Source organism: Salmo salar, chromosome ssa03 (assembly GCF_905237065.1).
Source record: "Salmo salar chromosome ssa03, Ssal_v3.1, whole genome shotgun sequence".
NCBI classification, from domain to species: domain Eukaryota; kingdom Metazoa; phylum Chordata; class Actinopteri; order Salmoniformes; family Salmonidae; genus Salmo; species Salmo salar.
The window spans coordinates 61,030,160-61,102,248 of record NC_059444.1 but is presented as its reverse complement, the minus strand read 5'-3'; the positions used below and the strand labels follow the sequence as shown (position 1 = coordinate 61,102,248).

The window sequence follows — 72,089 nt, the reverse complement described above, 5'->3', positions numbered from 1 at the left end:
AAGTTTACATACACTAAGTTGACTGTGCCTTTAAACAGATTGGAAAATTCCAGAAAATGATGTCATGGCTGTAGAAACTTCTGATAGGCTAATTGACAACATTTGAGTAAATTGGAGGTGTACCTGTGGATGTATGTCAAGGCCTACCTTCAAACTCAGTGCCTCTTTGCTTGAGATCATGGGAAAATCAAAAGAAATCAGCCAAGACCTCAGAAAAGAATTGTAGACCTCCACAAGTCAGGTTCATCCTTGGACGCAATTTCCAAACGCCTGAAGGTACCACGTTCATCTGTAAAAACAATAGTACGCAAGTATAAACACCATGGGACCACGCAGCCACCATACCGCTCAGGAAGGAGACGCGTTCTGTCTCCTAGAGATGAACATACTTTGGTGCGAAAAGTGCAAATCAATCCCAGAACAACAGAAAAGGACCTTGTGAAGATGCTGGAGGAAACAGGTATAAAAGTATCTATATCCACAGTAAAACGAGTCCTATATCGACATAACCTGAAAGGCCGCTCAGGAGGAAGAAGCCACTGCTCCAAAACCGCCATAAAAAAGCCAAACTAAGGTTTGCAACTGCACATAGGGACAAAGACCGTACTTTTTGGAGAAATGTCCTCTGGTCTGATGAAACCAAAATTGTTTGGCCATAATGTTTGGCCATAATGTTTGGCCATAATGACCATCGTTATGTTTGGAGAAAAAAGGGGAACGCTTGCAAGCCGAAGAACACCATCCCAACCGTGAAACAGGGGGGTGGCAGCATCATGTTGTGGGGGTGCTTTGCTGCAGGAGGGACTGGTGCACTTCACAAAATAGATGGCATCATGAGGTAGGAAAATGATGTGGATATATTGAAGCAACATCTCAAGACAGGAAGTTAAAGCTTGGTCGCAAATGGGTCTTCCAAATGGACAATGACCCCAAGCATACTTCCAAAGTTGTGGCAAAATGGCTTAAGGACAACAAAGTCAAGGTATTGGAGTGGCCATCACAAAGCCCTGACCTCAATCCCATAGAACATTTGTGGGAATAACTGAAAAAGTGTGTGCGAGCAAGGAGGCCTACAAACCTGACTCAGTTACACCAGCTCTGTCAGGATGAATGGGCCAAAATTCACCCAACTTATTGTGGGAAGCTTGTGGAAGGCTCCCCGAAATGTTTGACCCAAGTTAAACAATTTAAAGGCAATGCTACCAAATACTAATTGAGTGTATGTAAACTTCTGACCCACTGGGAATGTGATGAAAGAAATAAAAGCTGAAATAAATCATTCTCTACTATTATTCTGACATTTCACATTCTTAAAATAAAGTGGTGATCCTAACTGACCTAAGACAGGGAATTTTTACTAGGATTAAATGTCAGGAATTGTGAAAAACGGAGTTTAAATGTATTTGGCTAAGGTGTATGTAAACTTCCGGCTTCAACTGTATGTGCATTTGTAAGTATGGGAGGGAGTTGGAATGCATGTCAAACCTAAGTTTTTCCATGGAAACTCAAATGAAATCATTACATTGTCAGCTGGTGATTTTAAAAAAATGAAGTGTTACTGAAGTGATACAAAATATAAAGCCACGCTAACAGAAACTAAACCCAGTTCAACTGGAAACGTGTAAATATGTCACCTCCATCAGATTGCACTGTGAATGTGTCAGCTCTCACCTAGCATTAGAATCTAAATGGGAACACACATAAATGCACACAAGGCCCTCCCTTGCCCTCCATTTGGCAAAAAGGGACCATAACTCCATCCTCCTGCTTCTTACTTACAAGCAAAAACTCAAACAGGAAGTACCTGTGACACGCTCAATACGGATGTGGTCCAACGAAGCGGATGCTAAGCTACAGGACTGTTTTGCTAGCACAGACTGGACTATGTTCCAGGATTCATCCGATAACATTGAGGAGTTTACCACATCAGTCACCGGCTTCATTAATAAGTGCTGTGGCAGAACAGGGGGTTTGATCAAAATGTTTACACTGATCAGACATGGACACAAGTGTGATAGCTCAGTTTCAAGGGTGTTTATTAAAACAATAAAGAAAAATAAAATAATAGCTCTTCTCCAGGAGACCTCCTCCAGGTTACCATCTTCTGGGCTCCGGGGTATTTCTGTCTCCTTTGGGGGGAAAAAGAGAGCCACCTCGGTTCTAGCAGACCGGGAGGACGACTATATGGGAGCAATCTCTCTCCCCCAAAAAACCCTGCGTGCTACCCTTCTGGCATCTTTATGGGACTAGCTCCCGGGTGATTCCCTTGCAGACTGCTTCCTGTAGGGAAATGGCCTCGGGATATCGGGTGGCATAATCTACTTTAACCAGGATGTACCGGAGTCCTCATGCCGCTTTTACCAGGGGTCCCACTATATCCATGGCGAAGAGTTGAAATGGCACCCGATGATCTGTAGGGGGACCAGCGGGTTTTGGAACTGTGCTTTTGGGGCAGTGATTTGACACTCCGGGCAGCTGTGACAATAGCCTTCCACGGCCCACCTCATCCCGGGCCAGTGGAACCAGGCGGCGATTCGTTCCCAGGTCTTCTCCATTCCCAGGTGTGCCCCCAACAGATGGGTGTGGGCCAGCTGGAGAACAGTTCCCACATATCGTTGGGGCATCAACAGCAACTCTCAAAGTTCCCCGTGTTGGTGTGACACCTGATACAAAAGGTTATTCTTGATTTGGAAATGGGGATATCGCCAGTGACTCACCCCCGGAAGTAGCTGGCCATCCACCACTATCACATGGGCCGCGGTGGCTTTCAAGTTCGGGTCCTCCCACTGGGCGGTCCCGAACTGTCCCCGTAGTTGGTCCGTGGCAGGTGTCTCGGCTGGTCCCTCGTAATCGATGAGGGGGAGAATGAGCTTTGGTCTCCATCCACCTGTGGTCGTCGGCGGCGGGTCGGCTCTCCCCCGGCAGTCTCGCCACGGTTCAGGGAATACTGCGTTGGTTGTCTTTTCCCCGACTCGTCCCAGCACATCCCGGCTCCCCTTCAGCATGGCCTCTGTGTTCTGATGTGTCTCCACTGCTCCCAAGAGGTCCTCCAAGGTCTGTGGTGCGCGTAGACTCGTCAACCTCTCCACGTCATGGGGTAGCACCCGTAAGAAACGATCCATGACCACTTTGTCTATGATGGAGAGGGTGAATACGAACTTGTGGCAGACCATGGGGTTTGATCAAAACATTTACACTGATCAGAAACGGACACAAGTATGATTGCTCAGTTTCAAAGGTATTTATTAAAACAATAAATAAAAATAAAAGAATAGGAGACCTCCTCTGGGTTTCCATCTTCTAGGCTCCGGGGTATTGCTGCCCTTTCGTTTCTAGGAGACTGTTAGGACGACTATATGGGAGCAACCTCTCTCCCCGAAAAACCCCTATGTGATGCTCTTCTGGCAGCTTTATGGGATGTGTACGGTTGATGAGCAATCAGCCCCTTGATTACGCACCAGCTTCAATCAGCCCCAATTAGTCCTGGCTGGAGAGCCCATCGAGATCTGGCACATCCAGCAGAGGGAGCCATCGCTGCCTGATGTAGACTCCATCTGTCACCAGGCCCCGACAAGTCTCCCCCTGGTGGGTAGTCCATGGTACGCCACAGTGCATTGATGATGTCGTCCCCACAGTGGCAGTACGTACATACCCCAACCAGAAGCCATGGATTACAGGCAATATCTGCTCTGAGCTAAAGGCTAGATCTGTCACTTTCAAGGAGTTGGACACTAATCTGGACGCTTATAAGAAATCCCGCCACAACCTCAGACGAGTCATCGAACAGGCAAAGCGTCAATACAGGACTAAGATCGAATCCTACTATGCTGGCTTTAATGCTCAACGGATGTGGCAGGGCTTGCAAACTATCATGGATTACAAGCTGCCCAGTGATGCAGCCCTAGTAGACAAGCTAAATGACTTCTATACTTGCTTCCAGGCAAACAGCATTAAACCATGTTTGAGATCACCAGTTGTTCTTGACGACTGTGTGATTCTTGCTCTCTGTAGCCATTGTGAGTAAGAAGCTTAAACAGGTTAACATTCACAAGGGTGTGGGGCCAGGCGTAATACCAGGACATGTACACAGGGCATACGCTGACAAGTTGGCAAGTGTCTTCACCAGGGGTTGGAAGCAAAATTATTTTCCAATTATTTCTTTCTGAACAGAACCATTATTTTTTTTCGGTTACACTGTACTGACCAGCAAAATAAAGTTCTGAACAAGTTTGAACCAACAACAAAAAAATAACGGTTTATATCGTTCCTTTTCTGTTCCTTTTTTAACCTCTTACATCTAGACGTTCTGCTAGTGGAACACCTGCTCCAATATCCAATGATGGGCGTGGCGCGAAATACAAATTCCTCTAAAATCCGAAAACTTCCATTTTTCAAACATATGACTGTTTCACAGCATTTTAAAGACAAGACTCTCGTTAATCTAACCACACTGTCCGATTTCAAAAAGGCTTTACAGCGAAAGCAAAACATTAGATTATGTCAGCAGAGTACCCAGCCAGAAATAATCAGACACCCATTTTTCAAGCTAGCATATAATGTCACAAAAACCCAGAAGACAGCTAAATGCAGCACTAACCTTTGATGATCTTCATCAGATGACACACCTAGGACATTATGTTATACAATACATGCATGTTTTGTTCAATCAAGTTCATATTTATATCACAAAACAGCTTTTTACATTAGCATGTGATGTTCAGAACTAGCATACCCCCCGCAAACTTCCGGGGAATTTACTAACAATTTACTAAATTACTCACGATAAACGTTCACAAAAAGCATAACAATTATTTTAAGAATTATAGATACAGAACTCCTCTATGCACTCGATATGTCCGATTTTAAAATAGCTTTTTGGTGAAAGCACATTTTGCAATATTCTAAGTACATATCCCAGCCATCACGGGCTAGCTATTTAGACTCCCGGCAAGTTTAGCCTTCACCAAAATCAGATTTACTATTACAAAAGTTTGATTACCTTTTGTTGTCTTCGTCAGAATGCACTCCCAGGACTGCTACTTCAATAACAAATGTTGGTTTGGTCCAAAATAATCCATCGTTATATCCGAAACTATCCAAAATGGTAAATCAGGGTCGCGCGCATGGCGCATTTCGTGACAAAAAAATTCTAAATATTCCATTACCGTACTTCGAAGCATGTCAACCGCTGTTTAAAATCAATTTTTATGCAATTTATCTCGTAAAAAAGCGATAATATTCCGACCGGGAATCTCCTTTTCAGCAAACAGAGGAAAAAACACAAAGACGGGGGCGGCCAGTGCACGTGCCTAAGCCCACAGTCCCTTGATCGGCCACTTGAGAAAGGCAATAATGTGTTTCAGCCTGGGGCTGGAATGACGACATTCAGGTTTTTCCCGGGCTCTGAGAGCCTATGGAAGACGTAGGAAGTGTCACGTTAGAGCAGAGATCCTTTGTAATAGATAGAGATGGCAAAGAAGTTCAAGAAATGGTCAGACAGGGTACTTCCTGTACAGAATCTTCTCATGTTTTGGCCTGCCAAATGAGTTCTGTCATACTCACAGACACCATTCAAACAGTTTTAGAAACTTTGGAGTGTTTTCTATCCAAAGCTAATAATTATATGCATATTCTAGTTTCTGGGCAGGACTAATAATCAGATTAAATCGGGTACATTTTTTATCCAGCCGTGAAAATACTGCCCCCTAGCCATAACAGGTTAACCAGTGAAATCAACCTTTTTTTACATTTAGCTCATTAAATTACTTCACCAATCAGTGCGGATAGAGCAGGCAAGCTAGTTGTTTACATGCACGATGGACAGACAAGTGCAGCCTCTCCTTATGGGTGGGGAGAGAGCAAGAGACGATTGAGGAGCAGGTTTGAAGCACTAGGCATCTTGTTATGACATGCATTATCTGAATTAGGTCCACAGAATTATATCTAGGATGAGTGGCTTCTATGAAGGAACTTTGAATGCCCTTTGTGCTAGCTAGATAACAAGCTTGAGCTAGCAAGATAACAATCTTGTGTGTGCAGAGCGGCACCAGAATAAAAAAAGTCTTACATTTTTGTAGTTAATACATCCAATGTGAAACATGATAACTAGGCCTATTGAGTTAACGTAGGCTAATGCGATTAGCATGAGGTTGTAAGAAACAAGAACATTTCCCAGGACATAGACATATCTGATATTGGCAGAAAGCATAAATTCTTGTTAATCTAACTGCACTGTCCAATTTACAGTAGCTATTACAGTGAAAGAATATTGTGCTATTGTTTGAGGAGAGTGCATAATTTTGAACATAAAAAGTTATTAATAAACAAATTAGGCATATTTGGGCAGTCTTGATACAACATTCTGAACAGAAATACAATGGTTCATTGGATCAGTCTAAAACTGTGCACATACACTGCTGCCATCTAGTGGCCAAAATATATATTGCACCTGGGAAGGAATAATACATTATGGCCTTTCTCTCAAAGATGATGATACCAAAAAAATGCAAAAGAACGTTTTTTTTTCTTTGTATTATCTTTTACCAGATATTTTGTGTTATATACCCTCTAAGGCCCTTATGCTAACTGCTAGCTTGCTAGCCCCAGCCTGCTAACTGTCTGAATCATCATGTCCCCAGCCAGCCCAACCACTAACTGGACCCATACGATCACTTGGCTACGCATGCCTCTCCCTAATATCAATATGCCTTGTCCATTACTGTCCTGGTTAGTGATTACTGTCTTATTTCACTGTAGAGACTATAGCCCTGCTCAATATGCCTTAACCAACCATGTTGTTCCACCTCCCACATATGCGATGACATCACCTGGTTTAAACGTCTCTAGAGACTATATCTCTCTCTTCATTACTCAATGCCTAGGTTTACCTCCAATGTACTCTCTTCCTACCATACCTTTGTCTGTACATTATGGCTTGAATCTATGCTATCGTGCCCAGAAACCTGCTCCCTTTACTCTCTGTTCCGAACGTGCTAGACGGCCAGTTCTTATAGCCTCTAGCCGTACCCTTATCCTACTTCTCCTCTGTTCCTCTGGTGATGTAGAGGTTAATCCAGGACCTGCAGTGCCTAGCTCCACTCCTACTCCCCAGGTGCTCTCATTTGTTGACTTCTGTAACCGAAAAAGCCTTGGTTTCATGCATGTTAACATTAGAAGCCTACTCCCTACTCCCTACTCACTTTACTTTATTCACTGCTTTAGCACATTCTGCCAACCCGGATGTCTTAGCCGTGTCTGAGTCATGGCTTAGGAAAACCACCAAAAACCCAGAAATTTCCATCCCTAACTATAACATTTTCCGCCAAGATAGAACTGCCAAAGGGGGCAGTGTTGCAATCTACTAGATATCCTGCAGAGTTCTATCTTACTATCCAGGTCTGTACCAAAACAATTCGAGCTTCTACTTCTAAAAATTCACCCTTCCAGAAACAAATCTATCACCGTTGCCGCTTGCTATAGACCACCCTCTGCCCCCAGCTGTGCCCTGGACACCATATGTGAATTGATTGCCCCCATCTATCTTCTGAGCTCGTGCTGCTAGGTGACCTAAACTGGGAAATGCTTAACACCCCGGCCATCCTACAATCTAAGCTTGATGCCCTCAATCTCACACAAATTATCAAGCACAAAAAATTACCAGCACAAAAACATCCTGTGGCGTTCTGCATTAGCATCGAATAGCCCCCATGATATGCAACTATTTAGGGAAGTTAGGAACCAATATACAGAGGCAGTTAGGAAAGCTAAGGCTAGCTTTTCCAAACAGAAATTTGCATCCTGTAGTACAAACTCAAAAAGGTTATGGTGAATAAGAGCACCTCCTCCCAGCTGCCCACTGCACTGAGGCTAAGAAACACTGTCACTCCCGATAAATCCACAATAATTGAGAATTTCAATAAGCATTTTTCTACGGCTGGCCATGCTTTCCACCTGGCTACCCCTACCCCGGTCAACAGCCCTGCGCTCCCCACAGCAACTCGCCCAAACCTCCCCCACTTCTCCTTCACCCAAATCCAGATAGCTGATGTTCTGAAAGAGCTGCAAAATCTGGACCCCTACAAATCAGGCAGGCAAGACAATCTGGACCCTCTCTTTCTAAAATTATCTGCCGAAATTATTGCAACCCCTATCCCTGTGGCTCAGTTGGTAGAGCATGGTGTGTGCAACGCCAGCATGGTGTGTGCAACGCCAGGGTTGTGGGTTCAATTCCCACGGGGGGCCAGTACAAACCAAAAAATGCATGAAATGTATGTATTCACTACTGTAAGTCGTTCTGGATAAGAGCGTCTGCTAAATGACTAAAATGTAAATGTACTAGCCTTTTCAACCTCTCTTCCGTATTGTTTGAGATTCCCATAGATTGGAAAGCTGCCGCGGTCATCCCCCTCTTCAAAGGGCGTGACACTCTAGACCCAAACTGCTACAGACCTGTATCTATTCTACCCTGCCTTTCTAAGGTCTTCAAAAGCCAAGTTAACAAACAGAGCACTGACCATTTCGAATCTCACCGTACCTTCTCTGCTATGCAATACGGTTTCAGAACTGGTCATGGGTGCACCTCAGCCACGCTCAAGGTCCTAAACGATATCATAACCACCATCGATAAGAGACATTACTGTGCAGCTGTATTCATCGACCTGGCTAAGGCTTTCGACTCTGTCAATCACAACATTCTTATTGGCAGACTCAATAGCCTTGGTTTCTCAAATGATTGCCTCGCTTGGTTCACCAACTACTTCTCCGATAGAGTTCAGTGTGTCAAATCGGAGGGCCTGTTGTCCGGACCTCTGGCAGTCTCTATGGGGGTGCCACAGGGTTAAGTTCTCGGGCCGACTCTCTTCTCTGTATCCATCAATAATGTTGCTCTCGCTGCTGGTGATTCTTTGATCCACCTCTACACAGACAACACCATTCTGTATACCTCTGGCCCTTTGTTGGACACTGTGTTAACTAACCTCCAGATGAGCTTCAATGCCATACAACTCTCCTTCCGTGGCCTCCAACTGCTCTTAAATGCAAGTAAAACTAAATGCATGCTCTTCAACCAATCGCTGCCCGCACCTGCCCGCCCGTCCAGCATCACTACTCTGGACGGTTCTGACTTAGAATATGTGGACAACTACAAATGCCTAGGTGTCTGGTTAGACTGTAAACTCTCCTTCCAGACTCACATTAAACATCTCCAATCCAAAATTAAATCTAGAATCGGCTTCCTATTTCGCATCAAAGCATCCTTCACTCATGCTGCCAAACATACCCTCGTAAAACTGACCATCCTACCGATCCTCGACTTCAGCGATGTCATTTACAAAATAACCTCCAACACTCTACTCAACAAATTGGATGCAGTCTATCACAGTGCCATCCGTTTTGTCACCAAAGCCTCATATACTACCCACCACTGCGCCCTGTATGATCTCGTTGGCTGGCCCTCGCTTCATACTCGTCGCCAGACCCACTGGCTCCAGGTCATCTACAAGTCTCTGCTAGGTAAAGCCCCTCCTTATCTCAGATCACTGGTCAACATAGCAGCACCCACCCGTAGCACCCGCTCCAGCAGGTATATCTCACTGGTCACCCCCAAAGCCAATTCTTTCTTTGGCCGCCTCTCTTTCCAGTTCTCTGCTGCCAATGACTGGAACGAACTGCAAAAATCTCTGAAGCTGGAGACTCTTACCTCCCTCACTAGCTTTAAGCACCAGCTGTCAGAGCAGCTCACAGATCACTGCACCTGTACATAGCTCATCTGTAAATAGCCCATCCAATCTACCTCATCACCATACTGTATTTATTGTTTATTTATTCATTTATCTTGCTCCTTTGCACCCCAGTATCTCAACTTGCACATTCATCTTCTGCACATCCTACCATTCCAGTGTTTAATTGCTATATTGTAATTACTTTGCCACCATGGCCTATTTATTGCCTTACCTCTCTTATCCTACCTCATTCGCACATGCTGTATATAGATTTTTCTACTGTATTATTGATTGTATGTTTGTTTATTCCATGTGTAACTTTGTTGTTGTATGTGTCGAACTGCTTTGCTTTATCTTGACCAGGTCGCAGTTGCAAATGAGAACTTGTTCTCAACTAGCCTACCTGGTTAAATAAAGGTGAAATAAAACATTCTCCTACATTCTCCTACATTCCAAGAATATGCATATCCTTGCTTCAGGGCCTGAGCTACAAGCAGTTAGATTTGAGTATGTCATTTCAGGTGAAAATTGTAAAAAAGGGGCGGATCCTTAAGAGGATATTGACTACAGCTCAGCATTCAACACCATAGACCCCTCCAAGCTCATCACCAAGCTCAGGATCCTGGGATTGAATACCTCCCTCTGCAACTGGATCCTGGACTTCCTGACGGGTCGTCCCTAGGCATTGAGGGTAGGCAACAAAACATCCACGACGCTGACCATCAACAAGGGGGGCCATCAGAGCCGTGTGCTTAGTCCCCTCGTCTACTCCCTGTTCACCCACTACTGCGTGGACGCTCACGAATCCAACACCATCATCATGAAGTTTGCTGACGATACAATGTTGGAAGGACTGATCACCAATAACAATAAAGCAACCTATAGGAAGGAGGTCAGAGACCTGGCAGTGTGTGCCTGATAACAACCTCTCCCTCAACGTCACCAAGACAAAGGAGCTGGTCGTGGACTACAGGAAACGGAAGGGCAAGCACGCCGCATCCACATTGATGGGGCTGTAGTGGAGTGTGTTGAGAGCTTCAAGTTCCTTGGTATCCACATCATTAACATGGTCCACACACACCCACACAGTTGTGAAGAGAGCACAACAGTGCCTCTTCCCCCTCAGGAGACTACGTCCTTAGATCCTCAAAATGTTCTACAGCTGCACCATTGAGAGCATATTGACTGGCTGCATCCCTGCTTGGTAAGGCAACTGCAAGGCACCTGGCCGCAAGGAGCTACAGAGGGATATGAGCTCCCTGCCATCCAAGAACTATGCAACAGGCGGTGTCAGGGGAAGGCCCAAAAAATTGGCAAAGACTCCAGCCACCCAAGCCATAGACTGTCTCTGCTACCACATGGTAAGCGGTACCAGTGCCCCAAGTCTGGAACCAACAGGACCCTGAACAGCTTCTACCCAAGCCATAAGACTGTTAACAAGACTGCTAAATAGCTAATGAAATAGCTACCCGGATTACCCATTTTTGCACTAACTTTCTTGGAGTGACTCTATACACACACCGGACACTACCCACACACTAACACATACTTACACTAACACCCCAACACACACATACACACACACACACTACATATGCCCACACACACATAACACGTGTACACATGCATACTAACGCCACACACACACACACACACACACACACACACACACACACACACACACACACACACACACACACACACACACACACACACACACACACACACACACACACACACACACACACACACACACACACACACACACACACACACACACACACACACACACACACACTTTCACACTCACCACATAAGCTATTATTGTCTATTATCTATCCTGCTGCCTAGTCACTTTACCCATACTATATGTACATAGCTACTTTAATTACCTCGTGTCCCTGCACATCAACTCAGTATTGGTACTCCCTGTCTATAGCCATGTGATTTTTACTTGTTATTGTTATTTGTTATTCAGTGTGTATTTATTCCTTGTGTAATTATTTCAATTTTTATTTTGTATCTTATCTTTAACTCTGCCTTGTTGGAAAAAGATCCGTAAGTAAGCCTTTCACTGTTAGTCTACACCTGTTGTTCACGAAGCATGTGAAAATTGTATGGGAAGTGTATTTTTCACACTGATAACTACTTAAAACTAGGCACCTGGGTGACCCCCCTCTTCCTGTATGACTGACCAAAGTCACACAGTTCATCAGGAAACGTCTCATCACGTTTCATCCTTAGAGTTGGAAAAGCTGCAGCAGTAAAAGAAGGAGGAGTTTGCACTATAGGTGATTGACCCCATTCTTGTTCAGTTTCACTGATCAAAATGCAACAACAATGGTTTGACTGTTATCATCCAAAACAAGATGATTGGGCATGAAAGCAGATTTAGGATAAAGTTGATGGTCTGCATGTCAAGAGTCATTTGGTGTTAAACAGGCTAGTCAATATTTCTCAGTATCAGTCACCTCCTCAGATAGTGGTAAATAATCCTATCAGGGGTCTCACTTTGACAGCTTTATCTAAATCTCAATTTAGCTACCCTACCCCTTGTCATCACCAATTCTAAGTTCCTATAGCTTATACTGTATGTTTGTCTCCATGAAGAAGTGACGTCAAAGCCAATCTAACATGAGTAAATACCAGTGGGGGCTGGTGGGAGGTATAGGAGGACAGGCTCATTGCAAGGGCTGGAATGGTATAATGGAACGGTATCAAACAGATCAAACATATGGAAACCACATGTTTGACTCCGTTCCATTTAATCAATCCCAGCCATTACACTGAGCCCATCCTCCTATAGCTCCTCCTACCAACCTCTTCTGGTAAATACACATTGATGAAACCCCATTACTTTTGGGCCTGACTGCTCTTTGTTCCTCTGATTACCAATGAGTGAATGATATCACTTTAACATTCTCCTCTTTAATTTGCTCTTTCCCTTTGTTGTTTTATTCTCTACCCTAAGCATCCAACGTTATTTGGAGTCAGTCTTTTTGTGCCTTTTCTATCACTTGAACGTCACCACGGTACGTCAGCAAGCTCTGTTATGGCGAGTGACGCACAGCACCATTGTGTGGCCGGCGAGTGATTAGGACAGTACAACGGCTCACCGCCAGCCCGATGGAGGGGACATTTGTTCCTTTTGTTAGCCACAATAGATGTGCCACAAATACCACTAGTAGGAGAAAGAGGGGCTGGGGGGCTAGACATGAGAGGTGTGTGTGGTAAGGATCTAAATCAACAAAAGCTATTAGCCCTATGTGGGGCGGCAGGTAGCCTAGTGGTTAGAGCATTGGACTAGTAACCGAAATGTTGCAAGATCAAATCCCCGAGCTGACAAGGTAAAAATCTGTCACTCTGCCCCTGAACAAGGCAGTTAACCCACTGTTCCTAGGCCATCATTGAAAATAAGAATTTGTTCTTAACTGACTTGCCCAGTAAAATAAAACATTTGATTTTATGTGGTGTGAGACCTTCCTGCTCCTTTAAGGCATCTTTCCACTAAGGTCAGAACAAACACAGAGGAGATAGCAACAGTGTGTGACCTGGGCCCACCCTTATTGCCTCATCACTCCAGTGTCACCATAGTGACTCTGCAATGATATCATCCAAGATTGTCAACTGGCCCAATCATTCTGCACTTTTACAGGACTTTAGGTACCAAACCTACAAACCTTACAAGGCTAACAACCTTTAGATATTGGTTCTAGTCCCATCTGCCAAGGGTTTCAAACCCCTGGATGACAGATGGCTTTGGTTCCCAAATACTGAGAGGCCAGAGGGACATACAGTGCCTTGAGAAAGTATTCACACTCCTTGACTTTTTCCACATTTTGTTGTGTTCCAGCCTGAATTTAAAATTGATTAAATTGAGATGTTGTGTCACTGATCAACACACTACACTCTACACTCAATCTACACTTACTCTGTGTGAAAGAATAGTGTTTAACATGATTTTTTTATAAATACCTCAGCTCTGTAACCCACACCTACAGTGGGGCAAAAAAGTGTTTAGTCAGCCACCAATTGTGCAAGTTCTCCGACTTAAAAAGATGAGAGAGGCCTGTAATTTTCATCATAGGTACAAAATGAGAAAAAAAATCCAGAAAATCACATTGTAGGACTTTTAATGAATTTATTTGCAAATTATGGTGGAAAATAACTAGTTGGTCACCTACAAACACGCAAGATTTCTGGCTCTCACAGACCTGTAACTTCTTCTTTAAGAGGCTCCTCTGTCCTCCACTCGTTACCTGTATTAATGGCACCTGTTTGAACTTGTTATCAGTATAAAAGACACCTGTCCACAACCTCAAACAGTCACACTCCAAACTCCACTATGGCCAAGACCAAAGAGCTGTCAAAGGACACCAGAAACAAAATTGTAGACCTGCACCAGGCTGGGAAGACTGAATCTGCAATAGGTAAGCAGCTTGGTTTGAAGAAATCAACTGTGGGAGCAATTATTAGGAAATGGAAGACATACAAGACCACTGATAATCTCCCTCGATCTGGGGCTCCACGCAAGATCTCACCCCGTGGGGTCAAAATGATCACAAGAACAGTGAGCAAAAATCCCAGAACCACACGGGGGGACCTAGTGAATGACCTGCAGAGAGCTGGGACCAAAGTAACAAAGCCCACCATCAGTAACACACTACGCCGCCAGGGACTCAAATCCTGCAGTGCCAGACGTGTCCCCCTGCTTAAGCCAGTACATGTCCAGGCCCATCTGAAGTTTGCTAGAGAGCATTTGGATGATCCAGAAGAGGATTGGGAGAATGTCATATGATCAGATGAAACCAAAATATAACTTTTTGGTAAAAACTCAACTCGTCGTGTTTGGAGGACAAAGAATGCTGAGTTGCATCCAAAGAACACCATACCTACTGTGAAGCATGGGGGTGGAAACATCATGCTTTGGGGCTGTTTTTCTGCAAAGGGACCAGGACGACTGATCCGTGTAAAGGAAAGAATGAATGGGGCCATGTATCGTGAGATTTTGAGTGAAAACCTCCTTCCATCAGCAAGGGCATTGAAGATGAAACGTGGCTGGGTCTTTCAGCATGACAATGATCCCAAACACACCGCCCGGGCAACGAAGGAGTGGCTTCGTAAGAAGCATTTCAAGGTCCTGGAGTGGCCTAGCCAGTCTCCAGATCTCAACCCCATAGAAAATCTTTGGAGGGAGTTGAAAGTCTGTGTTGCCCAGCGACAGCCCCAAAACATCACTGCTCTAGAGGAGATCTGCATGGAGGAATGGGCCAAAATACCAGCAACAGTGTGTGAAAACCTTGTGAAGACTTACAGAAAACGTTTGACCTGTGTCATTGCCAACAAAGGGTATATAACAAAGTATTGAGATAAACTTTTGTTATTGACCAAATACTTATTTTCCACCATAATTTGCAAATAAATTCATAAAAAATCCTACAATGTGATTTTCTGGATTTTCTTTTCTCATTTTGTCTGTCATAGGTTGAAGTGTACCTATGATGAAAATTACAGGCCTCTCTCATCTTTTTAAGTGGGAGAACTTGCACAATTGGTGGCTGACTAAATACTTTTTTGCCCCACTGTATAATTATATGTAAGGTCCCTCAGTCAAGTAGTGAAATACTAGCACAGATTCAACCACAAAGACCAGGGAGGTTTTCCAATGGTTCGCAAAGAAGGGCACCTATAGTATTAGTAGACGGGTAAAAAAAATGACATTGAATATCCATTTGAGCATGGTGCAGTTTTTAATTAGACTTTGGATGGTGTATCAATACACCCAGTCACTACAAAGATATAGGCGTCCTTCCTAACTCAGTTGCCGGAAAGGAAGGAAACCGCTCAGGGATTTCACCATGAGGCCAATGGTGATTTTAAAACTGTTACAGAGTTTAATGGCTGTGATAGGAGATAACTGAGGATGGATCAACAACATTGTAGTAACTCTTTGTCCTGAACACAAAGCGTTATGCTTGGGGCAAATACAACACATCATTGAGTACCACTCTTCATATTTTCAACCATTGTGGTGGCTGCATCATGTTATGGGTATGCTTGTCATCGACAAGGATTAGGGAGTTTTTAGGATAAAAAGAAACGGAATAGAGCTAAGCACAGGCAAAATCCTAGAGGAAAACTTGATTCAGTCTGATTCTAACAGACACTGGGAGACAAATTCACCTTTCAGCAGGACAATTATCTAAAACACAAGGCCAAATATTCATTGGAGTTGTTTACCAAGATGACATTGAATTTTCCGGAGTGGCCTAGTTACAATTTTGACGTAAATCATCTTGAAAATCTGTGGCAAGACTTGAAAATGGCTGTCTAGCAATGATCAACAACCAACTTGACAGAGCTTGAAGAATTTTAAAAAGAATAATGGGCAAATATTGTATAATCTAGGTGTGCAAAGCTCTTCGAGACTGACCCAGAAAGACTCACAGCTGTAATCGCCACCAATCAAGATATTAGTGTTTGAAATTTCTATTAAGAACAAAAAATATATGGAATTCTTCTTTCACTTTAACATTCCAGAGTATTTTGTGTAGATGACAATTAAATCAATTTTAATCACACTTTGTAACACAATAAAATGTGGAAAAAGTCAAGGGGTGTTAATACTTTCTGAAGGCACTGTATGTGCAGGTACGGTATTATACTGTAAACAAGCAATGACAGGCAATGCATCTCATTCATCCAAGATGGATTTAGGCAGAGATTAACTAAAGTAACCTTTTGGGGCATCACCCGTTCATTACAGAAGATCTCATAGTGCGTAAGCAACAGTTTATATCTAAGAACCATAAACACAGCAGGTAGACAACCAGCAATCATCCTCCATGGGGATTGAACATGGTTTAAGTCTGCAACTGAAATCTTTCACCCCTTTTAACATGGCAAATTTCCTCATAGGGGTAAATCAAGGACTCTGTCTTTGTGAACATTATATTCACTCTATAACTAGTCAAGAAAGCCCCCCATGTTCATTTCAACCAACAGCCCTATGGTTGGTTGCCTCAAGTCATCACTAGCTCAATGCCTTCTGTCTGTAACCACTGAAAAAAGACTTAAAAACGAAAGACATATGTCTAAAGACATAAGTGTGCCAGAAACTCCATCGTCACTCTGTCAGTTCTACACTTTAAAAAAAAGGTGCTATCAGAAACCTACAAGGTTTTTTCAGCTGTCCCCATAGGATAACCCTCTGAATAACCCTTTTTGGTTCCAGGAAGAACCCTTTTGTTTCCAGGTAAAAACCCTTTTAGGATCCATGTAGAACCCTTTCCACAGATGGTTCTACCTGGAACCCAAAAGGGTTCTACCTGGAAGCAAAAAGGGCTCTAATTGGAACCAAAAAGGGCTCTATCCTGTGGGGACAGCCGAAGAACTCTTTTGGAACCTTTTTTTTCTAAGAGTGTAGAGACGTGTTCAGTGCGTGTCAGATAGGGCTTTGAAATGCGATGCCTCTCACCGTTGATACCACACTTGGCGTGTGTGGAGACGGCACACCCTCCTCAGACTGCCTGCCTGCCTGCTGGTGCCTGTCCATGACATGCTGCCTCAGCCACGCTAACTCCCTCTCTGTAGAAAAACAACCAAAACAGAGAGAAAAGGTCATGGTGCTCCTTCGCTCAGACAGAAAACGAAAGTCACAGTAGTTTATCAAAGCAGAAGATCTCCACTTAACTACTCTACAATGGTTTCTGAGGAGCCTCATAAAGGAACAGCAGCAGATGCCTATCTACCAGCATGTGACAAGGTCTAGGCCTAGGGAGAAAAACACTTATATAACAAATTTCCCCATTAACAGACCCTAGTGGCACTAAGAAAGAGAAAAGAAGAGAAATAACCATATTGATTAATTGGACAAAAGATCTGTTTCACTAAATTAAAGGCAGTTGTAACTAAGGGTGCTTGGCAGCGTAGATTCCTCCTGATCTTTCTTCTAGTCCTTAAGTCCTCCGGTACGTTACACTCATTCCTTTATCCCTCCACACGGATGATGGCAGGCACCTCATGTGAGGAAGGATTGCGTGTCACATGATCAGTCTTGTGAGGAAAGATTCACTTAGAGGGCCCTTTGCCTTGACATGTTTGTCTGTGCTCTAGCTGGTCTCTCAGTGCTATTGGATGTCATTGGATTTGCAATGTTGTGACTGAGACAACGTGCCCAGCCACACCTCTGTGCTTGTTTGTTTCTTTTTCACGTGTGCTTACCGTATGGCCATGTAAGACTTGCACACAATTTTATGCTACTCTTTTTCTGAATGGAACCATTTAGCTTACGTACATAGCTAAGAGTTCGGATTTTCCCTGATATACAGAACCATTCAAATGCCAATTGAAGAACATCAGGCACATAACTTTGACACTTTATCTATCGGCACCGATCCAAAACTTACACACAAAGCTTTTTTATTTTTTACCGACAGCAGGAACCAGCAGATTGGTTCCAGTCGCTCTAAAAGTGCTCACGGTCCCCAGGTCACGGCTGAACATCTCATATTTATGTGAGTTGAACTGCAGGCTGGCAGGCTAATTCAATGGTATGTTTTCATTAGGTCTCAGGGGCCGAGTAGAGCCCCCTCCCTAACGTGGCCTGTCTGGACTCTGACCCCGGTTTAATGCAGGGTGATAGCGATGGGGGTCAAGGTTTTGGATCGCACCCAGCCCAGACTTAAGGTAACAATTTGAGGAGGCAGGCAGCAACATTACAGGGTTATGTAACCCATAGTCGCCGGTCCTTAATGACTTCACAGGCCCCCTGGAATGTCCAATTCTCAATAAGTCTCTTTTTTCACCGCTCTGTTTGTGGCAACACAAATTAGGTTTGGTATGGTAACCTTAAACAAATCCTTTGTCTGTGCTGTCCTGTGCTGTGCCGTGCTGTGGTGTGCAGTGGTGGGAAAAGTACTAAATTGTCATACTTGAGTAAAAGTAAAGATAAACTTAATAGAAAATTACTCAAGTAAAAGTGAAAGTCACCCAGTAAAATACTACTTGAGTAAAAGTCTAAAAGTATCTGGTTTAAAATGTACTTAAATACAGTGGTGGAAAAAGTACTGTTGAGTAAAAAGTAAAACTACATTTTTACTTAAATACTGTGCACGAGACCGGTGGCGATTTTGTAAGACGCATTAGTAGTTTTCAATGGCCACCTGACAACCAGACATAGACGTCTGAATTTTAGATTGGGTTCTTTCCCTTTTTCTTTTGTTCTGCATTATTTATGCATTCCTGTTCTTTCCCGCTTATCTGCTCACATATCTCTATCCTTCAGTATAAACACAGGGAATGAAAATTGGGCTATCATGTACAAAAACAAAGACTCACCCAATTTCAAGATAAATATGTTTCCTACCATTATGACACCATTGATTGATATTCAACGTCAGCAGCAGCATTACATTTGCATTCTGCTACAGCAGGACCCCGTAAGCTGACTGGTCCTGTGAATGAATGGCTTGATAAAGATCAATATGGCACCTTGCCACATGTGGTCTTTCCACTCTACACCATTTGTAAAGTGAGGTCATAACCTCAACCCCCCCCCGCTCCCTTATTGTCTGGGATGTGTCTCAGCTGTGTAGGAAAACTATCCCCCATACAGAATGACCAGCTCTGTTGGTCCAGGGGGCAATCCACCCCAACGCAGGGCCTTCAGCCCTATAACATTGAACATCCTTGGCCCAGGCCAGCCATGACTTCAGCAAGCCTCTGGTGCTTAGGTGACACATTTCCCAGGGGACGGAGCCCAGCCCAGGCCTGGTGCTGCTGCATCATGGGCCACCTCACTCTGCTCTGCTCTACTGCCAGTTGTAAACAGCAATTACTTAATGAGGATGCCTGACTTCCTGCCATGCATGCTGCCCAATATACTGGGTCTCTTCCGTGGCCGCCCAATTTTCTGGGTCTCCTCTGTGGCTGCCCAATATACTGGGTCTCCACTGTGGCTGCCCAATATACTGGGTCTCCACTGTGGCTGCCCAATTTACTGGGTCTCTTCTGTGGCTGCCCAATTTACTGGGTCTCCACTGGGGCTGCCCAATTTACTGGGTCTCCACTGTGGCTGCCCAATATACTGGGTCTCCCCTGTGGCTGCCCAATTTACTGGGTCTCCACTGTGCCTGCCCAGGGAGGGATGCTATCTTATTATTTTGGGTCCTGATGAAATGTCATTGTAAGATGAAGGGAAAACTGCGATCCTTGACGACTGCCCTACTTTTTAAGTTATTTTGGACTTTAACATTGTTACGGGCCATGATATTTCAGGCCATGGTAGTTCTACTTTGTGTGTTTGTCTGAATCTGTCTGCCAATGGATGGGGACATGTTGTACATTCTTGCCAGATGACAGGCAGCAGGGCAGGTACACTTACATAAAATGTGCCACTCCCAGCGGTGGGGTGAAGGATACATGTTCAGGATGAGAGAAGAGCAGTTCCTAGCATCATGCCCCATGGGCAGTCTGACTGACTGCCGTGATTGCAGTATATGTGGGAGAGATGCATGCCTCACCTGGTAAAATCTTGCCCAAAGTAATGATTGACACATTTGATTGCTCACTTGCCTACGGCATGTTTCTGTTACTTCAAACACATTGTTTTTAGGTGTGTGTGTGTGTGTGTGTGTGTGTGTGTGTGTGTGTGTGTGTGTGTGTGTGTGTGTGTGTGTGTGTGTGTGTGTGTGTGTGTGTGTGTGTTGCAAAATCTAAGCAGTAGGCGGTAATGTTTGGTTACTTACTACCTGCATTAGAGATGTAGTTGTGTCCAATTGTTTTAAGACATCTACTGAGGCAGTAGGAGTAGGCAACCTGTTGAATGCCACCCCAAGTAGGCTAGTGCCCGTCAATCAGCCGTGTCGTAGTATGCTCACTGACTTTAACCCTCCCCCTTAACAAAGTCAAATTATCATTGGCTTTCATGTCACAGCGTCACTGAGAAAGCCTGGCCCTGAGATAGAGCTCAATTTTGGGACTGTCTATCCACACGCAAACCAACATACAGCGAGCGCTTGGCTTGATTACAACTGCGGTGTATTACCAGTTCCTTCATATTTGAATGATTAATCTTTCTATTTCTTGTCAGTCAACGTATTTTTCTGAGGGTCACAGAATTCACCTGGGGATTTTTTTTGTGCTGAGAAGTTTGCTGTTCTATTACAACATATTTTTCTCTTCATTTATCTTCCTCTGTATTTTTTGTGATGAAATTAACTTGAACGTATAGAACAGCAAATATAACATCTGTCAAGGAAATATATTTTATCATCTCTCTCCAAACGGACTGCGAAGCAATGATGAACAAGAACGGGATGGTGACAAAAATTCACACGAGAATTAGGACCGATCCTTTCACGAGCAATTATGAGTTGCTTGGCAGAGAATTGGGCAGGTAAGTCGCATGAAATGTTTAATAGGTTACCCTGTCCAGATCATGAAATGATGAGCTAGAATAGATGTCAATGCGTGCTGCAGTGCGAAGTAAACACGGGGAGGCAGGGGTAAACACACTGTTCAGTCTTTAAAGTGAGGGATTACAAATGGGAAATGTTTGTATTTTTCTCTCTGCACGTGCAAACGGGAATAAGTAAACATTTCAACGTGTCGGCCCAATCGGGATGAGTGGCGCTGGCACTGCCATGAAGACTCTCGATCTGCGCCCATGAAATTGTTTTGTGTGGGGGTTTTTTGTAAGGGAAATATGTGGGATTTATTCTTCTTTGTGTGAGCCCTGATATTTCTGGAATTTGATTTAAGTATAACCAGCCTGGTCTCATAGACTAGACGTAACATAGTAAACGTAAATCTGGAATACTTAAATTTAGTATGATATGTTACTTTTGGTATGGTTACTTATGGCAAAAAAATAGGTTTGTTGGCCAGGTGAATAACGCGAACGTCTAGCATGCGTGTTGGATTCTCATCATGGACAATTTTAGCAACTTTGAAACGACTTACTACTTTGCAACTACTTAGCATATTAGCCAACCTTCCCCTAACCATAACCCTTTAACCTAATGGTGGTGTAAAGTACTGAAGTACTATATATGTTTTTTGGGTGTATCTGTACTTTACTATTTATATTTTTCACTACTTTTACATTCCTATAGAAAATGATGTGCTTTCTACTCCATACATTTTCCCTGACACAAAATTACTTATGAGGTTATCCCTACTGCCTTTGATCTGGTGGACTCACTAAACACATGCTTCATTTGTAAATTATGTCTGAGTGTGCCCTGGCTATCCGCTAATAAAAAATGTAATTGTGCCATCTGGTTTGCTTAATAGAAGGAATTTGAAATTATGTATACTTTTACCTTTGATACTTAAGTATATTTAAAATGAAATACTTTTAGACTTTTACTCAAGTAGTATTTTACTGGGTGACTTTTACTTGAGTCATTTTCTATTAAGGTATCTTTACTTTTACTCAAGTATGACAAGTGAGTACTTTTTCCACCATTTACGCTTAACCCTAACTCCTAGCGAACGTTAGCAGCTAGCGAACGTTAGCAGCTAGCGAACGTTAGCAACAACAAATTGGAATTCGTAACATATCAAACTTTTTGCAAATTCGTAACATATTGAATGAATTGCATTTCGTAATATATCATACTAAATGGATGATGGACAGCCACAAATGAATACATACCATATGAAACGTATCATACTAAATGGAGTGTTCGGATGACAGCATGGCTGATTTACCATGAGTAAGGACTTGAGTTGATAAATGAGATGATATATCAGCCTTGTTTTTCTATGTGCTGTTTTATTTTGGAGCGGATGGTATGTTGAATGTTACTTCATTCTAAAACGGGACCATTTTTCTGCTCATGATACACATACAGTATCAACACTAGCACAACAAAAATGTCCTCCATTTGGAATTTATACCAGCCTCAATCAATGGCTTGTGAGACTTCTCTGATTCTCCTTCAATTGTGGCACCTTCTGTCCCCTGTAAACTGAATTGCGATGTCAGAGAATAATTTTACCCTATATCCCTATCTCTCCCCTCTTTAACTGTCACTGCTGTGGGGGCCCTCGGTAGAAAGGTGAATATGCAATGCATTTTACCAGCCCCAGTATTATTAGCATGAAATATGCTCTGACCTACATGTACCATCACTGGTCTCAGTAGCTCCCTATCTCTATATCTCCACCATCCAAGGAATCTCTGGCACACACAAGCTATTAACACAGGAAGAGATGTTTGCTATTATTCTGTTTTTTCCAGAATCCAGACCATGCCTACAGCCTCACCCATGGCTGTTTGTTTGGGATTGTTACAGTGGGCTAATTCCCTGCCAATCAGCCCTGTTTTGTCCTGGGGGTCAGGGTGGGGGATATTGTGCAATTACCATCAGTCTCCCTCCGCCCTGCTCCGGCCCCCTGTTGTTCTCCACAGATCAGCGAGTGTGACCTACAATGCATTTGAACCCAGACACTAAAATGTGTGCATTCCAAGGCGGTTGAATGGGGGAGTCTCAGAGATATTAAACTCCCTTTAAAAAGCCAGTAGCCAGGCTACTACTTCCCTAGGTCCAAAATGTTTTATTTAGAACCTGTTGACTAGGATTATTAAATTGTCTGGACTTGGGTCATCGCATCGTTTCTGTCTCAGGTGATATTGTACCAATACCACATGCAACCGTCCTTTATAACTTCATAGGGAGTGGGAGACAGGGAGGTATTACATTTTTCTCTCTCTTCTGGATAGTATGCAGGCAGGTGCTAAATAAAGACTCATTCACTTTGCCAGTTGGTAGCAGCCAGATTTCCCTGTCTGACACCATGGGACATCCTGGGCCAGCAGCCAGGACCTGGGGGGGCTGTTTGAGCTCTGAGCGAGCCCAGCGTCCTCTCAGCACTCCTTCCACCCCCATCTCTCCCTCTCCTCATCATCCTCCTCTCATTACCTCCTCGCCCCCACAACATCCTGATCTGGCCTCATAAATCCCATTAAGTGCAGGAATGTGAGCTGTGTTGGATGCCAGGAGAGCAGCTTGTCAAGATTTAGATGGCCAGTAGAAGAGGAGGGATGGATCTCTCCCCCCTTTCTCTTCTCCACTATGTTTGAGACATTGTGGTCCCTGGTAAGCCTTCTGGAGCAGATTTCCGCAGTAACACCTTTGAAGGCTTCTGAAATCTGCCCCTGATTGCTTCCCTTCAACACCCCCCCCCCCAAATATACTCACACAAAAATCAGGCATTTAGATAAGGTAGAAGAGTTTTGACTTTGAGGACAAGTTGCAAGAGTTGACATGAAAGGTATTGACGTTGAATTAGTTGGAACGGATCCCTGTTTCTAGGTCAAATGGGTGTCCTCTGATATTTACTTAGCCTAGATTTTCACTATCTTCACTATGATTTAGAAGGACAGCAAAGGGGTTGTCATTTAACAAAAATGTGTGGGTTTTTGTGTCTGAGAGGCGTTTATGAACAGGAAGAGGAACCCAGCCTGTACTGTGAGGCAGCTGAAGGCGATCAGATGTCTGTGTTTCTCAAAAGGGGAGTGACTCATGTCTGAAACACAGACCCCACAGGAAAAACAGTTTCTCAGTTAGATTAGTGCCATCACCACCACAAGTTCCTGGGTTGGTGTCTATGCATACTGAATGAAAACTTCCCTGTTGATTTGGAGATTGACACACCACATACATGCAGACATGATGATGTGAAGCTGCGTAATGATAGTTCTGCAAATCAGGTGTTGGTGTGTCTGCATAATTACCTTTTCTGTGGGATTTGGGATTTACACAAAATGTTAAAGACAACCTTCAAGTGGCAGACATGGTTTCTGAGTGTCTCTAAGGAGCAGCTTGAAGGCTGAAAGTCATGTGTTCTCTCATGGGTCAGACATTTGAAGCATGTTGAATTTTGTCTGTAACCCCTGTGCTCTTGTCTCTGGTGTGTTACTACAGACAGTGTGTGAAAACAGCAGGGTAATGATGGCCTAGTTTAGCAACCTTTGACCTGTTGTCACCATCTTAAAAGGCCTCCTGTTGCTCCTCAGCATCGCCTGTGGTTTCTTTTAATTTCATCGGCAGTTCCCAGCACAGAGGTAGCTGCTCTGAACTTGGGGAATTGGCTAATTAAAGAAGAAAGGCTTTGACTTTGACTGGTTTGGGTCTTTTGATTTGGAACAATGTGCCCTAGCAATCCTCACTAGGGCTGGGAACCAGTGAGAGTGAAGAAAGGGGAAGGAGGAACAGCCCACAGGGAATGGGCTTGTGCCAGCTAACATATCCAGGAGGAGTAGCAGGCTTAGGTTTACAGTACAGCCAGCCTGGAGGAAAGATGTGAGAAAATGACCGGCACCAAGTTTACACTCCCTCTCCATACAGACACAGCTTTTAATAGCAGAACCATTGGGATGCCATTATATCTACCTGTGCAGTTTCTATGAATGGTTGCCTTTCACTGCCAGGCTCTGTCTGCAGTTTCTATGAATGGTTGCCTTTCACTACCAGGCTCTGTCTGGCCGAGACATCTGACTCCAAAGCAGTGTCGGTCGAATTTCAAGTAACATGGCAGAAACAGTTGTCAGTTGAACCAGGGAAGTGAGGGAAGGCCAAAATTCTCTAACAGGGATGCCAAATGATTTGGTAAGTGAAGTTGCGGACTCCATTTTTTTTTTCAGGGGTTAGGAGGACTCCGCTGTGGCCTCCTGGACCCCTTCTCCCCTAGTCCAGCCCCAGGGAAGTGGGTGGTCCTTGTGCAGGGGCTGCCATGTTTGCTGGTCAGCCTGCACAGGCCTTTGTGTGGCTGTCCGAGGAGATGCAGGGTGCTGCTTAAGGTCTGGGTGGAGGCGTTTGGGAATTCCATTTGTCCCCCGCTGCTGTCAGCTGTAAGAATGGGAAGTGTACAAGGCTCCGTTATAGCCCTGGGATGGTGTTTGTAGAAGGCTGGACACAGTGGGGTGATTCTACACATCGGATTTCCTGCCCACACCCGCAGCCTGACCCTCGACACCTCTGCTGAATCCATCAATGTATGCAGCAGCAAATGGAATGCTCAGATGGTGTTTTAGAATTGTGGTTGTATGTTCCTCTTTTCTTTTCTCTGGGGGTGGGGCTTGTGGACAGACAACAAGCCCAGCTGTCCTCTCTTTATGTTGACTTTTAAAGAGTGCTATTAGTCTTATCACCCCCCCCCCACCGCCTGTCCATACAGCCACTCAGGAGTGACGGTTGGGCCTATCTCCTGCCTGTCAGGCCCTCCACTGTGGAGGAGGAAGAGGAGAGAAGGATATCTTACTACACTGATGAGGGAGCGTATCACTTGGTGTTTATCATCAGTCCTATATTGCATAACAATGGTAGATAACTCCATGTGTATCCCTCTGTTTTGTAATACCACTCAGTCCACCTCTTCATTTTCTTTGGTGGTCTTTCAGTGGCCTGTGCATCCTACCTATTGTAATCTGTTTCACTGCACTGCAATTTGTTTTGCTTTATTGGTTGCGTCATTGTTTGGAACTCTCAGTGCTGTAATTGCTGTTTCTCTCCCATGATTACTCCCTGCAGGTTCATGGCCAGAGTCAATCAGATTTACCGATAAGACATTGAAGACAACCAAATCAAATGAAACTGTTAATTGTGTTTCTGATTATTCAACATATCCCTTTCCCCCACTATTTTTCTCTTCCCAGGGGAAAGTTTGCTGTGGTGAAGAAGTGCATTGAAAAGGCGACAGGGAAGGAGCACGCTGCCAAGTTCTTGAGGAAGCGTCGGAAGGGCGAGGACTGCCGCATGGACATCCTCAACGAGATCGCTGTTCTGGAGTCAGCCAAGGCTAACCCTTATGTGGTGGCGCTGCATGAGGTCTACGAGACCAACTCTGAGATCATTCTCATCCTCGAGTGGTGAGTGAACTCGTATGCATCAAAACGCAAAGTCCATGGAAAACGTGGTGTGCACAATATGTGAGTGTGTGTGTTTGGATCTCTGCACCGCCCTTAGCTCATGTCGCCAGTGACGGGAGAAAATGCTGGTGATGGTAATCTAGAAGACCTTTTAAACTCTCCGTACATGTTGATGCTCCACCACAATGCAGCACTGGCAGGAAAAAAACGGGATGAAATGATAAGGTTCCTAATGAGGGGGGAAATGAAAAACCATTTATGCGCCATTTACCGAAAAAAAAACTTTCCGTCTCTGCAGGTTTTTCTCTTTCTGCGTAGTTTCGAGGGGTTTTGATTGATGCGGTCGCCTGAGTAAAAATGTATTCTGCTCATATAAAACATGGGATTTTTTAACGTGATCTTTGTTTCAAAACCGCATGAGATCTTGCGTAGACAGGATGTTGAGTGACGTGAATGTCAGAGCGTTGGATTTCTTGAAAAATGGTAGATTACATCGCTCCAGTCTAACCCTAACACGTCGACTTCCTGTGTTGCACTCTTTCTGCTGAGGATGCAGCTGCATGTCACTCAAGAGTTTCTCACCTTAACAGCTGCATGAACACGCACACCAAGCACACACGCATGCCTGCTTGAACATTGTAACCTTATAAGGAAATGATAACTCCCCTGTGGTTGGTCGCTGTGCTCATAGCCACATCCCCAATTCTTGTTACCTTGCCTGATTGTGTCAGTGCTTCTATAAACAGACGGATGAAGATGGACCAAATGACTCAATCTAGAAGATTCTTGAGAATAAGTATTTGTCACATGATACATTTTAAGGAAAGCTAGCATCAGTCAAATTATTTCATCATGTTTCAAAGCATCCATTCCATCCAAACACAGGTGAACCAGTCTGCATCTGAGCTGCATCCATCTGATCAACAAAGCATAGAGGTCAGGGTGGAAGGAAAGGATCTGTCTGGTCTTGCGTCATATCCTATGACCACTATCTAGCGTATGTGTCATGGCTGTCCTAAATGACCACTCTGGTCTCATTCTAATTAGGAGCCAGAGATGGTAATAAGCATTGTAATGACCCCCAAGCCCCATTACAAATAGACAACACCACACCAACCAGTTAATCTAGAAAACCAAAAGACTGTGTCCCATCCTGACCCTGGTCTGGTCATAAACCACCCACATCTCCACCCATTCTCTCCTAGACATAGAATGCTCCTGCAGAACAAAAGGTTCCCTATAGGGGGGGTGTGTATGTGCTTGGCCTTGGACCCCAGTGCGAAAGAGAAAGCAGAGCCACTATTTCATGCCTGCGGGGGCAGGCACTGGTCCATAGCCCTGCACTAGCTGCCAGATAACTTTGCACTTCCTTGTGCAGTCTTCCTTTTGTCTGTCTGAAAGTTTTAGAGATTCTTATAGGCCTATGTTCATCCAGATCCCAGTATAGGTTATGGTTCCTAGTGAAGTCCTGTACTAACTTGGTAGTCTGCAGCCATCGAGATGCTGTTGCAGCCTGTATGACTGTGAACTCTTTGCCCATTAAAGGGCTCTCTGACCTCAGCGTGGGCTAGCTTTGCTGCAAACCAGAGAATGTTCCATTTCCTGTGGGTTTACATAAAAGCAGTTAGTAATGCTTCCAAAAGTAGAACACACACAAACAAAGTAGCATGTGCATACACACACTCATACTCACACATTGGTCTGCACATAGCCACAACCACATCCCCACGCAACGTATGAGAAATGGAAGCGAGAAACAAAATTTTCCTCATCAGTAAGTTTAAACCCAGTCTGTGCGAGCACCACACATAATGACTAGTCTAAATGAAAATGGCACTTTAATGAGAAATGAACCCGCATCATCTCTGCTTAGAACACATTCTGACTGTTTAATCATAATGGTTTTCTGTACTCGGGGGCACAGTCCATGGCCTGCTTCTGATGGTGGTGAATAGTTGCAAGAAATACATTTCTTCAATGATTCTCCAACAAACCTTAGATTGTCATCTGTGTGTTCCCAACTCTCTACATGTCTTGTCAAGGAAACCCATGGTGTTACCGGAGATCAAACAACCCTCTAGGATGAGACCAAACATCTTACGTTTCTGTCATATTGACAAATACAGTATTGTGCAGGTGCATTTCTAGAGGTCTACATTATATGTGGGAAAATTAGATGAACCAAGTCACCGACGTTAGTTTTTCAAGGTCAGTGTACGCACGGCTAAGGTTTGGTCCAACCCTCAGTCACTACATATTTGTTTATCATCTGGCAAACAATATGAGTTACAAGTTTTGTGAATACTATACTTAGCCGTTTCACCTCCGTCTTTGAACTCATGACACTGCTGTAAACTCTGAGGTAACTTCAGATAAGAGGAACTCAAAATCCTAACCAATTACAGGCAATCGGATAGTCTTGGGAATGGCAGTCAGGTCCAGATTGCCCGGCCAATCATAACCCTAGAGCAGCTTTAAAGCTTTACAGGGTATGTTTATGAAAATGTAGCACTTTGACTCACTCAAGCTTGATCTTTCAGCGCTGATGGAATCATTCCTGAGGTAATTTTTTTCTAGAACTGTTTTTCAGCCCCTCTGTAATTGGAAAGAGTGATGCTTTTTTTTTCTTCTCCCCCTCTGTCCTCTTAATTCTGCTTTCATCCTCAAGTGTAACGGTATCTGATGTTTTTACGTGGGTATTGAGACATCTTACGTAATGCAAATTGAAACCCTCCAGTCCATGTCAGCCATTGATCTTTGTCACTTCAAATGTATGCAGTCCTCAGATAAGTAAATTGATTATATTAGAGTCTTTGACACACATCTCCACTGTCTGGCATGGGCTGGCCTTCATTTAAAACTACAATAAAGTCTTCAGGAAATCTTTTTAGGAACTAGTAAAAGTGTTTTTGAGGATGAGGGCTGTCTAATAAATTGTATTCCAATTTTCGAAATGGAAAAACCTCCTTGAAAAACTGTTTGTACCGAGTTCTCTTCGTTCTAGTAAGGTTTGATACATCAAGTCTCCTGTATTGGAGGATGAGTGTTGTCACAGCATAATCCCATCTAAATGATGACAACTCTGAAACCAGAGTCTATGTGCTGTACTGAGTACACAATGTAGTCAACACACAGGCCTTGTGAGAAGTGATCAGTAGTAGGCTTTGAGGTTTGGTACCTGGCCAGTAAGAGTAAAATGCCTATTCCTGGAGATCTTATGCCCAGAGTAACCAAGTTGGCTTGTGAGAATGCAGCCAATATCGTAAAGGACACACGTAAATACACACTCTGTCCCACATCCTCTCATTGAGAACTCATGGCTCATCAGTCTTCAGCTCATTCTCAAGTAACTCTTTGCCTGCCCTCCCCCCAACCTTAATGTTCTGCGGGTGACGGCTACTGTGAATCTCTTTGATGGGACTCTGCACAGTTATTCTGTCTTAAGTGGATGGGAAACCATTCCATGTCATCTGTCTGCTGACTGACAGTGGGGAGACTGATCCACTGATGCATAGAGGGAGAAATAAGACCAAAGTGCTTGGAGAGCATGTCCTCAGTCCATTTCATTTCTACAGGATGGCTCTTGTTAGTACTAAAAGCCTAGATGAGTTTATTTAAGGATTTTGGAGGGTATCTTTGTTTCCGCCTATTGGTAATTAGTTCAAACGGGGAAAGGAAGGGGTGGGATAATTAGACCTATTTGACTCAATTGTATTAAATTGAGACCCAGCACATGGAACAGACTAATAATGAGAGACACTATCAGTTTGCGTCTTTTTTTAATCATGCAGTTGTCAGCAAGCATAAATCAAAGCCATGCTTCCAACGACACACTGGTGTCTCTCATTTCCTTTCTCCCCAAAACTGGTAAACTAGGCCTGCTATGCATATTTGGTATACATGTATACTGTAGGAACTGGTCCCCTTTCTTCCTTTAGCAGTCTTCCACCAACTCTTTTGGGGGGGGGGGGGGGTTCAGCAGGTGGGGGAGAAGGTCAAAAGAGACGGCCAGCATTAAATGTGTGGAGCCCCAAGCGAAAGGGGATTTATATGGCCCAATGATGGATATCCAGAAAAACAAAACCTCATATTTTCACAGCTGAGGACAGTAAAGGTGAGGATGCAACAGTGCGAGGTTACCCAGGGATTGGATGGTGTGGTTATGCCCGGGCCATGGTCGCAGATTTCCTCTCAAGATAAAAAGCTTGTGTGCTGACTAAATCCCCCACACATGGCTGTGCTATTAGGCAAGCGTCCTCTCTCCAAGCTTTTCATCTGCTTTGGAGAAACATCCAACATAAATCTGCCATGTCCTGGACGGCATTGCTTACCATTGTTACACAAGCATGACAATAATTGATAAACCAGGAATTTGCCTTAACAAAAAAGATGTCAGCATTTTAATTTGGAAATCAGCCTTTCTATTTTCTAAGTGGATCCAAAAAATAGGATAACCCCCCCCCCCTAATCCTGAGCAGTTAGGAGTGGATGCCCAGATTGGATAAACTTCCAATTTTGGGGGAGAGAGACAGCAGTGTGGTGGTAATCCCTGCAATTTAGTGTTCTATCCACTACTGTAAACTATGGGATTGTTTCAGTGTGCTGTCACTGTCTCAAGTCTTAGGTAACTCTTTATTATACGACAGGGATCTCTAGTTTGATAGATTTGAAATTCTTTCCCCTTCGTTTTTTGTTTTTGACTTAACTGATCTGGAATGTGTGTGTGTAACTCTGGAAAGCCTTATCCGGGGCTGGCACCAACTGATATGGGTCCTCGTATCTCGAGTCAAAGCTGAGGTCAGGGAGGCACCATTTTTCTTCTGATTTCCGTGTGGGAACGTCGGAGTGCCACAGACAGGAGTCACATGCTTTGTGTGTGGATGTGGAGCACGGACCCTGTTCCCAAGCCCAAAGTACAATAACCACAGGGCCAGTTGCGTAACTTTAAAAATAGAAAATCACGGGCTAGGGCTCGACACACTTCACTGTGTATGTGATAACGGGATAGAGGTGGGATTGGCATTGTCATCATGTTTGAGTTGATAGTTGAACAAATGCAGTGATTTACAGTGTTAGGGTGTAGACTTCACGAGTGTAAATGCTTTACAATGCATAATCAGCAATCAATCACAGCAGCCCAAGTTTAAAAACTCCAGATATAATAAACATGTACTGTTTGTTGTTCATCTCATCACTATGGCTCTATTTTGATCCTCCATTGCCTCTGTGTTTTCCAGTGCTGCCGGTGGAGAGATCTTCAACCAGTGTGTTGCGGAGAACGACGAGGCCTTCACAGAGAAGGATGTGATCAGGTTGGCCAGACAGATCCTCACCGGCGTGGCCTGTCTGCACCGCAACAACGTGGTCCACTTGGACCTGAAGGTCAGTAGAAAGCTCATCTCGGAACCCAGAACTAAACCCGCTACTAGTTACGGCTGTCAAAGCGAGAGACTAGTAAAAAATACAGGGCACCCCTGGAATGGGCGACTGTTTCTCAACTGCCATATTTCTCCCCTTAAGCAATGAGAATCCCTTAATGTGGCAGAGCAGTAACTCTTCCTGTACGTGGGACATGTCTAGCAAATAAAGACGCCCATCCAAGTTACTCTGTTAGCTTTTAACGATTGACAACTGTTTTTATGTGAATGCTGCATAGTTTTCGTCCTGGAGTTCCCGCTCTTACAAATGAACCCTGTCAGGGTCTGGTTTCTCTCTAGAATTTATTTTGTAAAATACTGCAGGGTTGTGTAACAGAAGACACAGAACAAAAGCTGTAAGTCTTATAGGTTTGTTTTGTCTGCCCAGTGATGTCAAAAACATTTGTATTGTTGATAATGATGAATAAAACACTGTTTTGGAGTGTGTTAGAACTTGGCAGGCAGGTTATATATGAAGAAACCCTCCTCTGATCCAGGGGATTTATGAGCAGTGTTGTTGGGTGAGGGGGACTGAACCGACTGTCCCCAGACTAGATTTTATTGGCTCCCCATTTTCCTTTTCTACTCCCCCAGTGATAGACAGTATTAAATCTATCCCTGGTGAAATGTCACAGGCTTGCTGTCTCTGGCTCTGGTCTGTCTCTCTTGGTCCTTCATTTATCCTAGATTTATTTTATTTGACCTTTTATTTAACTAGGCAAGTCAGTTAAGAACAAGTTCTTATTTACAATGACGGCCTACCCCACCAACCCTCCCCTTACCCGTACGACGCTGGGCCAATTGTGCATCGCCCTATGGGATTCCCGATCATGGCTGATTGTGATACAGCCCGGGATCGAACCTGGGTCTGTAGTGACAGCTCTAGTGCTGCGATGCAGTGCCTTAGACCGCTGCGCCACTTGGTCCCCCAAGATGTCCTGGCCAAAGGCCCCAGGCCAGGAATCTTGCCAGTATGACCCAGAGGTTAAGCGTCATATATAGGGGCCATCGAATCTGATAGGCCCTCCAAGACATCCCACCTTTCCTAGGAATCATCTAATAGGTTAAGGGGATGAACCTTGTTTATTGATGTAACCAAATTGAATCCCTCTGGGGCTGTACACTCTGTGGGTTTGGCTTATTCATTTAGAGGTAGATTAGACTCTTTAGTGGAAGGCCTTGAGGCTCAATGACTACTCAACTGATTAACTATCTATCAAGCATGGTATGTGACCTCTGTCTGTCAATTCACTTAGCATGCACTCTTTGGATTTGGTCTAATCTGTCTTATCTCGGTCTCTCCCCTCAGCCCCAGAACATCCTGCTGACCAGTGCCATCCCACTGGGTGATATCCGCATCGTGGACTTTGGCCTGTCCAGACGCATGGACAGTGTGACAGAAGTCCGAGAGATCCTGGGCACCCCGGAGTATGTGGGTGAGTCCTGCCCTGGCTTCTGCAGTCAGTTTATATCAATAAGGAAGATAGATAAGCAATTCTTAACTTCAGTACTATAAAATGTTTATCAGGACTAATTGGCGTTATCCATGCTATTCCAGCTCCAGAGATCCTGAACTATGAACCCATCAGCATAGCGACAGACATGTGGTGAGTATGAGCTAAAGAGACTGTGTCAAGCAGATATCAGCTAGTGTCCGCAATACATCTTGGTTTTTCCAGAAGCCATAAAATATTGATCACCAGCCAGCTCCACAGTGGAAATCTGAGAGAAATACTTCCCCATGTCTTGTAGTCTGACACCTTTCCCTCCTCATCTCTCAGGTCCATAGGGGTCTTGACCTACGTCATGCTGACGGGCGAGTCTCCATTCCTGGGGGACAACAAGCAGGAGACCTTCCTGAACATCTCCCAGGTCAATGTGGACTACTCCCAGGATGCCTTCGAGGGCATCTCCTCCCTCGCCATTGACTTCATCAAGACCCTGCTGCTCAAAAACCCCAGGTGAGGAACAGGATAGGTTCAAGAATCAACACTCAATTAGTTCAGTGCCACAGCCCGACAGATGTTCTCCCACATGTCCCATAGTGAGTTCAACACTGATTAACAGGTGAATGTCATTCATACTGCTGCTTGCAGCACATCCTCGTTAAGTCTCCCGACGCGCGGTAATGCATATGAATAATTTAATATAAGGATACTGGTCCTTGTTACGTTTCATCTATTAACCCATTCTGTGTCACCACTGTCACTATTTGATCGAGTGTTCCAGCACAGAAGGGCTAGATGCTGTATGTCACCATCATGTCTCAATGACAAACAGCAGTAGTCTATCGCTGTGATCCAGGGCCATAATCTTCACTCAATATAATTTAATTGCTGCAGATTATTGGCAGTATAAAAAATACAAAAATTTGAAAAAAATTCCTGTGTGTGTCTGAGTAATCCCAAAAAGCGGAAAAGGCTGGGATGAAAAAGTGGGCTTTGGTGGTTTTTCTAAAAGACTGTCAGGGAAAGAAGAGTGTCTGAGGGAAGGGGAGGGAGAGGAAGTTGTATAACTGCATATTTGTCACCTTTTTACCATTGGCTTTCCTCAACATGTATTCACATTAGCTATTTCAGTTTTACTTTCAAAACTGATGAACAGAAGCTTTAAAGTCCTTGCTGCCTAGACCTTGATGATTGATTTGAGATCTGACACGCATCCTCTCTGTCTGTGTGGCCACAGGAAGCGAGCCACTGCAGCGGAGTGCCTTAACCACCCCTGGCTGAATGGACCAGCTGACCTCTACACCCAGCTCCACGCCAGCTCTCTACCCTCATTGGACGAGCCTGAGACCAGCCAATCAGAGTCTGAGCCTGAGAGCCCGGCACCCTCCCCAGAGCTGGAGAGCATGGGTTCGTACCTGATGTGCCCCGGTCAGGTAGACCTCAAGACAGGCCGCAATGCCTTTTCCTTCACTTCTGAGCCCTTCCCTGCACTGCCAGAGATCCAACAGGAGCTCATCTGCTGAGGAAGGGCTCCACTAGACACTGTGTGTAGTGACTGACTGGACTGCTGTCACAGAATGGACACTGTCTGGAAGCCAGTGAGACCTGGTCTGGTCCGATGCAGGGCCTCCAGCTCTGTTTGACTCTGTATGTGTGCTGCTGCTACTGCTGCGATGGATGTGTGATATCTGTCTGAGCTCAGCTGACCGTGTGCAGTAAATCCATGTGTGTTTGATGCATGTTACCCTGTGCTGATGCGTGGCGTCTGGTAATGAGCCACACTGACACACTTTAATGCATGTGTAACGAGGGTACTGTAACTGTATGAGTGCTGTGAATGGAAGGAGTGGGCCAGTTCTTTGTGCTCGGCTATGAAGACTAGAACAGTGGGACTGACTTCATCCATCGCTTGGTCTGGTCTGCACTCTCAGTGAAGGAAGTCCTGCTTTGTCCCAGGCTGGGTTGATCCCATGTTGGCCCTCAACCTGGCTCTCACCTTGGCTGCCCTTCACGTTCCACTCCCTAACTGACCTTTGAACCAGGACTTCTCCTCTCCTTTGTGAGGATGTAACTGCTCACCCTGAGAGGAAATGACGTTGGCCAACAGGAAGTTGGAACCACTTTGCTTTTGTTGAGGTCTGAACCTTAAATGCCTTTCATGATGATGTTGATTATGAAGGATGCCAATGTGGTTAGACAGATGTCCCTAGATGAGATGCTGCCTACGCAGCAAAGGAAAACTGACTGTGTTAGGGGAGTGCCCTCACAGAAACCAGTCAGAAGGGTTAAATAGTCTTCTTTGACTTTGTTTGTTCATATGACCACTTCAGGCCTCCAAACATAGAAAGCCATCTCAATCACCACATCTAATTAAATCACATCTGTTGTTTAGTGTAAGGACAATCTTGATGTCAATTTAAAGCACTTTTTATTTTAAGAATGAACTACACATGATCAAAGTATTAACCAAAGTCTTGATGAAATGGCTCAAAAAACACAGTTTAGTTGAATGATTAATTAAGACACAAATGTACATGGCCACTTCCCACCATCTATTGTTAATATATTTCCATCACTCGTTTCCACCAAGTGCCATATAGTTCACCTGTTGTGTTAATGTTTCTGTTTATTCTTGTAAGATTTTTTTTGCTATTGTTGCACAATTTCCATGTACTCATGTTTGAAATATCAGTTTGCCATGTTGGATATGTCACAATATATTTCCCTTCAGGCATTGTGAACAGATGTCTTTTTGAAGAGGAAGTGACTAGGATTCAATGACGTCACAATCATTTTAAATTGTGGCGTTAATGACAGTTCAATGATTTGCAACCAATTGAAAGGCTTTGAAGAAAGCTCCTTTGGATATGTGGTGTTTGAGAGTGAAGAGAAATTACTCTTGAGGACTTCTCAAAAAGTACTGAAGTGTATATTGATTGATAGTGTAAGAATAATCTGTAAAATATTTTAAGATCCATAATGTATGAACATTTTAATAATTATTGTATGCCTCCTTTTTTCTTTTTTTTTTTATCTCGACTGTACTTGTGACTTTCATTCCTGGTTACTGCTCATGAATTTCAGGCAGGTTTGCACTTGTGTCCAGGTGGACGTTACATTGAAATTAATAAATGTTGATGGCATGCCTCGCAAAAATGTATCGAAGAACAATAAATGTACATTTTGTATTAAACTATTCATCTTGATGAATTTACTTCATTGTGTGGTCTGTTTAGGCATGGAACAACCACTGCGTGTCTTGTGCCCTCAACCACAAAGCTTTAGTCTGGTCAGAATGTAGTTCCTTGTACAAAGGACCAGGGAACCATTGTGACCCATTTTAACCATATTCTCCTCTTGTGTGCCGAATATCAAGTCTCTCCACTTGAAAAACATTCCTCAAACAACAGTATCTTCAGTTTACACTGAAGACCATTTCCCAAGTGTCTGTCTTTCCTGTTTTTGGTCTTTTTCGGGAAACAAGTTAAATGTAGCAAGAAGAACTGATGGGTTTCCAGAAATATCTAGCCACTCTTAACAGGAAATACCAGTGTCACTTGAAAAGGGACATGCTGCGACGCTTTCTTCACTGGTGTGTACACACACTCTGTTTAACCTGCTGCAAGTAAACAAGGGAGACAATGTCCCTGCATGCCAATGTTCTGGATTCTTGCTTTAATGTGCTCTTCCGCTGAGGGTCGGCACTAAGCCCAGACCAGCTAGCTCCACTCAGGCCGTGTTGAGCTCTGGATGGACGAAGAGACTGGCCCTGCCTGGAGTGACCGTTTCCCTTTTATATCCTGCTCCTCAGACCTTTGGAATGCAAATGTTAGTAACTTTCCATCTCCCTTTATTCACCCTTGCTAATATAGCCTTTGTTTTCTCAGCAGGAGTGGCTCTGTTTTACACCATTGCTATATTTTCACACCAACCCCATACACACATTCACACCCTCGCACGCACACATTATGCAAACCATGACAGAGATAATAGTCATAGCCTGTGTTGCTGGGTTTCACACAGTTGCGGGAACATTTTGTCCTGATATCTGGAAGACAGCCATTGTGAGTATTGTTTTAATTAATTCAGGTGTAGTTATATCAAGACCTAAGCCTTCATGGCAGAACTACAGCTCAAAACCACTGGACCAATCTAAATGAAAAGAATAAAGCAAAGCTTCCATAGACATGAAGATAACCTGCTCTCTGGAGGAGAAGCAGATGCAAAGGCTTTGGAGTAGAGGTTTTCCTTTAGTTTATCAGTCCTGGCCATCTTTTTCCACCAAAGCAGGACATAAATTGATTCAATGATCTGTTACAGCATCTAACTCATCTCCATTGACCTTCACATCTCCAGCCATGATGTTAGTAGTACTGAATTGTTTTGCTGATGTACAAAACAAAATGCGGCCGCTCCGTTCGGAAAATGTCAGACATCTGGATTTTAAATCGTTCCTGCTAAAAGCAGCCAGTGAGCTTTTTGTTCCCTGGTAACCAAGCATTCTAAAAGAGCAGAAGTTGTCACAACCTTGATCCCTGAGTTGAAAATGTAACAGGGAATCAGAAAAGCAGAACATGGGGAAGAGGAGGAATCTTTTGTCTTCCCATATCGACACCATTGACTGAACTCAACATCACCAGTTACAAAACCAAGATTGACCATGTTTGACAACCGGTTGGAATTAGGGATATGGACCACTGGACCGGTGTTCATTTGAATTGTTTAAGCATAGAGCAAATACTATGCAAATAGAATGTTGGACTTTGTTTCCATAAGATCATATCGATATGACGTCTTGAGAGATCTTCCTTATGAGATTAGTGTGAAGGCTGTTTGTATGAAAGACCAAGCCAACACACGGCCTTACCATGCTCTATTTCAATACTTAAGGACATTTAGCAGCTGACACCATGGGAATAAAATGCCCCAGAGTCTTTTCTTTCATACCCCTGCCTACTTATTTTTTTCTCTCACTTTTCTTTTTTTTTTGTCTTTATCCGTCATGTTTCTCTGGTGCTCTTTCCTCTTTCATTCACCCCATTCTCTTCAATCTCTAGATCGCTCAGTCTTTCAGCTTTCCTAGAAGCTGCTCCCTCACACCTTACATAATGGGGAAATGATTTGATGCTTATGTTCCTGATTAAAGTTTCATTATGGTGTGATCATGTTGATGTCAGAATAGTCAAGAGGGGGGATCACAAAACAATCCCTGCTCAGGGCCTTGGAGGGGGTAGGAGGCTCGACTGCCTTAGGATGCTCCCTCTCTCCACCCCACCCCCTTTACGCTCTTCTCTCTCAGGACCTGCTCACCTTTTACATATCAGAACTTGTATCAGTTTGACAAGCTTTGTATGTGAACAATTATTAAGGCATTGTTAATGGTACAGCAATTAGATTCCAGTGAACTTTCTGTGCCATGTGGTTCAATAGGCAAGCCTGTCAATCAATCAACCCCTCATCACATCGCATGGCATTCCATTCCCCAGGCCCAGACAAATGATCCAACAGTGTTCCAGCAAATGACTCTAATTTCCCTCTTGTAGCGTATGTGTAGCCTACAACATTGACAGTTCATTGACATACCAATTAATCTGGTATGTGCCTGTTTGTCTGGCCCTCTCCAATTAGTTTACTTGTTGTGTTACATTCCAGCATTGACCTCAAGTATCTCATGTCATCAAGTGCAGTTCACAGGAGACTGAGAGAAGACTCACTGAGAAACGACCCAGAGGTTTCATGTCTTTGTGTTTCATGGCCAGTAGTGTTTCCTATTCATAACAAGGCCAACCATGACACGCGCAAATACTGTTCCTCAAATGTGTAGTGACGTTCTGCTTGTGTCCTCTATAGACATCAACTAAGACAAAATAAAGAGAAAATTGCTTTCACAAGTTGGTCACGCTTTGAAGAGAGAAAAAAAGAAAATGTTCAGAGAGCACAAGGCCTATCCTAACCACGGGTAATATGTTTCTCATGGTGAGGCATTCTTAGCCAAGACATTGAATGCCTTTGGTTAAGCACAGCTATTTATTCTTTCCCTGGAAAAATCTTAAGAACACAAAAGCATTCTAAACAAAAAGTTGCTAGGTCAGATGGCTGATGTCTGTTTTTCTCTGTCTGTGGCAACTGTATCCTGCCACAACATGGAAGAGGCAGGCAGCATTGGCAGAAATGATATTATTGAACTTGGTGATACTCAACTCAGGGGGATCTTCTCAACTTCAACTCAATACCTTTGAAAAGGCCCCAATCAAAACAAGAGGCATAGCTAAGCCAGTCCTTATAGGGTTCATTTTCTGTGTGGTGGGTAAGCTCACTGACAGCAATAAAAATACTGCCAAATACAGTTGTTTGGACTAGAGTACTATACACGCACACACACACACACACACGAACACTAACGTCAATACACGCAGGCACCCACAGTGAACTCTGTGGGCTCATTGTGACTACTAGCGCGTAAGGGAGTCCAGTGTTTCAGAGTGAGGGGGAACAGAACTGAATCTGGTGGTCTGGATCATTCAGAGCTCTTAGTCATTTCCATCCCAATCACAACATGTACCACTGTTCACTTCAGCTCTGGGGTTCTGGGGTTGGGGAACAGTCAAGTACACAACACGCTCTCTAGCTGCTATAGGCTGATACTGTTGGTCTTTCCCTCCTCTCCCGGCCTATCTCATGCTCCAACTATCTTTCTCAATACCTCTCTACCCTGTGACTTCTACTCTGCCACGCTTGTAGTTGTCAAAGAGGAAGGGAACAAGAAAACTCTGGCTTCCTGGATTTAATTGCAAGCTATGACTTGTGATTCTTCAGTGACGTGACATAACTGCCACTTGGTGTGCCCATGTGAGTTGAGGATCAGACTATTTACCATGATGGTTTCAGCTGGTGGCTGGCATTAGCTGTTTTTGGTTCTGGTTTGGTGCCATAAGTCATTTTGTGTGTGTGTAAAGGAGAATGGTGACAATGTTGTGCTGTGTGATGATATGATGGCCATGGCAGCTGGTATTACTGGTTCTGTTTCGGCGGGTGTGTGGATGAGGAGGCAGGGAAACCAATAAACCTGTGATCTTTCAGTTTAGGACCAGCTGATTTATCAGGATACCATGGAAGAACTTGTTGGAACCCTCTAAGAATACTTTCAAGGTTGCTCGGGGGAGCACAGGACACTTTAACGTGAAGAAAGGTTGTCATCGTTTAATTTGTGTGTCTGTAGCTTCTTCTTCCTCCACTCCACCTCCTTCCCTTTTTGTTGTTATTTAACTCACTCCCACAGAGGTGTGTTTGTGTATGCCTGTGCAATGCCGTCATTAGAGTCAGGTGTTCATATTGTGAGAAACTTCCTGATGTAATCGGCCAAATCGTTGTGCACAAAAAACCCAGCTGATAACAATGGCGAGGCCAGACAGGTCGTGGAAAAGTGTTTCTGTAACAATGTTATCAGAGCTCTTAGCAGTAATAACACTATCGTGAGGAAAAGCCCTAGCCCTCAGAATAGGGGATTTCTGTCCCGGCCTCACCTGGGCGTTTAACATACCTAATGTACCTGTCACTCAAGTGTCTAACGCTCTCCTTTATCATCTCATCTGTCTCTCCGACTACCTTCTTACACTATCCGTCAGCTGTGACAATTTAAGTTTAAGGAGTTTTTTCTTTAACCTGTCTCAGGATACACTGACAGATGGTACATTATTTAAGTTTAAGAGGTAGCTACTGCTGTGGGGAAAGAGAGGGGCCTTCAGAGGAATGTCAAGAGGTAACAAGTCCTATAACTCCCAGGACAAATTGTCTCGTCCTTCCTCCTCTGTTATTAAATGGCAAACAAACAGGAGAGACTTGATTTCTTCAATCAAAGTTTATTTCTGTTTTTAAGTCAGATATTTTACTTGAAAGATACATCTTCTAAGACTGGGTCAGTCATCCTGGTCAAAATGGGTAATATGCTATGGTTAGGCCATGTTCCACAGTCGGGGCTCATTAATGATCCTGTAATTCACAGATCATTTTACTCACGTTAGAGTAATGCCTGTGGTTTATACCGGTGCCTTGGATTAAAGCTAGAAGAGGATTTCTCCATCATTTCAATGTGCCTGCAACTCAGACAGTAGAAGCAGATGCACATTGGAATAACTAAACAATAGCTGGGGCTAGAAATGATTGGATATGTGTGCCGCCAGTTTGTCACCTCTAAGAACCTTGTGGTTGGCTGAGCACTGGGGTTGTCACATCCAAGGTTCATTGGCCCTAATTGTGGGAGGAAAAAAAATGTGCCGACCTAAAGAAAAGCATATGATCGATCGAATTCCAAGTCACAGCTTAGCTTTCGTAAGCCTGTCAATAGGATGTTAAAGGGGTGTTAGAATCAGGCTAATGAGTTTAGCAAGGTACACAATGTTCCAATTCCATGCTAGAGTACACTGCCGTCCCTATAGACCTGTGTACTGTACATACAGGCCACACACAGACAGGCAGTGTACAGTACACACAAGTGTATAAAAATAGACTGTGCAAATACTGTTATTCAACAAAATACTGGGCTTTGATATGGGGGGGAGGGGTGATACCTAACACAGAGCTGTGACTGTGCACATATTTGTACCTAATTGATTAATATCACATATTGAGCCTGTAAGTCCCTATATCTTACTGTACCTGGATCAGTGGATGTGAAGAGATTTGAGAATCAGAGCCAGTACAATTACAACAGCTGTAAAAGCAGATTTTAACCCAGGAGAAATCTCTTGTAACCATACTAGAAAAATAACATTCCAAAGGAGATTATTTGTGGTCAGTTAAAGAACACTGTATATTTTAATTAGGTAAAGGAGAAAAATAAACTCATCCCTTCTTTCTGCTTTGAAACATGACCAACGGAGGACGGGGAGAGGGGGGGGACGGGGGGGCTGGTGATGTAAACACAGTAGGGATTGAAGGCCTCTTACGCAAGCCAGCTCTTACTGCTGCTTATCCATGACACGCTGGGAAATAAAAGTTGTAAAAAAAAGTATGCTAAATAAACAACTATTATTACTTTGTGCTGTTATGACAGATGGGGGGCCTAGTGTTTAGGGCCCTAGAAAAAAAAACATTGTCAGGAGAAGAACACAGTGTTCCCTCTTTCTCCCAATGTCTGAGGACTACTGTTTAAAAGGGCACTTTACAGTAACACATGGATCAGAACCACACTAGCCTCAGGGCCACACCATGTAGACAGAGACCCCATAGACATAGTTCAATTGAGGTGCCCCTCGACATGCCTTCCCTTGTGTTGTCCTTGTTATTCCTTGAGATAAACCAGGTCAGGTTTAATTATGGGATTGGGGGGGCTTCTATTTTCAAGCTGTTTTCCACAGGATAAGAGGGTCAATGTGACTCTGAGCTAGTTGTGCAACAGGAGAAATATCTAGTGTGCACTTAAGCTTTTTGGAGTAATATCATAACACAATCCCTTGCCATAATAAGTCTTAAATCAGGTCAATCCATTATGCAATGAAAAGTGGTTTTACTATAAGAAAAGACCCATTACGTGAGAGCGGATGAGTGTACCTTGATGTGCTACAGTAAGTGCTCAGCCGTTTCTGGACTCATCTCACTTGGTTAGCACGGAGCTTTAAGATATCACATTCCAGCCACAAAGTACACATGTAGAGCAGGTCATTCAAATAATTGATGAGTCACGGAGACGTTTTAGCTGATGTTAAGACCTTAACACATTTAGGATTCTGGTAGGACAGCCAAATAATGTTACGGTGCAAATAAAGTTTCCTTCCGTTGACAGCTAGTTTTGAATAACAGAGCACTGTACAAATAACATTTACCTTACTAGAATGATTAAAGTGAATAAGGTTTTGCAGTGAGAATGTGTTTGGCTGCTTGACCAGTGATAACTCCAGTCCAATAGCTCCCTCATGGGGACTGCTGAGAAACTACAGACACTGATGCTGAAAACCATACCTGCACTACACTCAGTAACCACTAGAAAGGGCCCTTGGCTTGGTTGTCATCCCTGTATTCATATAGCCAAAGTTTCCATTTTAGCACAGGCTTAGACCTTGATGTTTGTGAATGTATATTGAAAGCATGCATAACGCATTAACCATTTTATCCCCAAAAAAGTGTTGGAATTGAATGAAAGTGTGGTGCTAGCATTCAATTAATTATTATCTACTTAACGGCATCTTACACCCTTAAACACTCAAAACCCAACATTAATTTACTTGATCTGTTAACTGCTCACTTGAAATATATGACCCTCCACCAATCCCAGCCAGAAGAATTTTAAAACGTGTTTAACCAGCTCTTTCCTGTTTAATGACAAACACATACAGATTCTCAACGCAACTACCCTCCTATACAGATTTAGTTGATGTCTCACAATTATGACAATACACTGACCCCCTTTACATATTCCTGTTGTGTGGTTTGTCCTTCCCTCTCCCCTCACACGGGCCTACAGTCACAGTGTAAACACTTAACTAGACAGGTGTGGAACAAAAACAACACACACAATGACCAATAATCTCATAGTCACGGATTATCACAGAAAATCCAGCTACTTTCTACACTTTTGAAATACTCCACACTAATATGACACGTGACAGACAGATTACCCATAGTTCACTGCATATCACAGATATGTAGTCCAAAACAGTGCAGTCAGTAGAGAACACATCAGGTCAAAACGGCAGAAAATGATAGGACGTGTCAAAATCTACCTCTGCTACATAAGAGATTCAATTCACTGTGTCGCATAAAGAAACTGCTGGCACGAGTCATTGTATGGTAGAACTCAATCCCTTTAGGCTTTTTTACAGTAGAGGTCTGTCTGATTTTATGTGCTGCAGAGAATGTGTGGGTGAACATTTTGTGTATTAATATGAGCAGCGACATGAGGGAGATGTTGGTAAGGTCAAGGGACAAAAAAACAAAAAACACACACTTAAAGACCTCCAGTAATCGCCTTTACTGGATTTGAGCCTGGTGCCATTTTCTCTCATTTTCCATGGACATCTACTGTATGAATGACAATCTGTAGATTAACTCAATTTAGACTACCGGAAAGCTAGTCCACGTTTACAATGATCAGAAGTGCAATTCTCACAGGGAGGTTCAAACACATCATTGGACAGGTTTCACAACAAAACACACATTAAATAATTTATCGAACAAACAAAACAATCACGGCACCAGGATGTGAAATACAGATGTGATTAACTTCAGATTTTCAGAAAGAGCTATTTTACCCAAGATCCTGACCAGCGAGCTCAGAGTTAATCACATGGGTTCCTGTGGCAACGCCCAGGGTGGGTGGAGTCTACCTTACACCAACATCACATTGGCTGTCAAGAGGAACAGAGAGGTTATAGGAGCAGTGGTCAGGACAGTGTTCAGTCCTCAAACCTTCCCTCCAGAATGCTTTCAAAGGTGAACGGGAGGAACTTGAAGCCCTGGCCTACGTAGAACTTATTCTGGAATTCCACCCTAGAGAGAACAAGAGAGGCAACAGTTAACATCAGGCATATTACAATAAGAATCAATCAATGCAAAGATCAATGCTGCACAGACATACTAGCCTAGCACCATCAACGGTTATACAAAAATCTTTTGAAAGTAAGTCTGAGGAGTCCCTTTAAACTGGAGTTTCTTTGAGGTGCAATATAGGTAGCCCTTAATGATTGTGTCAAGCCAAAGCCAGACAGAGTTGATGCCGAGATGACCCCTGCTCTCCATTCCACAACTTCCCTGTGTAACCCACTTTGTATCACACCCACGTTAGGGCCTCGGCCTGGTCCTCAGAAGCGAAACACAACCCTCTTTCCATCTCCCTATTTATAAAATCTCCCTGCAAACTAACGGCTGGATAACCTTTCAATGGAGGAAGCATACATGCTTGTCATTCCTCCCCATGTCTGGAGGTAGATGTTCATCTGGGTAGGCTGGGGCTCTAGAATATTCTACTAGAATACGCTTACAAGAGAAGGTAAAACTTAGCGGCATATGTTTGATGTAGTCAACTAGCACTACTTTCCTTAAGAACATGTAAGGCAAAGAAACAAAGAAAAAGTGATAGGCTTTGTGTTTCTATGAATCTGAGATCGTAATTTCTCCCTAGACTGAAAACTAATTTACCGTGCGCTCCAATAGTATTGGGATAGTGACAAATGTTTTGACTCCGCGCTCCAGCATTTTGGATTTGAAATGATACACACAAATGTCATACCCTCCACAAAATGCTAACCTCCCCTGTTATTGTAATGGTGAGAGGCTAGCATTTCTTGGGGGTATGATATTTGTGCGTCTAATTTTCACGATCATCATTATTCACGATTCATTCAGGATTATCCGTAATTATGGTAGCATCCACATTAATGTAGTGTTTAGAAACATTCTATTCTTATTTACAATAAACGTGATTCCAAAACAACAAAACAATATTTACCATTAAAACTCTTGAAGGATAGAAGGCAGCATTGGGAAGTTTGGATGAAAAGCGTGCCCAGAGTAAACTGCCAGTTACTCAGGCCCAGAAGCTAGAATATGCATATAATTAGTAGATTTTGATAGAAACCACTGTAAAGTTTCCAAAACTGTTACAATAATGTCTGTGAGTATAACAGAACTCATATGGCAGGTGAAAACCTGAGAAAAATCCAACCAGGACGTGGGAATTCTGAGGTTTGTAGTTTTTAAATGAATGCCTATCGAATATCCAGTGTCTGTGGGGTCAGATTGCACTTCCTAAGGTTTCCACTAGATGTCAACAGTCTTTAGAAAGTTGTTTCAGGCTTCAATTGTGAAAGGGGAGCGAATAAGACTACTCACAGTAGGTAGCTCAGCTGAAAGCCTTTAGTTTAGTCTCGCCCGTGGCCGTGAGCTCCGTTCCCTTTCCTTTCTAATGAAAACAGTATTGTCCAGTTGAAACATTACAGAATATCTATGATAAAAACACCCTAAGAATTGATTAGAAACATCGTTTGACATGTTTCTACGAACTGTAATGGATAGTTTTTGACTTTTCGTCTAGACTTTGTACCCGCGCCTTGTGCATTTGGATTGCTGGATTAAACGCGAACAAAAAGGAGGTATTTGGACATAAAGATGAACTTTATCAAACAAAACAAACATTTATTGTCTAACATGGAGACCTGGGAGTGCCATCAGATGAAGATCATCAAAGGTAAGTAATTAATTTGAATGCTATTTCTGACTTTTGTGACACCTCTCCTTGGCTGGAAAATGGCTGTATGGTTCTCTGTGGCTGGGTGCTGACCTAACATAATAGCGGTGTGCTTTCGCCGTAAAGCCTTTTTGAAAATCGGACACAGCGGCTGGATTAACAAGAAGTGCATCTTTAATCCTATGTATGACACTTGTATCTTTCATCAATGTTTATGATGAGTATTTCTGTAATTTGATGTGGCTCTCTGCATTTTCACCAGATGTTTGTTTGAGACAATGCATTTCTGAACATAACCTCATTTGAAATTGGCATGTTTTTGGACTAAGATTAACTTTATCGAACAAAACAAACATTTATTGTGTAACATGGAGTCCTGGGAGTGCCACCAGATGAAGATCATAAAAGGTTATTGATTAATTTTAACACTATTTCTGACACCTCTCCTTGGCTGGAAAATGTCTGTATATGTTTTTGTGGCTAGGCGCAGTCCTAACATAATCGCATGGTGTGCTTTCGCCGTAAAGCCTTCTTGAAATCGGACACAGTGGTTGGATTAACAAGAAGTTTATCTTTAAAATGGTGTATAATACTTGTATGTTTGAGGAATTTTAATTATGAGATTTCTGTTTGAATTTGGCACCCTGCAATTTCACTGGCTGTAGGCCAGGTGTTCCGCCAGGGGAACCCCCTTCACAGAAAGGTTCATTTCTATTGGGCACTAAATAATCTGAAACAACCTAAACAAACAGCAAATGCATCCAACAAGTTTGTAGAGTCACAAGCTAGATGTAGTCATTGTGTACTAGGAATATGGGTGCAAACTTTTGACTACTTTAATACACAAGTGAATTGGTCCCAATACTTTTGGTCCCCTAAAATGGGGAGGGGGCTATGTACAAAAAGTGCTGTAATTTCTAAAACATTTCACCTGATATGGATGAAAATACCCTCAAATTAAAGCTGACAGTTTGCACTTTAACTTCACTCATTGTATGCTTTCAAATCCAAAGTGCTGGAGTACAGAGGCAGTATTTGATTGAAGTTAAAATGTTAGAATCTAAAATATACGAAGAAGTGTTTAAGGGATGACTCCTCTCTCAGCTACTGGAGGAATCGCTCTGGCTGGATCAAATGGTTTTGGAATAGGAGCGAGTACGTATGCATGGTGGCCACAGCTAGATCAACATTTACTACGGCTATACCTTTGACAGACGCCTGCCATTACTTTGGCAGTTCAAAATCACATTTCCACCTGTGTTAGCTAGCGGCCACTAAGAAAAATAAGTTACCATTTTTTTTATTAAAAATAAATATATATATATTTAGAAGGCCTCATGTCCTATTTACTCTCCCCTAAGGACCTTTCAGTGAGAGTGGAGCATTAGATTACAATGTGCTGGGTAAATACAGTGATGAGGGTCTGTGTCAGTGCTGTGCGAGGGTGCTAGTGGATGGTCACTTCCAGCTGTTCTGAGACACCAGAAGTTTCTCCATGATGGCCAGCATCTCACACACAATCCTCCACTGCTTTATGGGATGCAGAGAGATTCCAGGTTCCTGGCCAGGAAAGAGCTGGAGGTGAGAGCTGGATAACCACAGCTCCCAGTAGCACCGGTCTGCTTAATACCAGTGGGACAGAGAGACACGCCCTGTTTCCATTGAGACACACACGGTTGAGGGCTCAGACGATGCCCCGAGTAACTAGAGCTAAAACGTCTGTTACCATAGTTTCACCAGCAAGGGGAGCTACAGGGCTGAGCCACACCTCCATGTCCTCTGACAGAGGAGGAAACTATTGAAGACATGCTCCTTCCTTTACAGGGTCTACAGACAATCACGGATTACAAAAAGAAAACCAGCCCCGTCGCGGACGTCTTGCTTCCACACAAAATAAACAACTTCTTTGCGTGCTTTGAGGACAATACAGTGCCACCGACGTGGCCCGCTATCAAGGACTGTGGGCTCTCCTTCACTGTGGCCAACGTGAGTAAAACATTTAAACGTGTTAACCCTCACAAGGCTGCCGGCCCAGACAGCATCCCTAGCTGCGTCCTCAGACCATGCGCAGACCAGCTGGCTGGAGTGTTTACGGAGATATTCAATCTCTCCCTATCCCAGACTGCTGTCCCCACATGCTTCAAGATGGTCACTATTGTTCCTGTTCCCAAGAAAGCAAAGGTGACTGAACTAAATCACTATCACCTGGTAGCAATTCACTTCTGTCATCATGAAGTGCTTTGAGATACAAGTCAAGGATCATATCTCCTCCGCCCGACCTGTCACCCTAGAACCACTTCAATTTGCTTACGCCCCAATAGGTCCACAGACGATGCAATCGCAATCACACTGCACACTGCCCTATCCCATCTTGACAAGATGAATACCTATGTAAGAATGCTGTTCATTGACTACAGTTCAGCATTTAACACCATAGTACCCTCCAAACTCGTCGTTAAGCTCAAGACCCTGGGTCTCGACCCCGCCCTTTGCAACTGGGTCCTGGACTTCCTGACGGGCCACCCCCAGGTGGTGAAGGTAGAAAACATAATCTCCACGTCGCTGACCATGCCCACAACCACAGGGCTCTCCAGAGGGTAGTGCGGTCTGCACAACGCATCACCGGGGGCAAACTACCTGCCCACCAGGACACCTACAGCACCCGATGTCACAGGAAGGCCAAAAAGATCATCAAGGACAACTGTTCACCCCGCTTCCATTCAGAAGGCGAGATCAGTACAGGTGCATCAAAGCTGGGACCGAGAGACTGAAAAACAGCCTCTGTCTCAAGGCCATCAGATTGTTAAACAGACATCACTAACACAGAGAGGCAGCTGCCTACCTTCAGACTTGATATCATTGACCACTTTAATAAACGCCACTTTAAGAATGTTTACATATCTCGCATTACATCTCATATGTATATACTGTATACTACACTATTTAATCTATTGCATCTTAGCCGCTTGTCACTGATCATCCATACATTTTATATTCTTATCCCATTCCTTTACTAGATTGTGTGTTTTAGGTTTTGTTGTGGAATTGTTATATATTACCTGTTAGATACTGCTGCACTGTCAGATCTAGAAGCATAAGCATTTCGCTACACTCACAATAACATCTGATAACCATGTAAATGTGACCAATAAAATGTGATCTGACCCAAGTCAATTAGGAATCCAGACTAGCAGAAGATGGAGCCCTCCACAGCTTACAGTGGCTCTTAAGTGCAGGGAAGGTTCTAGAGACCTTAGTTTGAGACGCCACAGACTGAACAAACATGTTGTCTATGTGCAAGAGAGCAGTGTGTCTCTCACCAATGCAGACGCAGTGCATGCAGGAAGGCAGACAGGCCCTCCATGATGAGCAGGATGCAGACAGTGAGGACAGCGAAGGCCCCAAAGATGATGGACAGGGCAACGAAACCCCCAAAGCTCCTGGAGGACAGGCCAAGGTGCATCACCATGGTCCACAGAACCTCTGACAGCTCTGTTGGATCACAGAGGAAGAGAAGGAAATCAACTGTTTTACTGTACCCTTTCAAAGAGAAACCAAAAAGGGTAGAGAGCGAGAGGCAGCGAGACGCAGCGAGAGAGGTTTATGTACTCACGTGCGTGGGCCAGGCTGAGGGCCCATAGGCGTAGGTAGGAAGCTGTGTTGGAGATGCAGCCCAGACAGTACTCTATGGTGTGGATGGCCTGGTGCACAGCCACATCCCCAAAGTTAAACTGGAGGAGGGAGAGAACACACATCCAGTATGAACCCCTAGGTGACAAGGACACAACAGTACAGGGACCGGGAGACTGGTCCAAATGAGGTCTGGGGCAATCTCTAACGTCAGTAAAGTTCATGGCTAAACGGAACCACATTGAGGAAGACATTCACTAGATTAATACAGCTCCAGAAACAGCAGCCTGACCCACTAGTCAGGCCTCTGTAGCAGAGGTCTCCCAAGAAGCTCCTTCTTTACAACCCATGAACCAGACAAATGAGGAGCTCTGCAGGATATGCCATGCTGGTAATGGTAGTACCACCTCATGATCGGGCAGACAGGAAGCACTACTAGTCTAAGGGTGCAGCCCAGTGTGCTGCTGCGCATTAGAAGAAACCCTTGAACACCCAGAGACAGCAAAAACTCAGACCACACACAGTCAACAGCCTCAGGGGACAGAACACACACATGCAGGACAGGGATACACACTATCACACACAAGCTGAGGCTCAGACAGACTAGCAAGACATGCGTTTTGGGTAAGGGGATGGGGGGGGGGCATGAGTGCCTGGCTTACCACTTCCTCCTCGGGGGCCTTGAAAGCAATTGACAACAAGTTAGGTTTGTTAGTGACAGGACAACAGAACACAGTGATGAGAGAAACAAGAGAAAACAATGACATTAAACATAGGAAGATGTATAATATACACAAGGTGATTAGGTGTTGCAGTCCTCACAGGCACTGGATCAAAACGACTGACAAAGTTTCTTAAGGGGCTGCATAAAAACATTATGGCACTGGTATCTAGGTGATGCATAGCCATTCCTCCAAAAACATGCATTTGTGCATGCTTCGTATTTTGTGACAACATTCTACTGTGACAGTTCCAGATATATCTATAGGCCTTTGGTCTTTGGCATATTGTTGTTGTGTTTGTGGTTGCTAGGGGAGACAGTGATGGGGAATGTAATGACCAGTGGGGTTGGTGACCCACTGACAGTGACAGCAGGTGGGACGAGGCTGTTTGGGTTACACCCTGCTCAGCCATTCAGCAAGGCTGGATAAGGAAAAAGCTAACTAAAGCTTTAGCCTAGTTAACGGTAGTATAGCTATTTACCATATCTAAGACCAAAGATGGTATTTCCCAACTTAACACAAATTTATGAATTAAGTTCTGTCATTGAGGATTAACACGGTTAGTGTAATTTGGATACTTGACCAGATGACCCAAGTAGTTTATAGGCAAGAATTCTGTAAAGGTGGCCTGTTAAAATGAGTTCCCCCATGTTAAAACAGAAATGCTATATTTACTGTGTTAGTTACTTAGCACCCTGCCTGCCTGAACACCTGCTAGACAGAGAGAGGAGCAGCACAACTCTAAACACATAACACAAACGCAGTCTGGTCAGTGAACTGGAAACACACTATGCAATTAATAAATGGCTTGAAACGGATTGCATGGCGATACATGCAACCACTCCAATCCACCCAGCCTTTTGTTAATGAGCCAGAGCTCACATTATCAACATGCGATGTGACGCGGCTCTAAAACGTCTTGGAAATTAATACAACATATTAGAATTAAAAGATTTGTTCCAGCACAGCTCCATCCACTGAATCACGTCCAAGGCCATACAGTTTATAGTGGCATGGACTGTAGAGACTAACATTGCTAAATAAAGTAACCTCCAATCAAATAAAATTCCTCTCCACTTCAAAGTCAACAATGATAGGAGGAATCTGTGTGAGGCACTTTGAAAGCTGCTCTATAAATCTTGGGTCCTGGAACCATAAAAGAGCAAGCTCTGTCTCAACAGCCATAACTGCTTCCTGAGAGCTACAGAAACAAACTGACAGCTCGTCTGGTTTGAGGTTCACAGGAGCCTGTTGTATTGTTTCATATGTTTATCAGAAACTCCTGAAAGGGTGAGGGAGAGAACACAGAACAATCCCACAGACTTGATTCAGTGTGACTGTTTACGGTCTAAAAATTAAACTACATTTTTGTAGGTAATATAATAATGCACATGTTGAGTAATAAAAGCTGCTGGATTAGCTTTGTGGTCAGTTTCATTTGCTCCTGCCAGATCTCACTTTTATAATGAATACATATTCTATGCTGCTGTTAGTGAAGCAGGGAATATGAGAGCTCTGGTAACGTAAAGTAAGTGGGTTGGGTTTCTATATGTGGCTGATGACTTCATTATTCAAGGTTATTCCATCTGGGCTAGGTCTGGATCATATTGCCTACTGCAGTATCTAATGGGGTCTGCTATTGGGCCAACATTATAATAGACTACTCTGGTCACATACTTCATATATGCTAGGCCAACAGAGTGGAGGCTAGGGGTATCCTGGTTTCTCACCTCATGCTCGTCGTTCTCCGAGTGCTGGGAGAGTTGGTCATGCTGGATGATCTCAGCCTGGTCCTCCGTCGGGCCATTTCCCACCCGGATCCCTCCAAAGTTCTGGGTGCCCTGGAGGAACAGACAAGAGGACGACAGGGGTTATTGCTGGGTTCACGTACTCTACACTCCAGATCCCAATGGAACTCAATGGAACAAATGTGTGTGGGAGGGCAGATGTTAGTACAGTACCAAGTTCTTCTTCCAGAGGTACTGTCGCCGCATAACCAGGGTTTTCACTATCAACATACAGGGAACACACGCCAGGGCTATCAACACCAGCAGCGTCTGAATAACCATCTATGGAGAGGAAGGATGAGAGAACGAGGGATGTTAGATGCGTATGGGGCGTCACACATTATCCCACCATAAAATGGCTCGCTCAATTAAAAAAAGGACAGATTGACAGATGAAAGGATGAATGGAATGATCACCTGTCCTCTGTAGAGGGGCTGGTTGGTGGGGTCGCTATAGTTGAACAGGAACATGTTGATGAAGGCGATGAGAAGACTGGGAGCATTTCTGGAGGTGTGAGCGTCGTAGGCCAACCACTTATAGAAGACCAGGATGACCAGGTACCCAAACAGACTGGCCATGAACACAATCTCTGGGATGAAGCCCAGGTAAATGTTCAGGGGTTTCTTGAAATACCTTCAGAAAAGAACAAGACATGTTCACCATCGGATAAAATAGTCATGTACAGACAGGAAACAAACTGTCATGGTTCCTTAAAGTTAGTCTGGGATAAAAACTTTTTTAAAAAGCACCCCACCACTTGTTTTGGTAGACAGCAGAGGGATAAGGCTGGGGAAATATAAACCCTTTCAAATTCATAGACAGTGCTCTATATACAAGGAGTGTAGCTTCTAAGCGTGACTCACAGGTGGTTGAAGAGACTGAGAGACACTCCAAACAGCATGTGGATAACCCCCAGGATCACTGACATCTTCATCTTGAAGGAGTTGAGGAAGGTCAGCTTGTTGGTGGCGATGTTCCAGATCTGAAGAACACAATCAAAGTTATAAGACAATGAAATCAGGATGATATAAATGTAACATATTACATTTATCAAAATAACACTTTCTTTAGCTCACTATCCATCTTTATTGGAAGGGGATTTCAGCATGTTTTCACAGAGACTGAGTACTCACTGGGTCAATGCCAATGGGGTAAGGTCCATTGAAGACTCCTCTTACTGCAGGGTCCAACTGTAAAACCTTGTTTTCATCAAGTGTCTGAAACCTGAGGAGAACATCAAACATGGCATGAATCATCACTTCACAGAGGGCACTGCCAACAAGGTACAGGAGGTAAACTAATCTAATCCACAGACAGTATGAGACCGACAGAGGGATACTTACGACCAGGTGAGGTTGTTAGCGCGGGGGTCGAACATGGGCCTGACGCTCCAGCCAGAGCCAAACAGGTTGAGGGACTTGGAGAAGCAGTCATTGTAGATGATGCCGGTGTAGATCGAGAAGATGCCCATCAGTAGGATGATGTAGCGCCCAGCAAACACCATGCTGAACATCTACACACAGACAGGAAGTGACACCGTTTGAATCTAACACCATGTTGAACATCTACACCCGCAGACAGGAAGTGACACGTTACATTGTTAGAATCAAACTATGGCCACGTTCCGTTGCAAAACACTGTAGAACGTTGCAGACAGAAAAAACATAAATAGAGCCGAAGTGATTCCTTATTCTACATGTCAGAGGCATGTTTGTTCCACATAGAATATTTTTATATGAATGTTCCAAAATATTGCATCCTGCTGAACGCGCACCACGTCGAACATCCACACAGACCAGAAGTGATACTTTACACTTGAATCTGGTCTCAGTTACATTTTGTTTTAGCCATAGAGGATTTGGTTATTTATTCACACTCAAAAAGCATCAACTTGAAAGTTAAACTGGCCATCATGATGCCACTACAGTGTTAGGGCCATAGAATCTGTCTAAAGCAGAGAGGTAACCAAGCCCTGTTAAGTTCCCAGTAATGGAGCTAGAAGCTGGATAAGGGGTGAGGGATGGAGCTGATGGCAGGGGTAGTGATGTCCATACCTCGTTGTCGTTCTTCTGGGCAACCAGGCGGCTCTCTCTCAGGACCAGGTAGAGGGCAGCGCAGGTCATGAGCACCCCATGGCCCAGGTCCCCAAACATGACAGCGAATAGGAAGGGGAAGGTGATGATGGTGTATGGGGCTGGGGACAGGGAGGGAGGGAATCATGAGCGTACACATTGAGGAATGGGAGAGTGAACCAACCCAAGCTCACACTGACACACGTACCAGTGATACACAATACAGCATGATCGACAGTGATGGGGTGATAATGGGGGAAATAGACTTGGCACTGGGGGTGAACATTTATCACCTGCTTTGGCACAGTGATCTAGCCAGCTGGATACATAGACATTATGTGAGTTATGATATCCCTACAAAATAAAAGTCTGCTGCCTAGTGAGGTACATGAAACAACAATGCCTATTATTTTAACAATAGGTAGTTGAATGATAAAAGTGGAATAAAGGATGGCGAGAGAGAGAGGAGGTTGATCGTGTCAGATGGGGTTACCTGGGTTCATCTCGCGGTAGTTGCCGATACCGTAGGCGTCTACGATGTTCTGGAAGCCCGAGGTGAACTTGTTGGTCTTGTTGAAGGTGGGCGGGGTCTGCTTGGTCTGCATCCTGTTGAGGATGGAGGGGACGGTGGAACCACTCTTCTCCTGGAGACCAAGACAGAAAGACAGTCAGAGAAACGCACTCAAGAGAATGGTCAGGAGGACACAACAATACCACTCTGTTAACCTCTACAGGGAGTTGAGGTATTCAGCCCTACAAGGCATTGAGAACAGCAGGAGTTTCCCTGCTATCAATCTCCCATGAATGTGTCTAACAAAGGGATGTTGCATTGTTCCAGCCAGAGTCTGACTGTCAGCTGGCCTGGGATCTCCTCAACACTCAGGAATGAGAGGAATCCTCCTGCTTTCCCCATTAGTCTGTAGACTGGGTACTGGGACCGTCCATACCTCCATCACTCAAAGATCTGCAGCAACGTCTTCAATAAATCCGATTAATATGACAGATTCATTTCCACAGCTGGTTTGGAAATGAATCTGTCATACTACATGTATCATCTGATCTCCCACGCCTGCTGTGTGTGAAGGACAGCAGCTTGTCCACGGGATGGTTCGATGGCTGAGATAGAAGCAGAATCGTTGTGTGTATTGAGGGCAGTATGTTCCTGTGTTTCTCAACGAGATATGTGGGGTAAAAATAGCCTGGTGGGATAAATGCAGCATGGAGACTGAATGCTGTGCGTGACAAGGTTAAGCCCTTACTGGCATGAACAGGATAACAGGACAGGACTACAGAAGAGGACAGGACTACAGAAGAGGACAGGACTACAGAAGAGGACAGGACTACAGAAGAGGACAGCATGACGTCCTGATACCGCTGGAATCTAGCCTCATGATAGGTGTAAATTCCTCACATACCCAGCACTCACGCAGTGCCTCTGCACATCCTGTTAGCACTGTCTCTCAGTCTGGATCTGTTACGACTTAACAGCGTAGCAGAGTCCAGGCATAATGGCCTCAAAGCTGGGTTAACTGGTGACTATGAGGCTCGCTGGTTCGTAATGTCTTAATGCTACGGCGTCCTCCATCAATGAACTTGACCTAAACAGTATAATAGAAATGTCCCATTAAATAGATATGGAATGAACCCAGTCCCACTATTTTCGACCAGAGCCCTATGGACTCTAAAAGGTAATAGGGTGCTATTTGGGACGCAACATAAAACTTCCTGTACCTCCCCCACGCCTCTAGTCCAGACGGGTGTCCACTCAACTCACCGTGCCTCTCCGCAGGGCGAACTGGATTGAGTCCATGTCTGACACGGGGCACCACACCTCGGCGATCAGACACTTCTGGGTGACATCGATGTTGCACAGGTTCAGGGTGTGGTAGACGGCCTTCATCTTCCTCACCTTGATGAACCACACCCTGACGGTCTTGGCTGCAGCCTGCAGGACCCGCTGTCTGTGGTCCTCCGTCTGGTTCAGCACCTGTAGTGGGGAGGGAGATCAGGGTTTGAGATATGGAGACAAGATGCGACTAGGATGATACTGTAGTTGAAACCTTGCGTGGCTGGGTACAGAACATATCCAGCTGTGTAACTAGCTCAGATGCTCGGTCCTAGATAGTCTACCGACTGTTTATGTGTCTGACAAAGTTTGCATGCAGTTCTCAATTAACACATTCGGACTCAGCATTTAAACAAAAGAAGGTATGCGCCTAACTAAACCGACCTCAAATGGAAAACAGATGCAGGCCTAGATGTAGGCCAGGGTCGGAGACTGTGGAATCAGGACAATCCTCTAGTAGTATCCACTCAACGCTAGAATTGTGTGGAGAGTGGCATTGGTCTGCATAGTGTGCCAACCCTATGTCCAGAACAGCAAGTGCTGTTGCAATGAATCATGTTCCGCTTCTTATTGTGGAGGTGGTTCACATTAATAGAAGGCTTTGCTGGGCAGTGTGCACTATGTGATCAAGTTTGATAAAGGGGTTATATCAGACCCAGCATAGCAGGGTTTCCCGTAAGAGCCGGCAGAGGCGTTCTCAGGTATGCAGCACTGACTCATATCAAGTTAATGTCTTATGATCAGCGGATTGCTAACATGCCGCTACCCTACACCCACTCTCGCCCACGTTGTCGAGACCCTCTCATGCCCACAAACACACTGTTCACTCCCAAACTAGTGGGCCGGGCATTTCCCCTCCACCCTCGCCCTTCTCTCTTGTCGACGACTATCCCGCCCCCGTAGCGACGGGCATAACAGTGGCCCCTCAAACAGCGAGGCAAGCATTCCCAGGCACTTACTGGCAATGAGAGGATGTTAACATTTCTGGCAGACAGGGGGCCTGCCAAACGTAATGCAGAGTCTCACTCTCTGTCCACACTGGGGGCTGTAACTGATCCTGAACCACAGAGAATTTCAACACACAACACACCACTGAAACACACACATACCACTGGGTGTCTGTCTATCACAGAGAAGTGCATTGTGAGTGACTAATTTTTTTTAAACTTCAAGCTAAGCCCATTCCTGAGAATGTGAGTAGTAAATGTGGTCACTATGTGAGCGTGGGTGGAGTGGGTGGCTAATTGGCTGAACTCAGTGTAAACCACCCTGACGATCAGCTGGTTTCCTATATGCGAAACGAGTGAGGGTTCCTCCTAGCCAAACAAGGAAAGGATGCCTCCTGTCCATCCAAGTGCAAACCGGCTGCGCAACCAGACTACGTAGGGCTTTGGCGCAGAACACAATAACAGAAGTGGGTATTGGATTTCTCTTCGTATAGGGATGGTGTTGCACCATATGCTGCTGCTGTTCCATGGAAGGCTAAACTGAAGTTCTGTCTGTGTGGGCTGGACTTCTAAAGACCACAGCTCACATGTTGCTCAACAGCTGAAAAAAACAGAAAACACTGAGACAGGCATTGTTCCTGGGTCACCAGACACAGTTGGCACCAAGGAGACAGGGTGTTAGACACTGGATTATAATACCAAAGAGGTGGTGTGTGTGTGTTTGTGTGTTTGTGTTGGGATTAGCCTTCACTCACAGTCCCGTGCCTGTTTTTGCCCCGTTTTAGAGCAGTGAGTCACTGTTTAGAGGTGCTTTCCTAAAGCCAGGCCAGAGGCAGATCCAGTTCAGCCACCTCACGGGCCTGGCACGGCACGAGTGACAATCGTTTCTGACCTCTCCCTGTAGTTTTTTCACACCCAGCCCATTGATGCTGACGCCCACTACCGCCAAAGAGGTTGAGTGAGTCAGACACTGAAGCCAGGACATTTCAGATATAAACACTGCAAACAAACAGAAGTTAACTCAATTTGAAGGCCTCCCTAATGTGATCAACAAACATCTCCTCTGTGGTTTTGTGTAATAGATAAAATATCTATTACTGCAACACTGCTGGGGCAACTAATCTAGTATCAGTCTCTCCCTCCACTTCATCATAATTTGGCTGAGGGCTTGATGGCTCAGTACAGAGGAAATGGCAGAAAGAGGAACTGACATTTCAGCAGACATTGAATCAGCAAGACACAGAGCAAGAAACCTGATTACGCAAAACGTTAGTAGACGTTAAATAAAGGTCTATCCAAAAAGCAGGTCAAAAGATGACTAATGTCATGTTGAACAACAGAATGAAGGTTTCGTTCCTCAAACGAATAACTTAAACCGCCTTTGAATTTGCCACATACCTCATGTGGTCACCTACCACTCCACCACAGCCTCTGGCAGCTGAGTATACAGTTACAGCGAAAACAGAACACTCATCAGAAGCCATGATAGAGCCCAGATCAAGTTCACAATGAAAACAGATTAAATTATGAAGGACTAATTCACGTGAAAATGTAAGGATCTGTTAGATTTAATTTATGTAACAAGGCATGATGTAAATATCTGTTAGTTTGGGCTGGCTAGCTGACTGTGTGGACTCCCTGTCTGTGTTACAATAAGCCAGGTAGGTCGTACCATCTGCAGGTCATCGATACGGGTGGCCACCCCTGCAGCCATCTCCTTCCTCTCCTGGGGGGTCTCTGGACAGGGGTACAGTGATGCTCGGAACCTGAGAGGTGAAGGAGAGAGGGGTTGATCAACCCAGAGTGCCTGGAGCGGAACAGAAAACCAATTACAACATTCCTCTGTCTAGATTAGTTAGTGTTTCTTGAATTTCTCAACCAATCATAGCCCCTTACCCTTCACATATCTTCTTAACCCGAGTCTTCAGCTGATCTCCTTGGAAGAATATGATGAAGACAGACTTATAGACCTGGTCACCCTGTAGGGGAAACATATCAACATGAGTTAAGTGAAGAGGAGACAAAACATTGCCTGATAGTGATACTTCTGCTCTATCATAAAGAGTATGGATGAGGTAGCATGGATGAGGTAGCATGAATAAGGACATCAATGCCACTCATATGACAATCACACAACGTCACCAAGCGGTCATGGTACAACAGTATACCACTGAATAGGTCACAAAATCCTGCACAGTTTTTGTTCCCCTAAGCCCTCCAGATTATTATACTAGTATCAGTGAATAGTTACTGACCGTGGCAGGGTCCTCCAGTGAGTCTTCAATGTCTGCCTGCCTCAGGAACACGTTACCACGGCAAACCCTCCACAGCATCCTCTCAAACGTAGGGATGCGCTCCCTGCTGATCACCCCGGCAACAAACCTACAGGAGGACGATAAGGCATGGTTCAGTATTCACAGTAGAATAGCTACGAAATGTATCCCTTATCTCAAAATAAGGTGTTTGATATTTGCAATAAGTTAGGTCCCTAAATGGCAGCTCAAGTTGGAGCTGATCCAAGATCAGTCCATAATGCAATGGCATTACAGAATGAAACCCGGGCACATAAGGACAGAGGTCATTGATTTTGTTTGTTCACACTGGTGATGGGAGCACTGCTGATGAAAACATCCTCTCTGGATAGTGGTGGATATAGGAATGGGAGCTGAGGGAATGGGAGCCATGGAGGAGCATCAAACAGACATCAGATGGGAAGCCCTAGGGCCTTGGGGCACTGCATCCGTACCAAGCAATCCATTAACAAATGAGCGCTAAGCTTTGCCACAGCATTGAGCTATTTTAGTTACGGTTTTCTGAGTGATTTTTTTCACCCCATTTTCTGTTGAAATTGTCCCCGATTTGCTTACTCTTTATGACATTTAATCAAATCTATTTTCTTTGTCTCTGTCTGCAAATAGATGACAAACTTTCAAGTCCCCCTCTTCTAGAATGTATGCGTGTTGCTGGTGTTTGCATGCTCTGTAAACTGCTTATCATCAGTCTGTGATTTGTCTATCTGCTCACTCTGTCCACTACTGAAGACAGAACCCTGATAAACAGAGCAACATCTTACTGCCAAGCAGCAGGCTAGAGTGGTAGCACCTGTAGTAGTAGTAGTTGTACTGGCCTCTTACCAACCATTAGGAAACAATTGGCCACCGATACTGACAGAGCATGTGGGCTGTCAGCTTAGGGACTGAGTACGCAGAGAGACACAGAGCACCGCCACACACACTCCGTCAAGTGACCGTAGTGGCCCGACTAATCTGACAGCCTGAGCTTGTGTGGGCCAAACCATGTAGGTGTTACACTGACTGACTCCACCTCCAGGAAGAACAGATGGTTTAATGTAATGACAGTCTTTTCATTGACCTTTAAGTCTTGAGGAGATGGCTAATCCATCCTAAATAGAGTGGACCAAGGACTCAGACTCACCCCAGTCTGAGAGGAGGACGGGTCCCTGCTTCAGCGGGATCCATCAGGGTAGACGACTCCTCCAGCAGGTTGGGGTCCTCCATCTGCAGCGAGGTGGAGAGAATGACAACCATTACATTTAGAGCAAGATATTTTCAGGAAATTAGACGCATGATAAGAATGCATCCCTGTTTTCTGGAACAACTGGCTTGCTTTGTTGGGGAACTACTTACACCCTGGGAAGGTTTGACGGTTCAGTGGCTTGAGCTCTGATATTGAACACAGGCCAGGCTCTTCATAAAACATAGTAAACAGCTAGCTGGGGTTTATATGAACAGTAAATGATTGGCAAAAAAGGCTACACATTCAGCTGAATGATTTACCCCCATGCAACCTCATAAGTGCTTGTAAAATAGGTGATAACATTCTAAGTTCAAGTAGCTTTGCTTGCAAACTCAGTGGAGTGGATTTGATGCTGGTCAAAGGTACAGACAGTAAGGCCTCCCGAGTGGCGCAGTGGTCTAAGGCACTGCATCGCAGTGCTAGCTGTGCCACCAGAGATTCTGGGTTCGAGCCCAGGCTCTGTCACACCCGGCCGTGACCGGGAGGTCCATGGGGCGACACACAATTGGCCCAGCGTCGTCCGGGTTAGGGAGGGTTTGGCCGTCAGGGAATTCCTTGTCTAATCGCACGCTAGCGACTTCTGTGTCGGGCTGGGCGCAGTGCACGCTGACCAGGTGTACGGTGTTTCCAGCCGACACATTGGTGCGGCTGGCTTCCGGGTTGGATGTGCGTTGTGTCAAGAAGCAGTGCAGCTAGGTTGGGTTGTGTTTCGGAGGACGCATGGCTCTCGACCTTCACCTCTCCCGAGTCCGTACGGGAGTTGCAGCGATAGTAGGTAGTCTCGTCTCGTCCATATGCGAATGACTATCTGTGTATGGCGTATTACTCTGCTATGTAACCTAGTTGCATCATTAAACTTGAATAACTGGTCTGGGATTGGGGATGTAATTACCTAACCGTTATAAATACACAAGCAGACATCTGACCCATACTAAGTTAACATAATGCTATGATCCACTATGAAGTCGGCAAGAGGCCTAGTCAATAAGGCAGGCACAGAAACACAGTGTAAATAGTGAATTGGTTTGTGTACAGTGGAGTTGACCTCATCGAAGAATTGCTGAGTGCGGCGCAGGATGTGCTTGAGCTCCGTCAACTCTAGGAAGTTCTTCTTCAGGGCCTCCTGGTTGGTGTTGATCTCCTTCAGCTCATTCTCCAGCTTCTCAAAAGTGGCCTATAGAGACAGACAGAAGGTGATGGGGGAGTTAGTGAGCTGGACATGGTGAGTTGAGCACTTTATAACCAGAGTGGATTCTTAGAGAGAAGGGAGATAAGTTACCTCCAGGTCAATCATGTCCCTAGGGAGGGGGACCTCTGGGTTCTCTCCCGTGTCCACCATTGGAATGTTGGCTTTCTTGATCTCCTTCTCCACAAACCCTGTGAGAGAGTGAGATGACTGGGTCTGAGTAGGGATAACTAATAGCAGTGATACTGTTGTAAATATGGGGGAGATAATGAGTGAAGCAATGGGTTAAACACTTGAGCTCACTCACGAAGCTTGCGGTCCATCTCCTCACATCGACGGACTTCATTGACAAACTTGCGTTGAAACACGTTCACGTCTGGGTTCAACTGTAATGAAAACTATTCAAAACCTTTGCCATCGCAGGGATAAAATGCCTTCAATCCATTTGCCATTATCTGTCATATACAACTAGAGACAAACATTGCGTTGTAACACTAAGATGCATTCAAAGAAATTGTAGCTTAGGCTACTTCTATAAAAATGCAATGACTTATCCAGGAAACCTCAGAGCGAAAACAGCATTACTAATATCTTCTGAAAACAGTGCAGACACCAGTTAGCTATCATATGGTCTTATGAATGAGGAGAGGTAATACAACCAAATAAAGGGTATAATAACAACATACTAGGTACAACAGCTGGTGTTTCCCCTAGGATTCTTTTCAGAACGTGTGGCAAAGTTGGTGTGGGGGATGGGGAAAATGTCCTTCTGCTGGGGCAGTCTGTGGGCATGCACACCCATGAGTTTTTGGGGGGTAGAACGACTGAGAAATTCACTTCTGGTGACTTTTTAAAAGGACCTTCTACGGAAAAATGCATTAAAGTTAAATTATGTTGACACCATCTGAAATATAATTTCCCTTTAAAAGCACTATAGCCTAACTGACGCAGCATAGCAGCTTCAAATACATTGGCTGAAACACGGCATTGCCCATCTGTATTTACCTAATTGAAAAACACCAAAGACTCAATGAGTGAAATGCTACAAATATACACCGAGTGTACAAAACATTAGGATCACCTGCTCTTTCCATGACAGACTGACCAGGTGAATGCTATGATCCCACCTGTTAAATCCACTTCAATCAGTGTAGAGATGAAGTGGACAATTGACTGTGTATGTGTGCAATTCAGAGGTTGAATTGGCAAGACAAAAGATTGAAGTGCCTTTGAACGGGGTATGGTAGTAAGCGCCAGCCGCACCTGTTTTAGTGTCAAGAACTGCAATGCTGCGGAGTGTTTCACGCTCAACAATTTCCCGTGTGTATCAAGAATGGTCCACCACCCAAAGGACATCCAGCCATCTTCACACAACTGTGGGACGCATTGGATTCAACATTGCCCAGCATCCTTGCGGAACGCTTGACACCTTGTAGTCCATGCCCCAACGAATTGAGGCTATTCAGAGGGCAAAATGGGGTGCAACTCAATATTAGGAAGGTGTTCCTAATGTTTTGTACACTGTAACTCCAGGGTTTTTTCTGGAACAAAATGGGGCTTAGGTGGTGAGTGTGGACGTGGTCAGTAGCGCGATCCCCAACAGAACATTTGAGGCTACAGAGAAGGTTTTCCTGCAATTCTACACATTTTGCAGTGTTCTTATGCTATCTGAGTGATTCAAAATCTAAAATCAATGTTTAGGTCCATTATATTTCCTACATACTACTTCAGGTTTTAGTCATTTATGTTTCAAATTAAAACATTATGCCATCCCAAAAATGTATAATAATATTTTTGGGGGAGTGGCGGCAACGATTTAGCAGCGGCGGGCCGCCGCTGCTAAATTAATATAGGAAACAATGCCTTAGTTTTCCCCCACACCATATGATCCCAGGAGGATGTCATGTGTGAGCTTTCCCATGCTCAGCCTAAAGAGTCAGCTATGTGCACATGATGAAAATGTTTGACGCCAAGGTATGTGTTTTCCCAACCATCTGACTGATTCTGTTACTACAGCAGACTACCATATTCATCTACCTTCTTCCTGAGTTTGTCCTTTGTTAACAGCCATACATTACACTGCTCTAGACCTATATAGCCTGAAGATGGATTGACAGACAGAATAGCACTCAAAATAGGAAAGTAGAGATAATAAGCATAGTCTAGCTCTAGAGCATCACAATGAAGAATGGAAGAAGAGAAGCCTGGACAACTCACATCACGGAATTGCACCATTCCGATCTCTCCCAATTCGCTGACGCAGCAGTAGGCAGACTCTGATTGGAGGTAGAGCTGGGCCAGGGTCATCTCCTCACTTCTGAAGAGTTCCCCCATGATGGCGTAGTGTGGTGCACCTGCTCAGCACAGCGATCAATGGGATCCTCCTGGATTTCTTAGGGACAAAAAGATTGAAAACATCACCTGCACAGTAAACAGGAGAAGCTGAGTCCCACCAGAAGGAATGAGCCTCCAATGTTTTCAAAAAGACAGCCAACTCTGAGAATACATAGGCCTACATTGCCGAAGAAGTTCCCTTGTGTTGTTTCCCTTCACACTACAATGGCCTTAAGTTTATGATTTGAAGTGTAATTTCAGAGAAAAAGATATTGGCATAGACCTGCACCCTCTTCTAATGTGTGTTGTAAGGATGACCCTAATTGTACAGCAGTAATAAACATTCTGTATTAGTTTATACTTAAGCGAGGAGCAGGCATGTTTCAGAAAAAAATCTAACATCTAGCCCCCATAATCTTTGCAGGAATTCAGTTAGGCTCATTAGTCATTATTTTGTCATTAAACTGGAGAGCCACTCTTCAAGAACCATAATACATGTAAAAGTACCATCATGTATGACAGTACGACCCTAATTTAGTTTAATCTCACAATAGGCCCCCTATCTCATTTTGTACAATCAATGACAGATTTTCAAGCCAAGCCATTGAGTTTCTCAGTCTAGGGTGCAAACTGACTCAGGACAGACAACAGGTTCACACTATACTCATTATAAGTAAATTAAACACACATATTCATATGTTCTTGAAGTGCAAATGCCTCGAGTGCCATAACAGGTTCAACTAGCTAGCTATGGATTAAATCGCATCATGTGATCTGATTTACCAGTCAAGCAGGATTACATCGTCAATATCAACACTAACTACAACGGTTGAACAACTAGTGGGGATACATTTAGCAAACTATATCATTAAAATCCATGCAAGAGGATCTCTTTTGTATGGTCACTGCTTGTTTAGCATATCTGCGTGACCATTTTTTGTCTGCATCCTTGACAGCTCGAATCAGGCAGAGTCTAATCTAACGTTAGTGTTTGTGTGTTTTGACAGTTGTTACTCGTTAACTAACGTTAGTTACATTATAAGAACAAAGCAGTTCGCTATAAAATTCGGAAGCCAGCGGCACAGTTAATTGTCAGCGTATATCTACGATATGAACTGACAATTAATTGTACCGCTGGCTAACTGGCTAATTTAGCTAACTAACAAACATTAATAGCAAGCTAGCTAGTTGGACCTCACACTTTCTGGTAACGTACGCTGGCTAACGTTACTCAGCAAAAACAACAATGTTATATAACAGTACAAAATGACTAGCTAACGTTCTTACTCGACTGACACTAAGGTTATTTGGCTATTTGACGTCTCTTGACAGAAATCGAACTAATCTTAAATCATAGCTAGCATAGCAAATTAAACCTAGCTACGGTAACCGGTTAGCGAGCTACAGTGAGGTGACTGTTACTGAATCATCCGTAACGTTTGCTTTACTAGCTAACAAGCAACGCAACGGGGGGGGGATATATATATTGCAAACAATTCTGGTATTGAACAACGAATACTGTCACCAAACCATACATTTCTTACTATTGTTGTAGCTAGCTACTAGTCTTCCACTCACGGCTCCCAGTTTTCAACGCTGTTCCACACACAGCGCTCAACGAAATATCAGCTGATCAGTCTTCATAATCAGAGGCTTGGCTAGTGCGCTTCCCGTGACTGACGTCACATATGCATAATATTGATGATCATGATGATGCACACCTCAACTCATATGAAGATATTATTGTTGTCATTCACGTTAAAATAATGTGTTATCAGACGCTCTTATCCAGAGCGACTTACAGGAGCGATTAGGTTTAAATGCCTTGCTCAAGAGCACAATGAGAGATTTTTCACCTAGTTGGCTCGAGGATTCAAACTACCGACCTTCGGGTACTGGCCCAACTCTGTTAACCGCTATGCTACCTACCAATTAAACTTGTCCAAGCCACAGATCTGGGTGCAGACCCTCCAAATTCGAAGGATAAAACATACAGTGACTTCAGAAAGTATTCCTACCCCTTGAGTTATTTTCTCACCCTTTTTCTCACCCATCTACACACAAAAGCCATAATGACAAAGGTAAAACATGTTTTTAGACATTTTTTCTAATTTATTGAAAATGGAATACAGAAATATCTAATTTACATAAGTATTCACACCCCTGAGTCAATGCACATTTGGAAGCGATTACAGCATGTTTCTTAAAAAAATTATTCAAGCTCTGTCAAATTGGTTGTTGATCATTGCTAGACAACCATTTTTAGGTCTTGCCATAGATTTTCAACTAGATTTAAGTCAGAACTGTAACTCAACCACTAACATTCACTGGCTCTTGGTAAGCAACTCCAGTGTAAATTTGTGTTTTAGGTTATTGTCCTGCTGAAAGGTGAATTCATCTCCCAGTGGCTGGTGGAAAGCAGACTGAAACAGGTTTTCCTCTAGGATTTTGCCTGTGCTTAATTCCATTCCATTTCTTTTTTATCCTGAAAAACTCCCCAGTCCTTAATGATTACAAGCATACACATAACATGATGCAGCCACCACTATGCTTGAAAAATTGGGGTGGTACTCAGTAAGGTGTTGTATTGGATTTGCCCCAAACATAACACTTTGTATTCAGGACAAAAAGTGTATTGTTTTGCAGATTTACTTTAGTGCCTTGTTGCAAACAGGATGCATGTTTTGGAATATTAGGTTAGTATTGTGGAGTAACTACAATGTTGTTGATCCAGCCTCAATTTTCTCCTATCACAGCCATTCAACACTGTAACTGTTTGAAAGTCACCATTGGCCTCATGGTGAAATCCCTGAGATGGAAGAGACACCTTTATTTTTGTAGTGACTGGCTGTATTGATACACCATCCAAAGTGGAATTAATAATAACTTCACCATGCTCAAAGGGATATTCCATGTCTGCTTTTTTTTTACCCATCTACCAATATGTGCCTTCTTTACAAAGCAATGGAAAACTTCCCTGGACTTTGTGGTTGAATCTATGTTTGAAATTCACTGCTCGGCTAAGGGACCTTACAGATACAGTTGTCGGAAGTTTACATACACTTAGGTTGGAGTCATTAGAACTCATTTTTCAACCACTCCACAAATTTCTTGTTAACAACCTATAGTTTCGGCAAGTCGGTTAGGACATCTACTTTGTGCATGACACAAGTCATTTTTCCAACAATTGATAACAGACTGTATCACAATTTCAGTGGGTCAGAAGTTTACATACACTAAGTTGACTGTGCCTTTAAACAGCTTGGACAATTCCAGAAAAGGATATCATGGCTTTAGAAGCTTCTGATAGGCTAATTGACATCATTTGAGTCAATTGGAGGTGTACCTGTGGATGTATTTCAAGGCCTGCCTTCAAACTCAGTGCCTCTTTGCTTGACATCATGGGGAAAAAAAAAAAAATCAGTCAATTCCTCATAAAAAAAATTGTAGACCTCCACAAGTTTGGTTCATCCTTGGGAGCAATTTCCAAATGCCTGAAGGTACCACGTTCATCTGTACAAACAATAGTACGCAAGTATAAACAACATGAGACCACGCAGCTGTCATACTGCTCAGGAAGAAGACGCTTTCTGTCTCCTAGAGATGAATGTACTTTGGTGCGAAAAGTGCAAATCAATCCCAGAACAACAGCAAAGGACCTTGTGAAGATGCTGGAGGAAACAGGTACAAAAGTATCTATATCCACAGTAAAACGAGTCCTATATCGACATAACCTGAAAGGCCGCTCAGCAAGGAAGAAGCCACTGCTCCAAAACTGCCAATCAAAATCCAGACTACGGTTTGCAACTGCACATGGGGACAAAGATTGTACTTTTTGGAGAAATGTCATCTGGTCTGATGAAACAGAAATAGAACTGCTTGGCCATAATGACCATTGTTATGTTTGGAGGAGAAAGGGGGAGACTTGCAAGCCGAATAACACCATCCCAACCGTGAAGCACGGGGATGGCAGCATCATGTTGTGGGAGTGCTTTGCTGCAGTAGGGACAGGTACACTTCACAAAATAGATGGCATCATGAGGGGAGGGGGGGGCAATTATGTGGATCTATTGAAGCAACATCTCAAGACATCAGTCAACTGTACTTGTATGTGTAGGGTTCAGAGGTGAGGTAGTCATTCAAAAATCATGTAAACCCTATTATTGCACACAGAGTGAGTCCATACAACTTATTATGCCACTTGTTACGCACATTTTTCCTCCTGAACTTATTTAGGCTTGCCATAACAAAGGGGTTGAATACTTATTGACTCAAGACATTTCAGCTTTTCATCTTTCATTCATTTCTAAAAATGTCTAAAAACATAATCCTACATTATACGGTATTGTGTGTAGGCCAGTGACAAAGAATCTAAATTTAATACATTTTAAATTCAGGCTGTAACACAACAAAATGTGGAAAAAGTCAATTGGTGTGAATACTTTCTGAAGGCACTGTATCTGACCATGAACCAGAGGTTAGGGGCAAACAGAGCCATGTATTTATTCTATATATATAGCTCTGGGGGCAACTATACCAACACCTAGTAGTGTCTGTGATTGTGATGTGGCCCTCAATTGAATAAGTGCACTTAGAAGACTAGATACCGACATATTTCCTTTTCTCTTTTAACAGCTTGTTGCTAGAGTGTGTAGATGGGCCTGTCCTGTAAGTTGGTCTCCGGTGTGCCCATACATGTGAGATTGCTGGCCTGCCTAATTGTGACTGGTCAAAAAATGTACCACAGACCCTGTAATGAAGAAAATGTATATTTGGAAACAGGAATGGCCATAAATGTAAAGTTGAGTGACTGACTTGCATTGACCTGGCAAGAATGTGTTAGCTTACTGTCATTGGAATTGATTGCTGAAAAATGACATTGTGCAACTTCACAACGTTGGAGGGCCCATGAAGACCGGTCTTCCCTGTGGCTCAGTTGGTAGAGCATGGTGTTTGCAACGCCAGCATGGTGTGTGCAACGCCAGGGTTGTGGGTTCAATTCCCACGGGGGGCCAGTACAAAAAAAATGTATGAAATGTATATATTCACTACTGTAAGTTGCTCCGGATAAGAGCGTCTGCTAAATGACTAAAATGTAATGTAAATGTAAGACAATATGACCTCTGCTGGAGCTCTAAACAACAGTGTAAATCACCATACTTTTCATCCTCTTTATGCAAGACATGTAGGATCCCAAGAGAGTCCACAATGCTTACAAATAGATTTCTATAAGGAGACGATACTAAGGTGGGGTCGGTTTGGTGTGGCTACCACTGCCTACAGCAGAAACATATATAACACGTGGATAAAAGTCTCAGTGTGTGTGTGCGTGTACTGGTATATTAAATAAATAAAACATCCTTTTTTTCACCTTACTCTGAGTTTCTCTCCCTATTCTCTATCTCATTTACATTTTTGTAATTTACAGGTTGGACTTTGACTATAGAATACCACAGTATGAATCATAATACCCATAAAACCTAGCAGTCAAACAAGAAAATGGTTCCAATCGTTTTTCCACCATTCATTTTTCCCATAGGGGATTTTAGAAACAATTAAAATTAGGTCTGTGTCTCGTGTAGGCTTACCTTGGCGTGACGTTTTGATAACCGAGTAAATCTCTCTCGGACAAGGTGACTTTTATCAATATATACCCCCTCAAAAATGAAATACTAATTAGCTGCTAATGTGGCTCTCATAAAGAACTACAAATGCCATGATGATCTGGATGAGACTGCCTAATCAAGGCAAAGGTAAAAAATCTATGGATTAACTATCTAAGTTTAACAACGAATAAATTGGCAAAACGTATTTAAATTGACAATTCTGTGAACTGTCTTGTCCAAGTTTTAAATTGACACAATACCTGTTAGCAAAGGTGTCAGCTAGAGATGACATGCAGGAGCTTGCAGGGATTTGTAGTCTTGCATGATGTCCACTTTGATACTAATTATCATTTTCAAATCTGAGAGTAAATAGAATATATTGATGAATTCACCTTGTCCGAGAGAGATTTATATGGCTATCGAAACATCATGCCAGGGTAAGCCTACACGAAGCACAGCTCTTATTTTAAATGTTTCTAAAATTCCCTATGGGAAAAATGTATGGTGGAAAATCAATTGGAACCATTTCCCTGTTTGACCGCTAGGTTTAAAGGCTATTATGACACCTCCACTGTCAGGCTCTATTCCCAGTTATAGAACATGTCTAGCCAAAACTCTATTCTGACTAAACCATGTGGTATGCTATTTGAAATTACAGATTTAATTAAATGAATGACGCAAGTGACTGGAGCTTTAAACTTTGCACTTAATCTGTGCCAGTTTGTGCCATTGTGTGCATGTTTGGCTCCTTCCCCTGCCTCCCCTCTGGGAGTCCCTACCATGGGGGTGGGGTCTGCCAGGCTCTGCCCAACCACTAGGGGTGGAGACAAGGGCTTGGGGTTTTTATACCCTCAGGCTGGGCAGGGGATGGGGTGGAGACCCAGGAGCAGGGGGGCGGGTGGGGTGGACTGGGGGCCGGCTGTAGGAAAGGAAAAGTTTGACTGGGTGGTATCACAGGGAGTCCCGTCATTTGAGTCAGGACACACATGCCTCAGCAGTGAGAGGCTCCACTCCCGTTGGTTGGCCAGCATCCCAGGGCAGACGTAAAGACAGAGAGAGAGAGAGAGAGAGAGAGAAAGACTGAGACGACTGAGAATAAGAGAAAAAGGAGGAAAAGAAAGACAGCAAGAAGACAAGTAGACTAGAAAGTGGGAAGAGGAAAAGCGCCAAAGAAGTGTAAGTGTAAGTGTCCCTTCATAGAAAGGAAAAGTATTTGGATTTGAATTTTGGTCAGGGTGGCCCTTTAAAGTTTGTTCTCCCGGTAGTGTATTTTTATCCTGAGTGAGCGTGAGAGCTGAGTGTTTGGACTTGACAGCCATGGCGGATCCAGCAGGCTTGCAGAAGGAGCGAGTGGCTCTGACCGAGGTGTCTGACGACGACGAGGAGGTGTCCCTGGTGGCCGCAGCGGTCCAGCCCGCCACCGACAGCGATGAAGACGATCTTTCAGAAGAAGTGGACCTGGTGCTGGCCACGGGCTCGGGCACCAAGAGTGAGGCGCAGGTAAACGGGGTCATGGTGCTGACTCTGTTAGACAAGATCATCGGGGTGGTTGACCAGATCCAACAGACCCAGAACGGGCTGGAGGCCAGACAGCAGGACATGGAGAAGTCTGTTTCTTGCATCCAGGGAGAGCTGGCCAAGCTGTGTAAGAGCCACACTGGCACGGCCAACACCGTCAACAAGATGCTGGACAAGGTGCGCAAGGTCAGCGTCAACGTGAAGACGGTCCGCACCAACCTGGAGAAGCAGGCGGGCCAGATCAAGAAGCTGGAGAGCAAC

General features: G+C 44.0%; 3 protein-coding genes across 8 annotated transcripts in view; 2 read left to right on the top strand and 1 right to left on the bottom strand.

Annotated features, from left to right (window-relative positions):
- The first annotated feature begins 20,675 nt into the window (after positions 1 to 20,675).
- Positions 20,676 to 36,677, top strand: stk17al (serine/threonine kinase 17a like). Its single transcript, XM_014192893.2, has 7 exons — positions 20,676 to 21,117; positions 26,386 to 26,598; positions 31,836 to 31,980; positions 33,325 to 33,451; positions 33,574 to 33,622; positions 33,797 to 33,976; positions 34,701 to 36,677. The coding sequence occupies exons 1-7, from the start codon at positions 21,020 to 21,022 to the stop codon at positions 34,984 to 34,986; spliced, it is 1,098 nt and encodes a 365-aa protein (XP_014048368.1). The 5' UTR covers positions 20,676 to 21,019; the 3' UTR covers positions 34,987 to 36,677.
- A 7,077-nt stretch (positions 36,678 to 43,754) lies between these two features.
- Positions 43,755 to 66,375, bottom strand: atp6v0a1a (ATPase H+ transporting V0 subunit a1a). 6 transcript variants are annotated; one of them, XM_014192885.2, is made up of 22 exons: positions 66,249 to 66,375; positions 64,588 to 64,762; positions 62,678 to 62,756; positions 62,464 to 62,561; positions 62,218 to 62,358; positions 61,083 to 61,165; positions 59,903 to 60,029; positions 59,544 to 59,626; positions 59,320 to 59,413; positions 56,629 to 56,841; positions 55,348 to 55,498; positions 54,837 to 54,976; positions 54,126 to 54,295; positions 53,916 to 54,006; positions 53,646 to 53,764; positions 53,199 to 53,415; positions 52,957 to 53,064; positions 52,726 to 52,836; positions 50,936 to 50,953; positions 50,257 to 50,374; positions 49,964 to 50,135; positions 43,755 to 44,947 (listed from the first exon to the last, which is right to left on the bottom strand). In XM_014192885.2, the coding sequence occupies exons 2-22, from the start codon at positions 64,702 to 64,704 to the stop codon at positions 44,854 to 44,856; spliced, it is 2,544 nt and encodes an 847-aa protein (XP_014048360.1). In that variant the 5' UTR covers positions 64,705 to 64,762; positions 66,249 to 66,375; the 3' UTR covers positions 43,755 to 44,853. The 6 variants fall into 6 exon arrangements, with proteins under 6 accessions (XP_014048360.1, XP_014048363.1, XP_014048361.1 ...); XM_014192888.2 differs by having other exon boundaries at positions 62,230 to 62,358; XM_014192886.2 differs by having other exon boundaries at positions 66,240 to 66,358.
- A 4,877-nt stretch (positions 66,376 to 71,252) lies between these two features.
- LOC106601028 (caveolae-associated protein 1) overlaps positions 71,253 to 72,089 on the top strand; it is a 26,242-nt gene continuing 25,405 nt past the window's right edge. Inside the window, exon 1 of the mRNA XM_014192892.2 lies at positions 71,253 to 72,089. This exon is cut by the window's right edge and continues 48 nt beyond it. Coding sequence (XP_014048367.2) covers positions 71,628 to 72,089 — 462 coding nt within the window. The 5' untranslated portion in view covers positions 71,253 to 71,627.

What these genes read in the sequence shown, in the direction of transcription:
- atp6v0a1a (XM_014192885.2), bottom strand. Translation starts at nt 64,704, where the DNA reads ATGGGGGAACTCTTCAGAAGTGAGGAGATGACCCTGGCCCAGCTCTAC. An exon ending in ACCTCTGGAAGAAGAACTTG is followed by an intron (nt 52,837 to 52,956) that starts GTACTGTACTAA and finishes CTGTTCCTCCAG; the next exon opens with GGCACCCAGAACTTTGGAGG. An exon ending in CATGCACTGCGTCTGCATTG is followed by an intron (nt 44,948 to 49,963) that starts GTGAGAGACACA and finishes TGTTCTCTCTAG; the next exon opens with GGTGGAATTCCAGAATAAGT.
- stk17al (XM_014192893.2), top strand. Translation starts at nt 21,020, where the DNA reads ATGATGAACAAGAACGGGATGGTGACAAAAATTCACACGAGAATTAGG. An exon ending in CTTGGCAGAGAATTGGGCAG is followed by an intron (nt 21,118 to 26,385) that starts GTAAGTCGCATG and finishes TTCTCTTCCCAG; the next exon opens with GGGAAAGTTTGCTGTGGTGA. An exon ending in TGGTCCACTTGGACCTGAAG is followed by an intron (nt 31,981 to 33,324) that starts GTCAGTAGAAAG and finishes CTCTCCCCTCAG; the next exon opens with CCCCAGAACATCCTGCTGAC.